Source organism: Humulus lupulus, chromosome 7 (assembly GCF_963169125.1).
Source record: "Humulus lupulus chromosome 7, drHumLupu1.1, whole genome shotgun sequence".
Lineage (NCBI taxonomy): Eukaryota > Viridiplantae > Streptophyta > Magnoliopsida > Rosales > Cannabaceae > Humulus > Humulus lupulus.
This window is the reverse complement of record NC_084799.1, coordinates 53,280,178-53,352,266: the sequence shown is the minus strand read 5'-3', so window position 1 is coordinate 53,352,266 and position 72,089 is coordinate 53,280,178.

Below are 72,089 nucleotides of genomic sequence, written 5' to 3'. Positions count from 1 at the left end.
TTTTATTTCCTTTTGTTCAAACACTTGTAGTTTATTTGTATCTTTTGTAATAGAGTTGTATTTTCTATTACTATCATCTTACATCTCCTTCTCCTTTTATTTGTAATTTTCAGTTATAGAGTTGTAACTCTTTTTAAATCAATCATTATTATTTGTAATATATTGCATGGAGTTGTAATATTATTATCAATTTCCATTGAGGCAATATATATTTTCCTAACATCTGCTACCACGTTGGCCTTCCCTAGGTGATACATGATTTCATAATCATAATCCTTCACCAACTCTAGCCAACACCTCTGTCTCATGTTCAGGTCTTTCTGTATGAAAAAGTACTTCAAGCTCTTGTGGTCAGTGCATATCTCACACGTCTCCCCATAAAGGTAATGCCTCCATACCTTTAATGCAAAGACCACTGCTGCAGACTCTAGATCATGAGGGGGGTATTTTTGTTCATACTCTTTCAACTGACGTGATGCATAGGCAATCACCTTCCCCGTCTGCATAAGAACACAACCCAAACCCTATCTTAAGGCATCACAGTATACCACAAACTTCTTCTGATCTGTCGAAAGACTCAGATCTGGAGCTGTAATCAATCGATGCTTCAATTCCTGGAAGTTTTTCTCACACTTATCTGACCACACAAACTTCTGTTTCAGTTCAATCAATGGAGTAGCAATCCTTGAGAACCCTTCCACAAAACGTCTGTAGTAACCTACCAATCCAAGGAAGCTCCTGATCTTTGAGGCATTCCTTGGCCTTGGCCAATCTCTGACTACCTCAATCTTGGTTGGGTCAACCTTGATCCTATCCCTACTGACGATATGACCAAAGAAAGTCACATGTGGTAGCCATAACTCACACTTCTTGAACTTTGCAAACAGTCTATGTTCCCTCAGCCTCTGTAGAACCAACCTGAGATGCTGCTCATGTTCTGACTCTGACTGGGAATAAACCAAAATACCATCAATGAAGACGATCACAAACCGATCTAGATAATCTTTGAACACTCTGTTCATCAGATCCATAAAAGCAGTTAGGGCATTAGTCAACCCAAAAAACTTGACTATGTACTCACAATTCACATACCTTGTATGAAAGGCAGTCTTTGGTATATCTCCCTCCTTGATCCTCATTTGGTGATAACTAGATCGAATGTCTATCTTTGAGAATACCATCTTACCCTGCAACTGATCAAACATGTCATCTATCCTTGGCAGAGGATACTTGTTCTTAATGGTTAACTTATTTAGTTCTCTGTAGTCAATACACATTATTAGAGAACCATCTTTCTTCTTTACAAACAAGACTGGTGCACCCCATGGTGAGAAACTGGGTCTAATAAAACTCAAGTCTAACAACTCCTATAGTTGTACCTTTAGTTCTTTTAACTCTACTGGGGCCATTCTATATGGCGCCCTAGACACTCGCTCTGTCCCTAGTGCCAGTTCAATAACAAATTATATCTCTCTGTGTGGCAACAACCCTAGTAAATCCTTTGGAATCACATCCAGAAACTCATAGACTAGTCTAGTCTTCTCTGGTCCCACTGGCACGACCTGAGTGGTATCTACCACATTGGCTAAGATTCCTATGCAACCACCTTACAATAGATCTCTAGCCCTCGATACATATATCATTGCTACACGGGGTCCAAGCACAGTGCCAACAAATACAAAAGGATCCTCAACCTCAGGCTCAAAGGTTACAATTTTCCTCCTCCAGCCTATGGTTGCCCCATACTTCACTAACCGGTCCATACCCAAAATTATGTCGAAGTTGGTCATAACCAACTCTATCAAATCAACTGACAACTCTCTGTCCTCCACTATCACTGGCAATGATCTGACCCATCTCCTAGATACTACTAATTCCCAGTGGGCAATAAAGTCCCAAACCCCACAACATAATAATCACATGGTCTACACATTCTATCAATAATTATACTAACAACAAAAGAATGTGTATCACCAGAATTAATCAAAACAGCAAAAGGGGTTCTAGCAATAAGAAGTTGACCTATGACTACTGAAGGACAAGCCTCAGCTTCTGCCTGTGTCAACATGAACAATCGAGCTAGGGTTGAGCTGTCCGCCTTTCTTGGTTCTTCCTTTCTTGCTTTCAGGCAATCTTTCTTTAAGTGTCCCACTATCCCGTATAAAAAGCATACCTTTTCCTGACACTCTCCTATATGGCGCCTCCTACATCTGGCACACTTTGGAAATGTCCTCCAGCCCTCATTGTCGCCCTGACGACCTATCTGAATACTACATGGTATCCTATTAGGGCTTGGAGCTGGAAAGGCATCAATAGTCTTCCTTTTCTGATCACCAGGGCCTCTGCCCCTACCTGAACTCGTAAATGGTGGTCCCGCCCTCCTAGTGTCTCTTCTAGCCGCATTCTCGCGCAAAATTTTGTTCTCTGCGTTCTCAGCTATAACGACTTCTCAACAACCTATGCATAAGTAGTCACTTCTGACACAGCAGTGATACGAATATCCCGAACTATCATAGGCTGTAGCCCCTAGAGATACCTCTCCTTTCTGGTCCTATTAGTGGGAACTACTTCCCCGGAAAACTTTGCCAATCTATCAAACTTCAAGGTATAATTGATCATTGACGTGTTTCCCTGAAGTAACCTACTGAACTCTTTAGCTTTTGTAGCCTTGATGGCATCATTGTAATATTTTTCATTAAACAAAGTTCTAAACTCTTGCCAATCCAGGGCATTAACATTTCTGGTCTAGGATATTACCTCCCACCAAATTCAGGCATCCTCCTGAAACATATATGTGGCACAGGCCACCCTCTCATTACCAACTACCCTCATAAAATCCAAGATAGTGGTAACCATTCTCATCCACTGTTCGGCCTTAGCCGGATCTGCACTACCCTTAAAAATTGGAGGGTGCTATTTCCTGAACCTTTCATAAAGAAGTTCCCATCTGTTCCCAGGCTTTTGCGACTGTTCAATTGTTAGCACCATCACAGGTGGTGCCTCTGGCAAAATGTTCCCTGCCAGAACCTGTTGTTGTGTCAAGAGGCAGATCTCTTCTTCCAGCCTCAATAACCTAGCTTGCAAATCAGCAAGCACTTGCTGCCAGTTCTCAGGAGCTGGCGGAGAGGTCTGACCCTCTCTAACATTCTGGCCCTAATCTTCCTGGCTAGCTGATGATTCAATCTGCCTTGGAAGCATACTTCCATGCTTATACCTTGTTGTAATAATCGATTAAGCCAGTTGGGTAGTAATAATTAAACCTCTTGCCGCCTCACGGTCCAAGACCAAGCATATAACCATTCACATTTAAAATTCATGCTAATAAGCATGTTGATTCATATTCATATCCAAGCATGGTGCTAATAAGCACATCTTGATATGTATAACCAATAGCGATGCTAATAAGAATTTTATTAACATTTATCAGTACTTATAAGTATTTACTAGCATTTATAACCAAATAATAATGTTAATAAACATTTTCTAACATACATGTATCTATGACAGCGCTAATGAGCGTGTCCTGGCCTACATGTCCATATAACAATGCTAGTGAGCATTTCCTTTGCATTCACAAGCAATATCAGTGCTAATAAGCACATCCTTTTTAAATCATGCAGCAGTCAAGGGCCATGCCCTATCAGAATATCTCATGCTACCTAATAAGGCATGCATATAAGACATTTATATCCTATTTAAGCAGTTAAACACATGCCCAACCTATCTTCATGAACCCTTAACCTTGGCATGCTCTGATACCAAGCTGTAACGCCCTAGTTGGCCAAGACTGTTACACTGTGTATTTAAAATAGTGCTAAACTAGCTAAACGATTTATTTGGCCACAAATGTGCAACTAAACATCATTAACGGTCCAGGGTTAAAAATTTTGGTCAAAAGGATGGATATTTCATTAAATGTTAAGTTGTACATTGGGTCCCATAATAAACATTTACAAAGTTGTTTACAGTTCCAAAAAGGGTAATTACAACTCAAAAGTTACAACCCGTCGACCTAAGCGACAAAAATAGGGTTTAGCCCTAGTTCCTCTGAGAAACCTTGGTCGTGGTGGCCAAGTGGCTGCATATGTACACGTTGCCACCAAAGCTCTCCAACTCATGGCTGGTCTAGCTTCCCTTTCCCCTTACCTGCACCACATAGCACTCATGAGCCAAGGCCCAGCAAGAAAACTTAAACATGCTCATAAGCAGTTAATAATATGTTACCAAATCATAATAAGCATATCTAGCAATAATAACCTTACTCATGCATGCATACCATTCATATAAATGACTACAATGTCATATGGGGTTAGATGCCCTAAATAAATGATTAACTGAATCATATCGGGGCCCGTTGCCCAAAATCCATGATTAATGAATCATACTGGGGCCCAACCCTAGGATATGTGACTAATAAGTCACCCTGGGGCCCATTGCCCTATCCTCTGTATAAACAGCCTTGGAGCTGGCCCAGTGTACCTGATGCTTAATTTTCTTCGACTATTTGGGTCGGACAAGCATATGATGCGCTCCTAATTAGGCCTAACCATATTGACTAGCGCTCATCGCTCTATTGCCGCCCTTGACTTATACATCAATGTTTTTCAACCAGCGCTATTGCCGTCCTTGACTCATAAGTCAATGCTTTTCGACCAGAGCTATTGCCGTCCTTGACTCATAAGTCAAGCCTTTTCTCAATCAGATAATGCAGATAGACATATATCATATACCAAATATCTAGATACAGAGTGTAGCGTCCCAAATTTGCTAAAAAGGCTTAGGGCCTTGATTAGCGTGCTGGGAGGGCAATAATTGATTTAATTATGTTAATATGTGAATTAAATATGCATGTGGGCCCGATTTGGTTATTAGGGGCATATCTGTAATTTTAGTCCGTTGAGGGCATAAATGTGATATATGTGTGTATTGTGATTGATACCACGAGGGTGTGGTGATATATTTGTGATGTCCGATCCGAGACAGTCCTAGGGAACATATTAGCTAAATAGTTACAACGGAGTCGAATACGCGACCCGGGAGGAGCCTAGGGTTATTTTGGGAACACAATCGGTGTTTGGGATTCACTGGGTAACATGTAGTGATTTAGTGATGGATTAAGTATGTTGGGAATAAATGAGGATTTATAGGAACACTCGAATATTTTGCGGGATGTGGCAATTGACGGAATTGCCCATGGAGGCATTAGAGGAGGGAGGATAGACTAGGGGCATTTTGGTCATTAGGCAGCTAGGATAAACTTAGGCAGTTGTGTGGCTTTGAGAAAACACTATAATTAAGGAAAAACAAAAGGAAGGAACTCTCAGCACTCTCTCTCTCTTACTCGGCTCTCTCTCCCTCTCTTTTAGAAGCTGATGGAATTTTGAGGATTGGAGAATAAGCAATTGAAGGATTGAAAGCATGTTGTGTGTGGGATTAGCTCCAACAAATTATCAACCCCTCTCACTGTCATCAAAACAAACCCAAACAAATAATAGAATAAATTTAAAAAAATAAAAAGAAGATTGAGGATATCATAGAGGTAATGGATTGCAATTATTATTTCTGTTGAATTCTGCTAGAACTATAGGCTTGTGTGTGAGTGGATTCTAAGTTTGGTTTTGAGTGTTTGGTGAGTATATGGGATTGTTGTGATGCCTAGGCTGTGTGGATGGGAATCTAGGCTCAATTATGGGTTTAAGTGGTGTTTGGGGTGAGAATTATTGATTTAGGCTCAGGGAAAACACTGAGAAATGGTGGGAATTATAGGTTTTGGGGCTCGAGTCGCTGCCCTGTTCATAAGGTGCCGCGTCCCGTTTGAGTATTAAGGCCTGGGGGCCTTGAAAATTTGCCCAGGTGCCACGACACATGGTATAGCGCGTCGCGTCCCATGTCCTTCAGAAGAAAGGGCTTTGCCCTCTAACTTGTAGTGGGTCGCAGCTCAAAATGGGAAAGAAGGGGAAATGTAGGTTTTAAGCTCGGGAACCCAAATTTTAAGGCTCGGGAAGGATTCTACTACCCGGTTTAGTAGAATTCAAGGTGCCAGATGCTAGATTAATATTCCAAAGTTATTATTTGGTTTAGGGCTTGATGGATTGTTACTATGGATGTGCTGTGACTAGGTTTACGTTGAAGTTTGGATTAGGGGACTATGCTCGGGATCGCGGTAATCAATCAGCTCGGGACACATGTAAGAAAACCATTGTACTCGTAGAGCAGGGCATGGCCTTATTGTTTGTGTTTCAGGGCACGACCCTATTGTTTGTGTTTAAAATATGTGTGAATATTATGCTGTATTATGCATGTTTAAGAATGAACGGTGAAGGCCTGGAACAGCACAGGCCGAGAATGGCAAGAAACCGGTTACGGCAAGGGGTCGAGATCGGCGTTGAGCACGCTGAGTGCAGGCCGCTAGGGCGAGATCCTCGAAGGGTGCTGTATCCACCCACTCGGCGAAGACCGCGAACCCAAGGCCTGGTAAAGCACCTGGGTCGACATAGGTCACTATATGTTTAGTTTGTTGAGTGTCTGTGTTATTGTTATTGGATTGGATTATGCTTTGTTTGCATTGGGTTTTCTTGCTGGGCTTTGGCTCACGAGTGCTCTATGGTGTAGGTAAGGGCAAAGGAAAGGTTGAACAACCATGAGTACGGAGAGTGTGGAGTGACGGGTACATGTTCGGCCTACCTGGCTGCCACGGCCAGGGTTATTTTGGGAAAATTATTGTAATGATTTTGTAATGCCCTGGAATACCAAGACCATCACACTGTGTATTTTAAATAGTGCTTAACCGCTAAATGAGTCATTAGGCTATAAACGTGCATCTAAGTGTTATTAATGGCCAGGGTTAAAATTTCGGTAAAAAAGAATGGATATTTGATTAAAAATGTTAAGATGTACATGGGATCCCCTAAAAGTGTTTACAAAGTTGTTTACAATCCAAAATGATCATTACAATTCAAAAGTTACAATTCGCCGTCCTAAGTGGCAAAATAGGGTTAAACCCTAGTTCCTCTGAAACACCTTGGTCGTGGTGGTCAAGCGGCTGCATATGTACATGTTGCCACCTAAGCTCTCCACTCAAGGCTAGGTAAGCTTTTCTTTCCCTTTACCTGCATCACATAGCACCCGTGAGGCAAGGCTCAGCAAGAAAACTTATTACTGCTTGTATACACGTATTAATAAATGATCATCGCTCGCAGCCCTAATCAGATGCTGACTGTTTAGTCATTCTGGGGTCCTGTGCCCTGAATAGATGACTGTTAAGTCATTCTGGGGTCCTGTGCCCTGAATGATAACTATAAAGTCATCCTGGGGTCTTGTGTCCTAACTAGATAACTATTAAGTCATCCTGGGGTCCTGCGCCCTAAATAGATAACTATTAAGTCATCCTGGGGTCCTGTGCCCTAATCCATGTGACCATCAAGTCACCTGGGCCTTTTAGATCTTACTCTGAGTAAATAGCCTTAGACTAGCCAAATGCTTTAGGTTTCTTCGACCATTAGGTCGGAAAAGCGTATGATGCTCTGTTGATTAGATATAATCATATCGACCAGCGCTTGCTGCGCTATTGTCGCTCTTGAATTATAAGTCAATGTCATACAACCAGTGCTCAGTACTATTGCCGTTCCTAACTAATAAGTCAAAGCTTCATGACCAACACCCAACACTATTGTCGTTTCTGACTAATAAGCCAGTCCGTTTCTCAAGTAAACAATGCAACAAAGCATTCATGATGCAACAGATATCCATATATAGAGCACTCAACATGCTTCATCAATAATCATGTATGTCACATAATGGGTGAAGTTTTCTTACCTCAGGCTGGAGCGTAAAATAAGTTAAGAACGACCCTTGAGAATGACCCTGACCTTAGGCCCTCAGCGGTAACCTAAAAATAACCAAATATGAAATCCCATCAATAAAATGAGTAATAAAAGGTTCCCGGACCAAGTCCTAGCCCCCAGGACTTCAAACTCTACCAAACCAGGTAGTAGATTCAATCATAGGCCTTAAGGTTGGAAAACCACCCTTAAAACCAAGTAAAACCAAGCCTGGCAAAAAAGGAACAGTCGGGCCGCAACCTACCCCCTAGGGCCGCGGTGCACCTCCCAAACAAATAGCCCCCTGTTTGGGTGCTAGGGGCGGGCTGCGACTTACCCTTGAGGGTTGTGATGTGCCTAGCAAACAGAGTCTCGTCTTGAGGGCAAAGACTTGACCCTGCGAAAACACAACCAAAAAATCCCAATATCAAAACCAAACCTTAAAACCACCTAACCACCAATCTGGCAATAAAACCCAAGCTTCATAACACTCAAAACACCACCAATAACCCAATTCCATGATCAAACTTCCAAGCTTATAAATAACATTAAAAACAGAGGAAAACTCAAAGTTTAATCTTAGAACCATTACCTTAACTATGAATCAACACTCCTAGCTGCAGCAATTCAATCCTAAACCTCAAGCTTTATAACTCCAAGCTTGAATCCTTAACCTTAGCCTCCAAAAATCACACTGAGAGAGAGAGAGAGAGAGAGAGAGAGAGAGAGAGAGAGAGAGGGAATGGTTGAGAGAGAGAAAGAAAGTACTCTGTTTATTGTTGTTCATTCTACAGCCTTCCCCCTTGATCAAGACTATCCAATTAGCCTAAAATGACTAAAATGCCCCTAGGGCCAATCTAATCCCTCAAAGCCACCCAAGGGAAATTTTGTCATTACCACCTACCCTGTTAATCATAATTAACGTCTCACAATTCTCGTCATTCCCAATATCCTCAAATAATGATCAAATCATTTCCCATTACCCGCTCACAACTGGTAATGTACTAAGCACCAAATTACCCCTAGGTTCACCCCTAGCCCAGTAATTAACTCCGTTAAATCGCTAACTTGCTTCCTAGGATCGTCTCATGCCGAATAACTCAAACATATCCACATAATAATGTGGTATCACCCATATATTACATACACGCACATAAATTTACAAATACGCCCTTAATGGGCCAAAATCTTCTTATAAGAAATGGCCCACATATATGCAAATACAGTCATATAGTAATACAACACACATAATCATGCATATAATCACATAATAATTAATTAAATCAGTTATTGCCCTCCTGGCCTCCTAATCCAGGCACTATGTCATATTAGGGAATTTTGGATGTTACAGAATGCTTTTGTCGCCTAGGTCGACCGTATTTATATTCTAAGTTGTAATACATTTTCTAAACATTATTTTGGGATCCCAACTGTATAACTTTTTGTGATTTCAATGAATGTCCCAAATCTTTATAATTAATGTCGTTAAGAGAGTTTTATTTCAATTTAGTCACACTTTTAACCTAAAAACTCGATTAGCGAGCTAATGACACATTTATAATTCACATAGTAACGACTCTAAGGAAGTAAGGTGTTACAACTTGAATTAAACATGCTTAATCAATAATCATAGGCCTAATCATAATCATGCACATTTGCAACGGTCCAAGCCCTAATCAAGTCTATATTCAACATTCGGGCCAAGCCTTAATCATGTTCATCATGTATTGGGTGCAGTTTTCTTACCTCAGGTCTGAGTGTAAAGTAAATAAGAATGACCCTCGAGCACGATCTTGTTCCCGAGCCCCTAGCGATAAACTAGTCACAACAAAGTATAGAATCCCATCAATAACGAGTAAATAAAGGTTTCTGGACCGAGTCCTAGCCTCCAAGATGTCGAATTCTACTAAACTAGGTAGTAGGATCGATCCCAAGCCCTTAGGTTTGAGTTCCCGCACTCAAAACCTCCCCAACTCCCAAAATCCCTTAAGCGTTGTGACCCCAAGCATTTGAGTCGTGACTCGCTCAAGTCAGAGGCCCAAGGCTCATCCCTTACTGCACCTACGCTGCGATGCACCTTAACCGACCTTGCGGCTCAAATAGCTAAGAGGCACCTGCTTCTCCCTTGTCCAATTTGAGTCGCGACGCTCCAAGAATGGGCCGCGACTAGACATGATACTCTGTTTTTTTTTTTTCTAAATTTTTCTCAAGAGAATTCCCTCCATAAACCTATCCAAACATAGTGCAATCCCAAAAACAAAGTTCCCAGTCAACTCAGCAGCCCAAAACCATCAGAACCCAAGTTACAAACAAATGAAAAACTCATCACCATAAAATTCAATAAAAGCTTAAGAACTCAAAAACTCATAACTTAAAGCTTAGATTACCTCTAATTAAGTTGTTTTCTAGCTAAATCCTTAAGCTATCAAGCTTCTAATCATCCCTAGAATCGTTACGACTCTAACCTCACTTGAATTCGAGCTCTAAAACTCGAGTTTCCTTCGAAAATGAAATGAGCGGTAAAAAGAGAGAACGGGAGAGAGAACAAGAGAGTTTGAACGTGTTTCTATTTATGTCAGGTTACTTAGAGCTCAAGTAACTTTAAGCAAATACCAAGGCTCGGGGTACCCAAAAATGCCCCCGAGGGTAAAATAGTTAAAATCCCCATAATTCTCTCCTGATCTCACTAACTCAAAATATATCTTCAAATATTCATTCCCATTACCCAATATCCTGGTAATGTACTAAATAGCCAAAAATACCCCTTGACTCACCCCGAGTCAAGTATTGGTCCCGTTGTGACTTTCCCGCTAACTTGCTCCCTAGGATCGCCTCGTGCCGAGTAACCCGAATATATCCACATAATAATGTGGTCTCACACATATATCACATATATGCCCATATACCTATAACAGACCAAATTATGAAAATTGCCCTTCTGATAAGAAACGGGCCCACATGCATATTTAATATACCTAAACATGCATATTAAGTCATATTATAATATAACTCACATAATCATACAATGATACACATAAACACATAATTTTCCATAGTTTGCCATCCTGGCCCCCCTAATCAATGCCCTAAGTCAACATTATAGAGTTGTGGAGCCCCTCACTAAGGATCGCGGTGCTCTACAAGTCAGAGTGCCCCCAACCTATTTTCCCTAGGCTTGTGCTGTGGCGCCAAGGAAATTCAGAGAACCACCCTAGCCTTTGAGTTCATGTGGGCCGCGGCGCAACCCCACGAACCCAGATTTTCAAAGCTTTTCTCCGAGACAAATCTCACAGAATTCACACCAACCCACAACCAAACCCATCATTGAGTCTACAAACCTCATTAATACACTTAAGGCAACACAAATACTTCAAAAACTAAACTAAAACTTAACCATAGCTCAAAAATTAAACCTTGAGTTTGGGAAACTCAAGAACACCAAAACCCAATCGGAAATTATAATGAACAGAGAGAATTCTTACCTCGATCTGGTAAACTGCATCCCTATGCTGCCCTTAACTCGATTCCTAGCTCCAACTCCTTCAATTTCCTAACCTTTCACCTCAAAAATCCAAAGAACCCCAAGCAATTCAAGAGAGAAAGAGCGAAACAAGATAGAGAGAGGAGAGCTTAGTGTTTTTTTTATGTTTATTAGTTCTGAAGGCTTCTCCTTAACTTACTAAACTTATACTAAGGCTTGGAAAAGACCAAAACTCCCTTAGCCTAAATCCTTACTCTCTAATGCCCTTAAGGGAAAAATGGTCATTTGACACCACTTTCCCGCTAAATCTCAAATTTCACTTAAGATTCCCAATTAACTCTACTAATCTTCCAAACATAAATATTTCCCTCAGTTATAACTCATACTCTAATATCCTCGGTAATTCGCCAAATTACTTAAAATACCACTAGGCTCACCCCAAGCTGGGTAATAATCTCGATGTGACTTTCTTGCCAAATTGCTCACTAGGATTGTCTCGTGCCATAAATCTCAAATACATCCACATAATAATGTATTCCTACTCACAAACACATATATTTACAGATATACCCTCAACGGGTCAAAATTACGAAAATGCCCATTTTTAACAGGAAGGGGCCTATAAGCACATTTAATACACTTAACCATGCATGAGCGATCGTATCATGATATAACTCATAAAATTCACATATATATTTACAAATAAATAAGACCAACACATAAACATCCAATTATGCCCTCCTAGCACAACAATCGAGGCACAAAGCCTTACATTACACCCAAATTTTGAGAATAGAAGTTTTCATCTCGAAAGTCAGGCTCGTAAGGTGTAAGCTCGAAATATGAAAATTAGTCAGGAGATCAGCATTAATGAGAATCGAGTTTGACAGCCTCGTTCAATATTAAAACGACAACGTTGTAGGTGGTAAGCTCGGACCACATGATCTCGAAGGTTTAAGCCAAGCTTGAAGTTACAGTGACATGGGTTCAACACTTGTTTAATTTTCCTGGTCTGTTTGTATTAGCATAAATCAAAAAGGTATTGAGCCAAAATATTACAAGCTCAGAGGGGACGACCTCGATAAGGATACTTAATAAGACCGAAGGGAAGTCAACTGGCAAGCTCGATATGATTTGCTAATCTCGTAGATATGTAAGTCGAACGTGTGAGATCGATGGCCAAGTCTGGACGCGGTTACTGTTTAAAAATCCCTATATCTAAGGGATTTGTTGTAATCTGTTAATAAATCCTGAATATCATGGGATTTATACGCGTATTATATATTTATATACATTTGATTGTATTTAGTTTTGAGATTTGAATCATAACTCCCCAAAATGTGAGAGGAGATATTCTATAAACCAATCTATAAATATCCAGGAAGGCTGCGAAAGTCCAGGCACCTCCCCGGAGGCCTAGAGGGCGTCCCCGTGGGAGCACGACTGCCAGGAGGGTGAAGCAAGGGCCACAACCTAATCAGCCGAGGCCCCAAAGAAGTACCCGGACTGAGGCCACTGCCAACCCAACTGCAGAATTAGCAACAGGAACGGGTAATAACTGAGCCCCTCCAGTGGATCGGAACCCGAATCCTGAAGCTGCAAGGTACAACCCGAAGCCTGTCCGGGCAAACTCTGGGCCATCAAGGCCCAACAATAGGAGACAGCCGCCGTCGCCCATAAGGCATCCACCGTCACTCATAAGGCACCCCTCACCAGTACAAGAGGTCCCCTAACTTGCACCACAAAGGCCATCTCACAGTGGCAGTCGGGATGGAAAGTGACAGGCCAAACCTGTACGAGGAAATGAAAGGGAGGCTACCCAAGAGCACAGAGCTCCTCAACCTTCGGGAAGCCAAACTTCAAGATCACAATCTGCTGGGTTAGGGAGGCCGACAAGGGACCCACCCCGTAATCATCGAGCATCACAGCCAGAAAGGGCTGCAAGCAGGAGCTTGGACTACACTCAGTCTGTAAGCATTTATAATACTGAGCCTAGACATGCAGGAAATCATAGGAATCATCCTGATTTGCGGGATCACCTGAACCATAACTGGGAACGAGTTGATCCCCTGAACCCTGATCTGCGAGACCATCTAAATGGTCGTAAGCAGTCGGCACACAACCCCATGCAAATACTAGGAGCTGGAATTTTTATTAACTAAAACCAGCCCCATTAAGTCCAGGCTCGACCCCCATTGGATCCGATCTAGGAAAGGATTGATCTGTTTGAAAAAGCATTCAGGCTCTTGCAAGACGAGCGAAGTAAGGATAAGACTGAAGAGTCCGATGAAGAACTCGATCCTTTTGCCCCGCATATTAATAGCACTCCATTTCCCCTAGGATTAAGAATACCTCACGTAGCACCATTCGATGGGAACTCAGACCCGTACAGTCATCTGAGCACTTTTAATACCATCATGCGAGCCAGCAATGTTGGCTACGAGCTGAAATGTATGCTGTTTCCAGCAACTCTTACGGGACCAGCAAAAAACTGGTTTGAAAAGTTTTGGAGACACTCGATCTCGTCTTGGGATCAATTATCAAGAGAATTTAAAAAGCAATTCAAGGCTATGGTTGGCATCAGGCCTGAAGATTCGGCCTTCACCAATGTCAAACAACTGCAAGACGAGTCACTATAGAGTTACCTTACAAGGTTTAACCTAGAAGTGGCCCGAGGCCGAAATGTCGATGATAGTGGCCACCTGATGGCCGTTAGAGCTGGTATTTTACCAGGGATTCCTCTTTGGGAAGATTTACAAAGAAAGCCCATTAGGCCACTAACCGAGTTCAATTGAAGGGCTCAGAGGTTTGTCAATGTAAAGGAGGCGAGATTAGCACTGAACCTAACCTCTCAGCCCATAACTACAACGACAAATGCTAACTCTGCCTCGATCTTAGCGGCCCCATCAACTTCAATACCCTCCGGGGATAACCCTTCTAAAAGGAAGAAGAACGAAGGGAATAACCCTGAGGCTGATGGAGGGAAAAAGAAGAAAGGAGATAAATATTTCTCCGTTCACATAGTATATACTGGGCTCAATGAGACTCGGGAAAAAATATTTTTGACCAATGAAAATCAGGTCCCTTTCAGACGACCTGCCCCCATGCGGAACCACAAGGAGAAAAGGGATTCAAATAAATATTATAGATTCCATAGAGATATCGGACACACAACTGATGAATGTTGACAGCTTAAGGCCGAGATTGAAGGCTTGATCTCGAGAGGATATCTTAGGCAGTATGTTAGAAACAAAAATTCCAACCAAGCCTCAACAAGTCAGAGGGCAGCAGCTGCACAACCTGCCCAGAATAATAAATCCCGAGTTCAAGAGGATGAGCAACCCCCTCTGATTGATGGAGAGGATGTAGTAACCATCTCTGGGGGACCTCATATTGTGGGTTTAAGCTGGAATGCCCAAAAGAGGAATGTAAATAAGCTCAAGACTGGAGACGGTTCTCCATACGAACCCGAGCCACGAGCTCCAAAACAGTAGAGGGTTGAGACTCAGCCCATTACATTTACTGAAGAAGACGCGTCACACGTGCATTTTCCTCACAACGATCTTCTGGTCATTACTCTCCAGCTCGCGAACAAGAGGGTACACCGAGTCCTAATTGATACTGGGAGCTCGGTGAATATCCTTTACAAATCCACTCTAGAAAAGATGGGACTCGCGCTTCGTGATTTAAAAGCATGTACAACAACATTGTACAATTTTTCAGGAGAAAGGATTTCCTATATGGGATCCATTGAACTCCCAATAACTTTGGGAGACTATCTAGTCTCGGTAACCAAGATGATGGAGTTTGTAGTGGTGGACCTCCTGTTGGCCTACAACGTACTGCTCAAGAGACCCACCCTGATTGGGCTGGGGGCAGTGTCATCTGTCAGGCACTTGACCATTAAGTTTCCGACTTCTAGTGGCATCAGGACGTTGAAGGGAGACCAGCTCGCAGGAAGGGAGTGCTACAACATTTCCCTAAGAATAAAAAATCAAACGAGTGCGCAGACACTGGTAGTTGTTTAGGAGACGGATGGGGCCGTCCTTGAGATAGATGAAGAAATCGACCCCAGAATGGAAGAAATGGCCGACCTCGAACCTTTAGAATAGCTCGAGGAAGTAATGCTCGAAGGAATGGATGCCACAAAGATGGTAAAAGTGGGGAAGAAGCTTTCCAAAGAGGCGAAATAACAATTAATTTTCTTCTTAAAAGAAAACCAGGACGTGTTCACATGGTCACACTCGGGCATGGTCGGAATCAGTCCAAATGTCATAAGCCATGCGTTGAACATTGACAAGAGCTTCCCCCCGAAGTAGCCAAAACGAAGGCTCTTGGACGATGACAAAAAGAAAGCCCTCAAAGAAGAGGTCAATAGGTTAAAAGAAAATCAATTTATACGATATGCCTTCTATCCGAATTGGATTTCCAACCCAGTGTTGGTCCCAAAACCCAACGGCAAATGGAAAACCTGCATCGACTACTCAAATCTTAACAAGGCATGTCCAAAAGACTGTCTTCCCTTACCTCGGATAGATCAACTCGTAGATGCCACTGCAGGTCACGGCATCATGCCAGGGACGCTTATTCTGGATATAACCAGATCGCCATGCATGCACCAGATTAGGAACATACGAGCTTCGTAACTGACAAAGGGTTATACTGTTACAATGTCATGCCTTTCAGGCTCAAAAATGTTGGAGCCACGTACTAAAGGCTGGTGAACAGGATGTTTGTCGAGAAAATAGGAAATAATATGGATGTTTATGTTGACTACATGTTGGTCAAGTCTAAACATAACGATAATCATGTGGATGATCTCGCAGAGTGTTTTGCTGTGCTTCGGAAATTCAACATGAAAATTAACCCACAAAAGTGCTCATTTGGAGTGTCTTCAGGAATTTTTTTTGGATTTATAGTAAATGCATGGGGAATAGAGGTGAATCCAGACAAGATTAAGACATTATCGATATGCCCTCACCTAAAAAACATAAGGATGTCCAGAGCCTAACTGGACGAATGGCAGCTTTGAATAGATTTATCTCAAAATCTACAGATCGATGCTTCCCATTCTTTAATCTTTTGATAGGGAGCAAAAAATTCGTGTGGACAATGGAATGCAAGCTCGCGTTTCAGAATCTTAAGAAGCTCCTTGCCGATCCACCAATCTTGTCCAAGCCAATCACAAGAGAGATTTTGTATATATACCTCGCTACAACCGAGCATGCCATTAGTTTAGTACTAGTGTGAGAAGAGAAAAAAGTACAATGACCTGTGTATTATGTCAGAAAAAGATTACTGGGGGCAGAATCGATATATTAATTAATGGAAAAACTGGCTCTGAGCCTGATACATGCATCTCGAAATCTCCGACCTTACTTCCAAGCACACCCTATTCATGTGTTAACTTACCAGCCACTATGACAAGTTTTTTCCAAACCAGAAGCTTCCGAAAGATTGTTAAAGTGCACTGTCAAACTTGGGCAATTCGAGATCACATATCTTCCAAGAACGACCATCAAGGCACAAGCTCTGGCAGATTTCATTGTAGGATGTACTAGGATCTAATGACGAAGTTATAAGCCTAGCCCATGAGCTGTGGAAACTTTATTTCGATAGATCCTCTAATGAAAATGGATCGAGGGCAGGTATCATCTTAATTACCCCGATGGGAAACCGAGTCCACTCAGCGTTAAGGTTCGGCTTCGAAGCATCAAACAATGAGGCTGAATACGAGGCATTGCTAGCAAGACTTCGAGTAGCCAGAGAGCTTAAAGCAAAGGCTATACACTGCTATAGCGATTCACGACTTGTAACACCATGGATAACCAAGGTCGTTACACTTTGTGATTATAAAAGTGCAAAACTTGCTAATCAAGTCATATAGTTGAAAACACAACCCTAAAGTTTTAATAAGTTTAGGGCTAAAATTTTTTGGTCATTAGCAGAAAATTTCTCATTTAAAATAAACGTTTAATACATGAGATCCCAAAATAGGATTTAAATGACAGTTACAAAATTTCAAAGTTTATATACAACCACCAGCCACTCTAATGGAAAAATAGGCACTTTAGGTTCTTCTGTCCCTGAACCATCCCTTGGCCGTGGCGGCCAATCAGCTGACTATGTACATTTTGCCCCAGAGCTCTCCAACTCAGGACTGGTCCACCTTGCCCTTGCCTTTACCTACACCACGTAGCACCCGTGAGCCAAGGCCCAGCAAGAAAACAATAATGCAGAGCATAAACGATAGTCAACAGTTAGATAATTCACAAATAATCAATCAGATACTCAGTAGACCATATGGTTCACATAATCAATGAAATCAATCTACAAACCAATAATCAATCATCCAGGTAATAAACATGCCATAATAATCAGATTAATAACAATAAACATATCACACAATATCCAGGGTCGACGCTCTTAGGCCGCACCCTCTGTTTATTCCACTGACTCCGGCTCGCTTAGCCGAGCTCAGTGATTATATACTTAACCTCAGCTACTAGTGGTCGAGCCGCGTCCTTGTGTGCCAATATTAATTCGGGCACTCTTAGGTCATTTATTTCATGTTCACATGGCATAATACCATCATACAACATTACATACAAGCATAGGGAACTCTTAGTCGCAACATAACCACATAACCAGGTGTAGTTTCTTACCTTTGATTCCGAGCATTTTGGATAATTGAGACAACCCTCGGGCACGATCTCGTCCGAGCCCTAGCATACACCTAGTCACAACCGTAAAATAGAACCCTCATTAACATTCAATTTCGTAACCCAACTTCATAACCAATCCCAAGATCTCGGGAAGCCCAATTCCACCAAACGGGGTGGTGGAATCGACCCCCGAGCCCCCAAGCAAAAACCCTAAAAGAAATCCCAAAAACCAAGTTCTAGAGGCAGGGTAGCACTACAACGCCACAAGAGGGGCGTTACAGCGCTACACTCAGAAACCATAGCCAGAAAGCTCTGCAAATTCAGTCAAAACCTTTTAAACCTTACCTTAATTGGAAGCTAATTCCAGTTGAACTCCTAGCCACTCCAAAGATCATAGTCCCAAGACCTAGTCTAGACTTTCTCTGAGTTCTCAGCTCCAAAATCCACTAGAAAGAGATAGAGAAAGAAGAAATCGTGTGGGAGAGAGAGATGGTGAGTTTGGAGTCTCTGTTTTTCTTTCTTTTTATTTTCCTTCAATTTCTACCACCTTCCCTTACACTCTAAATAGAAACATCAGATGTATCAAGTATATCTTCTAATAATCAAAAGACTCATTTACCCTCTCAATTAAATCCAAGCCTTTTAATCACTCTAAGGGTATTTTGGTCATTTACTCCCAATTCTCGCTAATTCCACGAGTGACCCTAATATATAACACTTAAATCCCGTCATCTAATTAATCACCAATTATTTTCCTCAATGTCTAAAAATCTCCAATATATTCCCCAAATTCCCAAAAATACCCCCAGGCTCCCCCGAGCCGGGTATAAATCCCCACCGTGACTATTTCGTTAAACCGCTCACTAGGATCGCCTCAACCAATATGCTGCAAATACATCCACACAATAATGTGGTCTTAACAATTTATCAAAAATAATCACATTTACATCCTCAACGGGCCAAAATTAAGAATATGCCCTTATAAGCTAAACAGGGCCCACATGATTATCAATACTCATAAACATGCATTTCACATATCCATGTAATCATATAAGCACGCTGGTCACATAATCATGCATTAAATCATTTAAATTACACACATAAACAAATTATGCCCTCCCGGCACACTAATCAAGGCCCTTAAGCCTTATTAATAGATTTTGGGTCGTTACAACTATCCCCTCCTACTGAGAATTTCGTCGTCGAAATTTACTTGAATAACTCGGGATACTGATCCCACATTGCCAACTCAAGCTCCCAGGTCGCCTCCTCGACCCTGCTATTCCTCCATAACACTTTAACCAGAGGAATTGTCTTGTTCCGTAGAACCTTATCCTTCCGATCTAAAATCTGAACCGGTTGCACCTCATAGGAAAAATCTGACTGCAATTCCAAGTCTTCATACTTCAACACATGTGTCGTATTTGAGACATACTTCCAGAGCATAGAAACATGAAATACGTCATGAACTCCCGACAATGATGGTGGCAAGGCTAACCTATAAGCCACCTGCCCGATCCTCTCGAAGATCTCAAAAGGTCCAATAAATCTAGGGCTCAACTTGCCCTTTTTCCCAAACCTCCTCACCCCTCACAGTGGTGAAACTCGTAGAAACACATGGTCCCCAACCTGGAACTCCACGTCCCTACGCTTAAGATTAGCGTAGCTTTTCTGTCTGCTCTGTGAACCAAGCATCCTGGCTCGGATCTTCTCAATAACTTCATTGGTCTTCTAAACCATGTCCGATGCAAAATACTTCTTCTCACCCATCTCATCCCAATGAATGGGCGATCTACATCTCCTCCCATATAACATCTCATACGAAGCCACTCCAATCATTGATTGATAACTGTTGTTTAATGAAAATTCAATCAATGGAAGGTACTTACTCCAAGATCCCTCAAAGTCACCAACACACACCCTAAGCATATCCCCTAATACATGAATCGTCCTCTCAGACTGTCCATCAGTCTGAGGATGAAAGGTCGTGTGGAACTTCAACTGAGTCCCCATAGCCTTCTGCAAACTACCCCAAAACTTTGAGTTAAAGATAGGATCCGAGTCTGACACAATAGACTTAGGAACCCCGTGAAGACATACGATCTCCCTCACACACAACTTTGCGAACTGATCCACCGTATAAGTCGTGTTCAATGGAAGAAAATGAGCTGACTTGGTGTATCTGTCCACTATCACCCACACCAAGTCATGAATCCCCACTATCCTGGGTAAACCTCCCACAAAGTCCATCATAATATCCTCCCATTTCCACTTGGGAATACCCAAAGGCTGAAGCAACCCTGCTGGTTGCTGATGCTCAGCTTTCACCTGTTGACAGGTTAAACATCTCGCCACGTACTCCACTACATCCTTCTTCATCCTGAGCCACCAATACACAATGTCCGTAGATCCTGATACATCTTCGTGGTACCAGGATGAAGTGAGTACGGTGTAGTATGCGATTCATCTAGTATTTCTCATCTGATCCCCACATTAGTCGGAATACAAATTTGACCTTGATACCGTAGCACACCAACCTCAGAAATAGAATAATCCTTAGCTTCTCCTGCTAAGACATTCTCTCTAACCTCCTGTAACTGAGCATCCACCAATTGACCTTCCTTAATCTGCTCTAGTAGGGCCGAATGTAAAGTAATGTTGGCCAATCGGCCCACTACCAACTCTATCCTCGCTCTAGACATCTCATCAACTAAGTCCCTCAAAATCTGAGTGGAACTAAATAACTGACCTAGGCCTCTCCAGCTCAATGCATTTGCCACTACATTGGCTTTCCCTGGGTGGTAAAGAATGTCACAATGCCTCTACCTCATGTTCAGGTCCTTCTGCATGAAGAAGTACTTAAAACTATTATGATCGGTGTATATCTCGCACTTCTCCCCGTACAAATAATGTTGCCACACCTTCAGTGCAAATACCACCACTTCCAATTCCAGATCATGGGTAGGATACCGCTGCTCATACTCCTTCAGCAGTCGTGACACATAAGCTATAACCTTCCCGTTCTACATCAGCACACAACCCGAACCCAACCTTAACGTGTCGCAATAAACCACAAACTTTCCTTCCTCAGAAGGAAGACTCAGCACAGGTGCAGTAATAAGTCGCCGCTTCAACTCTTGAAAACTGTTCTCGCACTTGTTTGACCAGACGAACTTCAAATTCTTCCGTGTCAATTCTGTCATCGGATTAACGTCTGTAAGACCTATCAAAGATGTAGCTCGTGCTCTGTCTCTGAACTGGAGTACACTAGAATATTGTCGATGAAGACAATCACAAACTGATCCAAGAAGTCCTTGTCCATGTTCATTAAGTCCATGAAGGAGCGACCCACACAAGTTAGATCCGCACGAGATTGGACCCACGAGTTACGGAGCCTCTCAAGAAGTGCTACCAGCAAGGCTTCAGCTCTCAAGGCCAAAAGAACCTATGTTTAGTTTGTTCTTCGTTGTTTTAGCTTAAGCAAGTAAGAATCAAAAAGGCTACCTAGGTAACCTCCTAGTTAGATGTAACCCCCTTTTTTATTTACAAAGTCAGTTGTAAACCGCGTGTTATGAATGAAACTGTTTGCAACTTCATGTGTTATTTTTCTTCGCTACGCGGGCATCAGCCAAAGTGTCTGCCGAAATAAATTTCACCAAACACTTGGGGGGCAGGACAGGAGGCAATAACATGCAGCTAGCGAGGGGAACCTAAAAAGGGCCCTCTAACGGAGGATCCTAAAAAGGACCCCTCGCCCTCCTAAAAAGGAGACTCGTAAAAAAGAGGCTCCTAAAAAGGACCCTATAATAGGGGATCTTAAAAAGGGCCCTCAATTAGGAAGAACCTAAAAACGACCCCCTATCAGGAGGATCCTAAAAAGGGCCCTCCATCAGGAGGAAGTGGCCCGTGAAGACAAAGCAAGCAACAAGCAGGAGAATCCAAAGAAGGACCCCTTGCACCAAGATCCTAAAAAGGGCCCTCCATCAGGAGGACCCAAAAGGGACCATGGCCCTAAAAAGGACCCTTTAATGGGAGGTCCTAGAAGGACCCCTTATATCGGGGCCTTAGGCGAAGTCCTTAAATACAGAAAACAGGGAGAGGACCTTGCAAGGCATCCCTTGGGTTTACAAGGATTAGCTACCCTTGTGAACATCAAGGAGGCCAAAAGGTCTTACGAAAGAAAAATATATAGTGACAACACTAATAAGTCTAGAGCGGCCACCAAGCCGTCTAGCCAAAAAGGGTCCTAAAAGAGACCCTTGCAAAAATAGTACTATGCATAATGACGAGAGGGACGCTTATCGCAAAAAATAATAAGCGCGCGCAAGAATATATAAAAGGATAGCTAGGACCCAAGGGGTCAAAATATCCTTATAAGAGTAATCAAGAGGCACCAAAAGAGGTCCCAGTGAACCCTTTCACATGGGCTCCCAAGGATCTCCAGCTTGGTAAATAAAAGAGGGGAACCAACCAAACCCCATCATACAGGCTCAAAAGGGCCTCGAATGCAGTAGAATAAGAAACAAATAGCAACACATGTATATATACATTGAAAAAGAAAGTTTTGAAGACAGTACAAGAGTTACAAAAGAAATCTGGTAGTGATAATGATATTACAGAGTCAAAAAGAAAAAAGAGCGCACACCCATGGTGGGCTAGCTAACAAAAATTATGAAATGACTACTTCTGGGCCTCCTACCATGGGCACTCCACATGGCCGCTCAAGCGACGGCATGCTCACCAAAAGAAGAGAAATCAAAATTAGGATCCTGCCTCCATCCGTTGTAAAGGGCGCGGTCTATGGACCTGTACTCAATGACAGTCTTCTCCTCCTCCAAGGAAGCATTTCTCTCCTGCAAGGGGTCCTGGTAACCTCGACTTCGGCCCTTGCAGTCCGGAGTTTGACCCTGATAGACTCGAATTTGGCCTCTAAATAAGTAACCCTCTCCTACGACATCGTCACGATATCCTTGGTCGCTTGGAGTTCGCTCTTCAGGCTAGCAACTTGGTCCTTCAGCTTCTTGGCCTTGGCAACCGCCTTCAGCTTCCTCCTCGACGAGGTGGCAAGTTCGGCCCGAACCTTCTTTAGCTCAGACTGGATTTTCTCAAGCTCTTTCTCGAGCTCCTGGACTCGGGCTGTAAGGCAGTCCCTCTCAGCAGTAGACGCAGAGAGGTTGCTAGACGAGTCGGGAAACCGTAGAGCCACAGTATAGGCCTGCAAAAATAGACCAAAAGGATGTGTTAGTCTCCAAATAGATACCCCAAGAAATTAGCCCATACTTAAAAAAAAAAAAAAAACTATGGAAAAAGTGAGGTGATAGGGGATTGCACCCCTTACCTCTTGAAGGGAGTATGGGTCTAGATACCACTAGGCTAAGGAAGTAAGGTGGATATATTAAGCCATGCATGAAGGCCTATTTATAAGAACCAAGGTGAATAGTCTACAAGAGCACCTAAAGGTACTCTCCTAGACTGGGGGGGAAGTGTTGAGGCTCAAAATCTCACCAAGGGAAAATATGAGATCAACGCCATGAAGCCCCCATTTACACGACAAAGAAGCCATGGCCTCGCTCGGCCAGTTAGGCACGGACACTATTGGCCTCGCTTGGCCACGCCCGCGCGCACTAAGTGGCCTCGCTCGGCCACGCCCGCGCGCACCTGGCGGCCTCGCTCGGCCACGCCCGCGCGCACCTAGCGGCCTCGCTTCGTCACGCCCGCATGCACCTGGTGGCCTCGCTCGGCCACGCCCGCGCGCACCAGGTGGCCTCGCTCGGCCACGCTCGCTCGCACCTGGCGGCCTCACTCGGCCACGCCCGCGCGCACCAGGTGGTCTCGCTCGGCCACGCTCGCACGCACCTGGCGGCCTTGCTCGGCCACGCCCACGCGCACCTAGCGGCCTCGCTCGGCCACGCCCGCGCACCCCAGATGGCCTCGCTCGGTCACGCCTGCGCGTACCAGGTGGCCTCGCTCGGCCACGCCCACGCGCACCAAGTGGCCTCACCATCTAGGCCTCGTGGTGGCCTCGCCCATGCCCACGGAGTGGCCTCGCCATCTAGGCCCCGTGGTGGCCTCGCCCATGCCCACAGAGTGGCCTCGCCATCTAGGCTCCGTGGTGGCCTCGCCCATGGCCCCGAAGTGGGGGTCACGTCTGCAGCACACTCGACCTCGTGAGCAGCCAAGAGAGCCGCGCCATCAATAAGCCTTCCAAGGGGGCCTCGCGAAGGAATGAGAGCTACATCACCTAGTGGCCACGTGAGTAAAGCCATGCACCAAGGGTCCCATTCCTTACACCTTGAGACCCCTATGCCTAGAGGCTCCAGTACGAGTCGAATGGGACATACTTGTACGACCTAGTACTGAGTACGGAAACCAGTACCAGTGGGACTACTGGGATAAGAGTTATGGCCCGTACATCTATGGCCAAAGGTCAGAGTCGACACCACTATCACCTGCGCCACTATGCCTGCCACCACTCATCAGACATGGGTACAGACAAGTAGAGGAGACATCCTCCTGACACCTTCTCCTGTACTGGATGTATGACCACAACCTCTGAAGCCACTCCCCTGACATAGTACATATATACCACTTGGTCTCCTGGACCACCATGTACCTAAGGCCATTAGAGCCTACTATAAAATGAACTGGAACACCACCTAAAAAGGGGTTGGAAGTTTTACTGTAGCAAAGGCTGGAGAGTTAATGAAAGATTGATTGATTTCTCCATTGTTATTCTGTCACAATTCTTGAGTTATAGCTTTGATTTCTATAGCCTTTTTATTGACGATCCTAACTTGATAATTTCTTCCAACTCAACTTAGTTGACGAGTTCTCACCGTTAACACTTCCAAACATCAAATTAAGTCCCAAATAAACCCAAATACCACCTCCACATGTCCTAGGCACCACAACCCCAAGAACCCTAGTCAATACTCCAATCAATTCCCCACTTTCCAACCCAAAAACTAGCTGGAACTCAACTAAGAAAACAGAGCAAAACCAAGAGTTCTAATGGCTAAAAACTCACCTCAATCTCAACAACACACCCTCTTCAGTGGTGGAGCGTAACCCTAGCTTATCCCATCTTGGTTCCTTGGCTTGATTCCTCAAAAAGGAGCTTGAAAATTTAGAGAGAAATGAGGGAGAAAACCTATAGGAAGAGAAGGGAAAATAGGACTCTGTTTTGATAAACTTCTATAGCCTTAATTGCTTATATCAATCTCTAAGGGTGAAAAGACCTAAATTCCCTTAGGTATAAAATAAAACCTTAACAGCCACCAAGGGCAAAACCGTCCTTTCGCACCTATTTCGTTAATCATAATTAACACCCTCCAATTCCCGCTATTCTCAAACACCACTAAATTATATCCCATTACCCGATAATGCTCTAATCATTAAAATCACCCCGAGACTCACCCCGAGCCTCGAACTTAAACAAGTTATGACCAGACCGAACACTTGCATTTCATGATCGTCTCATGCTGAAAGGCTCGAAGAAATCCACATATAATGTGGTACCATTGATAACTCACCCACATGCACGAAACTACACAATTACGCTCTCAACGGGCCAAATTACAAAAATGCCCTTATAATTAAAATACACCCATATGCATGCATGCAGGCATGCATTCATCATCATATAATAATATAATTCACATAAACATGCATATAACCATTTAATATCATAATAAATCAATTATGGCCCTCCTGGCCTCCTAATCAAGGTCCTAACCCTTATTATGAAATTTGGGGCATTATAACTATCCCCTCCTTACAGAAATTTCTTCCTCGAAATTTATCTATACAACCCGGAATAAAAATTCCGCACAATTGACTCCAATTTCCCAGGTCGTTCTCTTGAGCTCACTATCCCTGCAACATACTTTAACTTAAGGTACACTCTGTTCCTCAGAACCTTATTACTTCTGTTACAATCTGAACTGGCTATTCCTTATCGGAATACTTAACCTTCAGATTTTTTTTTTATGACTCAACTTATGAGTTCCTTTAACCCATGTCCACTGCATGGAAGTACATAACACACTGTATACAACTGACAGTGCCAAAGATAAGGCTGATCCAGAGTTAACCTAACCAGTCCTATTCAGGACTCAACTGCCGAAATAATCTAGGGCTTAGCTTGCCCTTAACTCCTCACCCCTTTCCATGGTAATACTTTAAAGAAGATACATCCTTCTACTTGCAACTCTATGTTCCTGTTTTTCAATTTTGTAAAACTTTTCCATTTATTCTGAGAAGTGAGCATCCAAGCTCTAACCTCCAATAATCTCAATAGCCCCTGAACACGCTCAAGATCTAGATATATATTAACTCATTCATCTTATAAGATGTTCTTCCAATAATAATTGGATAACCCTCTCTGTCTGATTTACCACCAATCTGAGAGTAATAAACTGTACTGAATCCATCTATATACTCATTGCCTTCTTAACCCTTCAAAAACCTGGAAGTCGCACTAGAGTCTTCATCTAATAAGATAGACCTTAAGTTTCATGAAGGCACTCTATTCCTTTCTCACATAGGGATCTGATTACTAATCAACTGTGTTATTTACTCATCCTTACTGGCAAAATAAGCTTACTTAAAACACTGGTCCACGATGACTCAAACCAATTCACACTGACCCACTAACCTGGGCAATCCCATCGCGAAACCCATCGCGATGCTCCCTTATTTCCATTATAAAATACTTAAAGGCTACAATGGCCTTGCTGAATCCTGATACTCTTTCCTGACCCGCTAACAGGCTAAGAACTTTACCACGCATCCATTACATCCCTCTCCATCTCAAGCCATCACTACAAAGCTTTCATATCTTGTTACATTTCCAGGATGCCTGAATGAAGAGAATAGGAGAATAACACAAAATTCATCAAGAATCTCCCAATTAATCCAATAGTCCATCGGATCCCAAATCCGATCTCCATACCTCAATAAATTCATGTCTAACACTGTATAACCCTTAGCTAATCCAGCTAAGACACTCTCCTCAATCTTTTCTATCTGCAGTTAGCTTAATCATCTTTCCTTTTGATCTTCCCTGAGATAATAATCCCATACATAAATTTGGCCACCTGACCCACCAGAAACTCTACCCTAGTTCTGGTCAGATCCTTTAACCAACAAGTTGCATATGCAATCACTTTTCTCTGTTACTGAGATGTCTTAACAACCTCCAAACTAATTCTAATATATAAGAAGACTCAGAATTAATTCCCAAGGCAACTGAAATATCTTACAATCTAAGGAAACTCTTGCCCCTAAAGCGTTCTTTAACCTTGGAAAATCTCCACAGAAAAAATACCACTATATCATCGTCCAAGACGATCACAATTCCCATTCAAATAAACCTTTGAATGCTCTATTAATCTGATTCATAAACACTTAGCATCAAACAGATCCTTAAAACATAACTCAGCACTCCCAGTGCCCTTATCTATTATAACAGCAGACTCCTGCATATCTTTTCCCTAAAATCTAACTGGTACAAACCAGATCCAAGATTCAGCTTAGAGAATACCATATTACTCATCAACAGGGCCTTTTATTCTTACAACTCTATTTGAGCCATTCAAAACAGTGCCCTAAAACCTGAATCCATTCCTGGCACCAATTCATTTACCATTCTATCTCTCCATATAAAGGAGACCCTGACAAAGCCCTTGGAAACCTGTCCAAGGCTCACAGACTAATCCAGCCTGCCCTGACTCCACTGGCACAAACTAAGTGGTATCCACCACACTAGCTAAGAGTTCCATGCATCTCCCTGCCATAGAACTCTAGCTCTCAATACAGATGTCATAAACATATCAAATCCTTACACAGTGCCAGCTGTCACAAGGCTTCCCACTTCTAAGCTCAAGAAATACTATTCCTTCCTTGCTATTTTAAATTACTCCATAATTACTTAACCAATCCATACTCTGGATCAAACCAAAGCCAGTCATAATCAGCTTTATCAAAGTCACTAATGAGTCCTTTCACAATAATTCATCTGGTCTCTTAAATTACCAATACAGTATCACTTTTCCAAGAAGCAAAGAACAACATGGCACTAAAATCAATCATCATAACTCATAACTTAGAACTAGAAAACTGACCTGCCACCCCCGAGGAACTGGTCTTGGTCTCAGACTGCCACGGAATAAACACTCGAGTTAGAATCTAGCATTCTATTCCCTTTTGCTCATGCTCTCTTAGCCTTGAGCAATCCTTCTTTAAATGCCCAACCATGCCGCATGCAAAACATGCCCTCGCTCGCCATTCTCCCAGATGACGCCTCTTGTACCGAGTGCATATTGGACGAGTCTTCCAGCTTTCACTCTTGCTTGCTCTAATAAGTGGAGATACCACTATCCGAGCTCTGTGCTCCCTGGAACTCTTTTTCTCATCTTTTATGCTCTCAACAGCAATAGCCTTCTCTACCACGTGAACAAAGGTAGAGACTTCATGAACTGGGGTAGCTCTAATGCCCTGAGCTATTCTGGGATTCAACCCTTGAATAAACCTTTCCTTCCGATCTATGTTTGTGGCCACCATATCAAAAGAAAACTTGGCCAACCCATCAAATCTGCTAACATACTCGGCTACTATTGCCTTTCCTTGAACGAGATTAAGAAACTCATTCATCTTAGCAGTCTTAGCTGCATCACAATAATACTTCTCATTAAACAGCTGCCTAAATTCTTTCCAGTCCATCACAGTTGTATCTCGTGTTTGGAATACTATTTCCCACCATGTTCGGGCATCATCCCGCAGTACATATGTCGCACAGATCACCCTATCATGACCCACTAGCCCCATACTATCAAGAATGGAACTGATCATGCCCATCCATTGCTCAGCTCTGAATGGATCTAGGCCTCCCTCGAAGACTGGAGGATAATACTCATGGAATCTTCCACAGAGAAATTCCCATCTACTCTCAACCCTAGGCTGAGCCAAAACTGGTGCCACTCCTGGAACAATAAAGAAGAGGTGCTTCCCAACAGATTCTGTTGTTGCTTCAGACACCTAATCTCTTCCTCATGCCTCAACAATCTTAATTGCAAATCTGTGAACATCTGTTGAAAATTCACAGGAGCAGATGAAGAACTAATACCCTGGCTATAACTCCTAGCCTCATTATAACCACCACCAGGCCTCATTATCTGCCTTGGCTATAAACCTGCTGATTGAATCTGCAGTCAATAACTTGACCCATTAATCATGATGAGCATATCAAGAACTTTCCCCATGGGATAAATCTTACCACACCACAATCATTAACCACTCGAAGTGCAACAAACATGCCCATGGCATTTATACATCAATCATAATTCCTGCTCTTCCAACATTCACACCATGCCTCCAACTCCAGCATGCAAATATCACAATTATATAATCATGGACCAGATAATCATATGATCACATCCATATATATATATTCACGGAGCATATAATCATATAGTGAAGAGTTTAGCCTGGCTTTATCAGAATCTCATGCTCCTTAATACAATGTGCAGGTAAAGCATTTACATTCTTTTTAAGCAGTTAAGCACATAACTACATAAATAGTTACCATTCCCTGAGTGAAGCAATCTTCGGTGACGGGTGTACATGCCCGGCTTGTCTTTAGGAACCATAAACCTTGCCTTGCTCTGATACCAAAGTTGTAACGCCCCAAACTCCAGGGACCGTTACGGTGTGCCTTGTAATAGTGCTAAACTCGCTAATCGAGTCGTTTGGCAAAAATCGTGTAACTAAGTATGATTAGCGGTTTAGGGATTAAAAATTTTGGTTAAGATGTAACGTTTCATTAGAACGTTTACTGTATACATTGGGATCCCAAAAATATAATGTTCAGAGTCTACTACAAGAAAATATTTTCAACAGGCCGATCTAGGCGGCAAAACAGTGTTTAACCCTAGTTCCTCTTTCAACCCTCGGCCGTGGCGGTCGAGCAGCCGCATATATACACTTCGTCAGCTAAGCTATCCAACTTAAGGATGGTCCAGCTTTCTTTTGCCTTTACCTGCACCACATAGCACCCGTGAGCCGAAGCCCAGCAAGAAAACATAATATGCTCATGAACAGTAATAACATGTCATCAAATCATAAGGCACACGCCTAGCAGATATAGCCTTAGTCAAGTAGGCAAACAAATCCACGTAATGTTGAGTATAACACACCAACCAATGACCATAATATTCATCCAGGGCTTTTAGCCCAAAATAGAAGAGTGACAGTGGTACCGTCACTAGGGTGGGTTCCGTTCCCAATAGCCATGTGACGATAGGGTCACCGGAGCTTATAGATAAGTGATCCTTTCACAAGCTTAAACAAGATAGGTATTTGGTGAAATAGTCACAAGCATAAACTTGTCGAGTAAATAAGTGATCCTTTCACTAGCTTTGATAAGATAGGTGCATGATGGCTAGTCACCAACATAACCTTCCTCATGACCATAGAGTCATAACCATGGAACTCTATTCCCCTGCCATGCGACAAGCAGTCATCTAGGCCTTAGGCCCTGGCTCTGAGTAACTAGTCCTAGACTAGCCAAGCGCTTATATGTTTCATCGACCTTAGGGTTGGTCCAGCATTAATACCCCATATGAGTCATTCAATGCTGATATCGATTAGATCTAATCTTCATTCGGTCCCGCGTTCAGGACGCTTATGCCGTTTCTGACTCTTAGGTCAGTGTCCCTGACTAGTCAGTGCCATATACAAGTAAGCAATGCCACCAAACATATATCACATATCCAGTATCTGAATACAGGGCATTCAGCATGCTTACTTGACAAATACTAGCACAATTAGGATCATGCATAAACACAGAGGCTCAAGCTCTGAACAATATCATACTCAGTATACAAAGCATGTCCTAATCACATGTTTCTCGTGCATTATATTTAAACATCCAACATACATCAAGAATAACCATGCATGTCACGTATACACAGGGTGCAGTATTCTTACCTCCGGTTCGAGCGAGAATTAGAACAAGAACGAGCCTTGAGAACGATTGATCCTTAATCCTTTAGGGGTCACCTAGTCATAACCAAATACAATCTCCAATTAATGAAAATCAACCAAGATAGGGTCTTGACCTAAACCCCACTCTCGGGACCTCGAAACATGCCCACACGGTGAGTAGATTCGATCTCGGGCCTTAAGGATCGAAACCCCGAGCCAAAAACCCTTAAAAACACTCAAAACAGGGTTCTGAAGAAACAGGGAAGTGCTACAGCGCTGCCCTCCTAGCACCCTAGCGCTCAAGACAGAACCAAACCGCGTTAGCCTCCTCTGCAGGTAGCGTTGTAGCGCCCTATACTGGGCACTGTAGCGCTACCTTCAGCTAGCATCTGCCCAGAAAGTTCTTCCTTCGATTCCACCATTTCTAACCCAAACCAAAAGCTTCCAAACATCAAATTAAGTCCCAAATGAACCCAAATACCACCTCCACATGTCCTAGGCACCACAACCCCAAGAACCCTAGCAAATTCTCCAATCAATTCTCCACTTTCCAACCCAAAAACCAACTGGAACTCAACTAAGAAAACAGAGCAAAACCAAGAGTTCTAATGGCTAAAATCTCATCTCAATCTCAGCAACACACCCTCTTCAATGGTGGAGCATAACCCTAGCTTATCCCAGCTTGGTTCCTTGGCTTGATTCCTCAAAAAGGAGCTTGAAAATTCAGAGAGAAATGAGGGAGAAAACCTATCGGAAGAGAAGGGAAAATAGGACTCTGTTTTGATAAACTTCTACAGCCTTAATTGCTTATATCAATCTCTAAGGGTGAAAAGACCTAAATTCCCTTAGGTATAAAATAAAACCTTAACAGCCACCAAGGGCAAAACCTTCCTTTCACACCTATTTCGTTAATCATAATTAACACCCTCCAATTCCCGCTATTCTCAAACACCACTAAATTATATCCCGTTACTCGGTAATGCTCTAATCATTAAAATCAACCCGAGACTCACCCCGAGCCTCGAACTTAAACCCGTTATGACCAGACTGAACACTTGCATTTCATGTTCGTCTCATGCCGAAAGGCTTGAACAAATCCAAATATAATGTGGTACCATTCATAACTCACCCACATGCACGAAAATACACAATTATTCCCTCAATGGGCCAAATTACCAAAATGCCCTTATAATTAAAATACACCCATATGCATGCATGCATGCATGCATTCATCATCATATAATAATATAATTCACATAAACATGCATATAACCATTTAATATCATAATAAATCAATTATGGCCCTCTTGGACTCCTAATCAAGGTCGTAACCCTTATTAGGAAATTCAGGGCATTACATAATCAATGATTTTAGAATTGCAAACCAATAATCAATCATCCAGGTAATAAACATGCCATAATAATAAAATTAATAACAATAAACATATTGCACAATATCCAGGGTCGACACCCTTAGGCCGCACCCTCTATTTATCCCACTGACTCCGGCTTGCATGGGCAGAGCTTAGTGATTATATACTTAACCCCAGCTACTAGTGGCCGAGCCGCGTCCTTGTGCGCCAATATTAATTCCGGCACTCTTAGGCCGTTTGTTTCATGTTCACATGGCATAATACCATCATACAACATTACATACAAGTATAGGGAACTCTTAGTCCCAACATAACCACATAACTGGGTGCAGCTTCTTACCTCTGATTCCGAGCGCTTTGGATAATTGAGACAGCCCTCGAGCACGATCCCGTCCGAGCCCTAGCGTACACCTAGTTACAACCGTAAAATAGAACCCTCATTAACCTTCAATTTTTTAACCTCTTAGCAAGCCCAATTCCACCAAACTGGGTCGTGGAATCGACCCCCGAGCCCCCAAGCAAAAACCCTAAAACAATTCCTAAAAACCAAGTTTTGGAGGCAGGGTAGCGCTACAGCGCCACAAGACTAGCGCTACAGCGCTACAGTCAGAAAGCCAACCCCCGCAGAAATGAAACATAGTGTTGTAGCGCTCCTATCCTAGCACTACAGCGCTACAACCAGCACATGCAAAGTTTCTGGGTTTTTCCTTCGAATTTTCCAGAGCCAAAACTCCATAAACCCACTCCAAACCTCATCTAAACTCCAAATTGAGCCTACAATCCACTATATCTCATCCAACATAACCTAACAAGATCAAAACTTCACTAAAAACCCCATCAACCACAGGAATCAAAGTTGAGCTTTGAAGCTCAAAAACACCATCTGAAAACCAGAAAACTCAAACAGTTAAGGTCAGAAATGGTTACCTCAAATGGGTGAATCTGACCCTAGGTTGCCCTCAGTGTTCCTCCTAGCTTTGGGTCCTTCCAAATCCCAAGTTTAAGTCTTTAAACCTCCACCCAAAACCAAACTCAGAAACCATACCCAGAAAGCTCAACAAATTCAGTCAAAACCTTTTAAACCTTACCTTAATTGGAAGCTAATTCCAGTTGAACTCCTAGCCACTCTAAAGATCAGAGTCCCAAGACCTAGTGTAGACTTTCTCTGAGTTCTCAGCTCCAAAATCCACAAGAAAGAGATAGAGAAAGAAGAAATCGTGTGGGAGAGAGAGATGGTGAGTTTGGAGTCTCTGTTTTTCTTTCCTTTTCTTTTCCTTCAATTTCTACCACTTTCCCTTATACTCTAAAAAGAAACATCAGATATATCAAGTATATCTCCTAATAAGAAAAAGACTCATTTACCCTCCCAATTAAATCCAAGCCTTTTAATCACTCTAAGGGTATTTTCGTCATTTACTCCCAATTCCCGCTAATTCCTCGAGTGACTCTAATATATACCACTTAAACCCCGTCTTCTAATTAATCACCAATTATTTTCCTCAATGTCTAAAAATCTCCAATATATTCCCCAAATTCCCAAAAATACCCCCAGGCTCCCCCGAGCCAGGTATAAATCCCCACCGTGACTATTTTGCTAAACCGCTCACTAGGATCGCCTCGAACCATATGCTGCAAATACATCCACATAATAATGTGGTCTTAAAAATTTATCACAAATAATCACATTTACGCCCTCAACGAGCCAAAATTAAGAATATGCCCTTATAAGCTAAATAGGGCCCACATGCTTATCAATACTCATAAACATGCATTTCACATATCCATATAATCATATAAGCATGCTTGTCACATAACCATGCATTAAATCATTTAAATCACACACATAAACCAATTATGCCCTCCTGGCACACTAATCAAGGCTCTTAAGCCTTATTAGTAGATTTTTTGTCGTTACACAGCTGGTGGTCAACCAAGTTTTAGGGGAATTTCAGGCTCGTGGCATCAAGACGGCTGCTTATCTAGAAAAGGCAAAAACTGCACTCGAACAGTTTGAATTCTACACTATAGAGCAAGTCCCCCGAGAACAAAATTCAAATGCAGACACATTGGCCAAGATCGCCACAACTAACGAGGCCGATACACTGAATGTGGTCCCAGCGGAGTTTCTTCTGACCCCGAGTATTAACGAGGTTGACGAAGAAGACATATGCATGATTGACTCGCAACCAACCTGAATGACCCCAATAGTAGACTACCTCAAAACTGGAAGTCCCCCAACAAACCAGAACGAGGCTAGAAAGCTAATGTATCAGATCCCAAGATACACTATTATGGAAGGAATGATGTATAGAAGAGGGTACTCTATGCCTTTATTCCGACGTGTCACTCCACTCGAGGAAAAGAAAATTTTGGAAGAAATCTACGAAGGATTTTGTGGAGACCACACTAGGGGGCATAGTATATCCAAAAAGGTGATAAGACAAGGGTATTTCTGGCCCACAGTCAAGGCAGACTCATTCGAATATGTCAAACGATGTGATAAATGTCAACGGTTTGCCTCAGTTCCATGAGCTCCACCTACCGAACTCACCATGATGAGCTCTCCATGGCCATTCGCAGTATGAGGAATTGACCTCATAGTCTCATTGCCAACTGGCAAAGGTGGAGTAAGATACGTTGTGGTCGCGGTCGATTATTTCACGAAATGGACCGAAGCTGAACCCTTAGCCACTATTACCTCGAAAAAAGTCTTAGACTTTGCTGTAAAAATTATTGTCTGCCAATATAGGATGCCTAGAAAGATAGTATCGCACAATGGAACCCAATTCGATAGTGATTTGCTTACCCATTTATGTGAGAAAAATAGGACAATAAAAAGTTTCTCCTCATCGCCCATCCCCGATAAAATGCCCAGGTTGAAGCAGTCAATAAGACCCTAAAGAGTTCCATAAAGGAAAGGTTAGAGGAGGCCAAGGGAAAGTGGCCTAAGGAATTACCTCAAGTTTTGTGGGCATATCGAACCACAGCACAGACTTCAACGGGGCATACTCCTTTCTCCCTAGCTTATGGATGCGAGGCCATGTTGCCTATTGAGGTCAAAATCCCCACAATACGGAGCCATGCATAACATCAGGCCTCGAACCAATCTCAGCTTGAAGAAAGTCTAGACCTCATAGAAGAAAAACGAGATGAAGCCCAATTGAAAAATGCTGCATACCAGCAACGAGCTACTAGATACTTCAATAAGAGGTTCAAGATAGAAAATTTGGATTGGGAGACCTGGTGCTAAGGCGTGTATATTGAGCTACATGAGACCCGTCTGCAGGGGTACTTGGACCTAATTGGGAAGGACTTTACCAGACCGAGTTTATCATTCAACTTGGGGTGTACAAACTGTCGAGGTTTGTATTTTTTGAAAACCCTCGTAATTCAATATCCTATGGTCACACTCATAGGATATTAAGGGGGCATCAGTGGTATACAATCATACCATAAGTTTTTTAAAAAATAACATAGAATAAAAATATAAATATCTGGATCATTAACCTGACATGAAAGTTTAAGTATACACGCGAGCTAAAAATGTCTAGACTTAACCCAACATAAAAGTTTATGTGTATTCGCGAGCTGAAACTGTCTGGACTTAACCCGACATTAAAATTGTGTGTATGGATTAATAACCAAACACGCGAGCTAAAACTGTCTCGGAGCTAACTAGACTATAGAAATTTATAAGTGTATGGATTATAAACCAAACATGAGCTAAATTAGTTTGGAACAAACCAGCTAAAACTAATCGACAGTAAGAAAGTTGGAATGCAAAATAAACCAACTACGAATCAAGTCGAGGTTGGAAAGTTTTGCAAAATTATTTTCGGCCTCACGCCTCCGAGAACTTACTCGAGGATGAGAAAAAGTGACTAGAAAAGCAAGATATAACTAATCTACGAAAATTACATGCCAATGTACTTTCGAGTACATGGTGAAAGTAAGGTTCGACCTTGATAATAATGAGGTCGAACACGGATATATCGAGTAAATTGTGCATGAATGCATTGAAATTCAAGCTTAAATCCAATGGATGTATTTGTGCAAATAAAAAAATATAAATCAAGTCTTTAATATAATATGCTCAAAATATTTCGACCCAGAAATGTAAAGCATATATTAAGACAAAAAGCTTAGAATAAAATCAAATGCATAAAAAACTTTCGAGCCAGAAGACTGTATGCATAAAGATTAAATGTAATATTTAATAAAAATAACTCTAAATCGAGCTATGTATTGTCTTCGCCCCAAGGGCACATATAAAATAAATAAAAAAATTGAGTTATTAAAGGTTTAATGGGACGTAGCCCATGATCTCGTCTTCATGAGGTAGACACTTCCCCACTAGTAGTACCTGGTGCCTCCGCCGTCTTCTCAGCCTCGAGTTGTCCTCCTCTTCCTCAAGACGAGCTTGCCACTTTTCGACGAATCCGGCCTCTAAGTTTTCCAAAAAGCTGGTATCGAGGTCAGGATTATTCACCCAGATCCGATACATCACCATATCTACGGCGTGATCTTTCTTGGTTTTGAACTCCTCAAGAAGGTGGGCCTTCACACCTTCGATTATCTCAAAGGTCGCCTTCTTCTCCTCTTCCAACTTGGCGTTTAGCTCTTGAAGCTCCTTAATCTTGGAATTTTTGGCCTCGACTTCTTTCATGTTTATGGTCATAGTCGACTCGAGGTCAGACACCTTTTGGGCAGTCTCCAGGGAGGCCTCCATCTTCAACTCTAGCTCACATACCCTCAGAATGGCAGCCTCCCCCACCTCCACCTCTAGCCTCGCCACTTTGAGCTCATCCGCGAGCTTCAGTTGGGCATCCTTGGCCTCTTGAGTGTGTGCCCTGCTTGTGGCCACCTCGTTGTTCATTTGGAAGTTGTGTTGAATAAAAAAAGCAAATGCCTGTACAGAAAAATAAACACAGGTTATTTAAGGACATTATTTGTTCGAATAATGCAAAACGAGTTACAACACAAGTAACTTACCGAGGAGAAAAGCTCGCTGCCTTTTCAAAGACAATGTTGGCAACGTGGCAGGAAGTGAGGAACTCCCATTGCGGGGCACCAAGGTTGTTGAGACTTTGGCCCACACGGGACAAGACGTCCGAGCCTAAATTGACTCCGTGTGACCCAGCAGCGTTGTTGACCACGTATTCTGGGACGTGGGTGGAGATCGTCCAGAATCATTCCCATGTGGGAGATCTATTTTGGGAAATAGGATCATGATGGGTGACTCAGGCCGAAGGAAGAGACGGGGGGTTAGGGGACGCCACTGGCTAAACTCTAGTTGTTATCCCGACCTCGGGAACTTTAGCTGTTACCCTGACCTCGGGCATAGCTACGGTGGCCGGGGCCGGGCTTTGAGCGACCGAGGCTGGAGGGACCACCTCAGATGTCTTAGCCACTTTAGAGGGGCGCTGCTCTCTCTAAGAAGCCCTCTGGCGTTTACTTGCCTTGGCCCTGAAGGATGACTAAGCACGTTGTCGAGGTCAGAGTCTATGTCGCCTACAAAAACACACAAGTTACAATTTAGTTATCGAGCTTAAGCCACTAAAAGAAGCAAGATTGAGGTTAAAAGAAACCTAACTAGAACACTCAATCGAGCTTGAGTTTGGCGACCAAGAAATTTTACCTATCTTCTGAGGACGCTGGGGGAGTCCCTTCTCTATACGTAGGAGATTGCCTCGAAAGGTCTCTATATATGTTGGTCCCATATTGGATGGAAACCCCATCCCAGACCTCATTCAAACTATACATAGTTTGATACTGACCTAACCAGCTATCAAACCTAAGCACTCTATGATCTACCCATGACCACACATAAAAATTATCCCTAGGATCCAGGAAGAGGATTAGTTCATCAGGTTTATGCTTAAGTAAAGAATGGGACCACATGGAGGAGCTACGCACTACTTTACCTCCACCACCTGAGCTTGGTGAAGCTTCTTCTTGGGCTTTTTCCCGAGGCAAGCCAGTCGTGTCGGCGAGCTATAGGGGACGGACCCGCGAGCTTGAAGTCCTCCTCCTGGGAAATGGCATGAGGTCCTACCTCAAGTACTTGTTATATGTCGAGTCGTCTATCGATTGGCCTTCCTCCTGGAGGTCACAGGCTCGAAGCTGATCTTCGTGGAGAAGATAAGATAGAGACCGCTGACCATAAGGCATTTGGAATAGGGCTGCCTTATGCTCCACCATCGAGTCAGACGGGGTGGGACAATGGTAATTGGCTATAAAAACAACTACATATCAGTATTCTGAGCTTTATTATTTAGTAAAAAGGAAAAGGGAATAAGTGTGGAGGTACTTACGGATGCGCTGGAAGGAGTAAAATTTGGAGGGAGCGAGGCCATCCATCTAGAAGAATGCGAGCTTAAAGTTTGAAGGATAGCCCGATAAGTAATAAAAGCCATCCCCTCCCCGAGCTTCGAGAATGGTTGCTTTTGAGGCAAAAGAGATATGAAATCTCTTGAGGTGAGGGTCCTTCCCACTTTAGCTCGTGATATAATGACTTGATGATAGAGAGAACCCTGTAGGAATTAGTCTGGAATTGGAAGGGAGTGATTCTAACAAAATCCAGAAAATCCTTGAAGTAGGATTTCAGGGGTAGCAGAGCCCCTGCCCTCATGTGCTCACGACTCCAGGCATCGAGCTTAATTTTACTATTGGGATTGCCATCTCCCAGGGCGAAGCAGCACCGCTCGCTCGGAGTTGCAGGCCGACACATCAGAGTGCTAGAAAGTCTCAGGCCATGATAAGCTAGTAGCTCGGATATCTAGCCTATGGATGTGACTGAGCTCCATTAATGCTCAGCCTCGAAGAAACCATCTTGCAAGGTGGGAATGGAAACACCTTGTGAGGTGGAAGGGCAGTTCGAAGAATCCTCCATCAATGAGAATGAAAGGGCACCAGGCTCGAACGTAATGGTGACTTTGAGTTTAGGATCGAATGGTACAGGTCTGATCTCGGGATCCAGATCTGGGTAAATTGCGACCCGGAGTATTTTCCTCTTTCTCTATTCAACCTTGTCAATCTGGCGTCAAAATTGATCTCAGATGTCCTCTTGTTCGCACCTTTATCGATGCTCGCGTATCAGGCGCTGGTTCTGAGTGAAGGGTGATTCCGGACTTGGAGTAGATGGGGAATAAGGGATAGTGAGCTCCGACCCCCATCGATTCTTAGAGTTCTGTGACATCTAACTAGAAAGAAAAGGGTGAGGGCTCGACATGTTGGAAATCATAGAAAATATAGTTTTGGTGATTCGAGCTCGAATGTCCGAGATCACGAATTTACCTTAATCGAGACTGAGGTCTTGAAAGGGTAAGATGAATTCAAAGTTGAACCCTGACCTATTGTAAAGGTCGGGCTTCGAGCGTGCACCCACAAGAGAGAGCGGGGAAGGGGATATCAGTTTTAAGGATCCCAGATTTTCAGGGATAAAGTTGAAGGTTACCCAAAAAGGTGATATTTTTGGGATTTGTGCAGTTAAGACCCTAAATTAAAACCCCTATTTCTTGGCTTACACGAAACACTATCCTTAATCTGAAAAACCCTAGTTTTGCATTTTTTTGCACTAAATCTGGGTTTGAGAACCGTGGTTTAAAAAAAAAAATTGAATCAAAAGTTAGTGTAACATCAGATAAACTACTTTGCAAAAGCTGAAACTAGTAAACACATTCATATAACAGAAAAGTACGTGAAAACGTATGAAAAAACAAAATACGAGAGTCAAGAACAGAAACTTACACACAGAAGTTTGCAGGAATAGAGAAATCGTCGGCTGGAATGTCGGTAGCAGGAATGACTTCACAGAATCGAATATGTTGGAGTTAGATTGTTTCCGTGGTTTGGAGAACATGCAATGATAATTTCATATAAAGAAATTAGGCTCTGTCTCTCTGGTGTGAGCTTTTTATATGAAGAGTGTAAAAGTAAAATGAGGAAGACGAAGTGGGCATATTTTTAGACCCCAAAGGATGTAAAGGGTCGGACTAATCTGGGTCGTTGGTTTGATTTGGATTCTGATCCAATGCCCGGGGTGTAAATATGGTAAACGGCGGCAAAAAGGAGATACGAAAAGGTGTGGGTAAATGTAAAAGGTACTCAAGTACTCTGATTGCGCAATCCTTAGCTGATGCGTGTCCACACTCGAGTGTGGTAGGTGGCCCAATTTTCGAAAGTAGCAGTTCAAAAGTTTCCTTCTCATAGGATTCGAACTAATACTTTTGAGGGGGAAAAATGTTACACCCAAATTTCGAGAATAGAAGTTTTCATCTCGAAAGTCAGGTTCGTAAGGTGTGAGCTTGAAATATGCAAATTAGTCAGGAGATCAGCATTAAAGAGAATCAAGTTTGACAGTCTCGTTCAATATTAAAATGACGACATCGTAGGTGGTAAGCTCGGAACCACATGATCTAGAAGGTTCGAGCCAAGCTTGAAGTTACAGTGACATGGGTTCAACACTAGTTTAATTTTCCTGGTCTGTTTGTATTAGCATCATTCAAGAAGGTTCGAGCCTGAATATTGCAAGCTCAAAGGGGATGACCTCGATAAGGATACTTAATCAGACTGAAGGGAAGTCGAGCTGACAAGCTCGTGATGATTTACTGATCTCGAAGATGTGTAAGTCGAACATGTGAGATCGATGACCAAGTGTGGACGTGGTTATTGTTTAAAAATCCATATATCTACGGGATTTGTTGTAATATGTTAATAAATCCTGAATATCATGGGATTTATAAGCTTATTATATATTTATATACATTTAATTGTATTTATTTTTGTGATTTGAATCACAACTCTCCAAAATGCGAGGGGAGATATTCTGTAAACCAGTCTATAAATAGATTGGAGAAATTCATTTGTAGACACACTGAAAATTGGCACTGGGAATACTCTATTAAATTACTTCCAAAAAAGCTTTGAGAGGATTCCATAGTTGAATAATATCGACTCATGGACTAGGCAGATTTTAACTACTGTACCACGTAAAAAATCGTGTGTTACCTCTTTATTTATTCTAATTTTTTGTTTAGTGCTCTTTATTTCTAAGTTGACGAAAAACGGCGTCAACACCTTATTAATGAATTTGGGATGTTACAAGAACCCTCCGCCTGCCCCTTCAAATTGGCAGCAAATGTTTACATAAATGCAAGTGAGTCTGTAGATGCAAGAGGAAGAGATCAGGTGGTTGAGACAACAGGTTCTGCGGGGGAACGTTGCCTTGGTTGCTTCGTCGGTAGTGGCATTGGTTGTGGATCAACTTGGGGTTGGGAACAGATGGAAACCACTGGTCAAAAGGTTCTAGAAACACTGCCCTTCAGATTTTGAGGGAGGCCTAGATCCACTCAGAGCTAACCAATGGATGGGCATGATTATCTTTATCCTCGACATTATGAGGATGGTGGGCAATGATAATATGGTTTGTGCCATGTGTATGTTACAGGAAGATGCCTTGACTTGGTGGGAAGTGGTATCCCAGACTCGGAACGTAGTTACAATGGGCTGGGAGGAATTCAGGTAGTTTTTCAATGAGAGGTAGTTCGAGCTGCGAAGATAAGCGAATTTATGAATCTACTTCAAGGCAACATGACAATGACAAAGTATGTCATTAAATTAGATGGGTTGTCCAAGTTTGCTTTTCACTTGGTGTCGACTAAGGTGGCTCGGAATGAGCGATTTATTCGAGGGCTGAGAGGCAGTAGAGAAGGCCCTTACTGTTAAGGGCACAGAGGATGCGCTATGCAGAGTGAATGTTGTAAGACGTGAAGCTCAGAGAATGGTATCTCTGATTACCATATTGCATAGGGGTGGAGGCCCCAGTGATCGGAAAAGAAAGGCTATAGACACATTTAGCACCTCAGACCAGATACAGGATTCCAGGGCACTCAGAGTAGTTGTTAGGGCGGGGGTGAAAACTGGAAGACTTACCCAAAGTGCGCTCGGTGTAGGAGGCGTCACTAGGGAGAATGTCATGATAAAGCATTTATCCTATGCGGCATTGTGGGGCATTTTAAGAAAGAGTGCCCGCAATAGGAAAAGGATGAATCGAGGAAAGACAACAATTCAATTATGGCCTGAGTAGTTGCTTAGACACAGATAGAGGCTGAGGCTAGTCCCTCCATGGTGACATGTCAGATTTCTAGCATTTATTTTGGCACTAGGAATGTGATTGTTTATTTAGTAAGGTAGCCTTCGGAAGGTGGAATTAGATTATTACCGGTAGAGATAAATAGTAGGGAGTAGTCTGTGAATCTAATGGAATAGTAATAAAAGAGTTTGATATGTTACTGGCCATGGATTGGTTGGCCAAATGGGAACGACCATAGACTGTAAGAGGCAGGGTGACTTTTGAGTTTGAAGGAAAAAAATTCATTTGTGTTCAAGGGTGGTGTGAAGGGCCTCGCAATACAATTACTTTTATCATTTTATTGATTTAAATAAACGTACAATTTTATTGTATTTGAATGTTATAATTGTTGTTTTAATTAATTATATAAAAATATCAAGAAATTCCTTATTCATTCATGAGAATGTGATCTTGTATTAGTACGAGAGAATTAAGATCATATATAATGAATAAAATAGTCAGTAACATATTAAAGTAAGGAATCTTTAATGAATGGTTACTAGTGCGGTTTACTAAGTATACGGGACGCAAGTGATCTAGATTCGGATTACTGATGTGGATGGACATCTTATTAAAGGTATTGTATATAATAGAGATTATATATGACATGACCGATGAAAATTAATTATCTTTATAAACTTACCCTTTGACATAAAGATTTAATTCTTATCATAATAGAAGATCATTTATAGATCACTCTAAATCTTGAGTATTCTTGAATTCTTGTTTGTGTTTATAGGATCTTTTGGTTCACTCGTTAAGGTTTATTAGTATAATGAGGCTAATGAATTTGTTTTGGAGATTCAATATCATGAATGGCTGGGAACATGATTTACAATAATGGAATCCATACTTTCCTAACGAATCGAATATTGGTTCCCTTAATGGTTAATTCTGGAACTGAATAGTTATTGAGCTGAAATATATAATTTTATTATAGATTAATTATTTGCTAGTGAATTAATGTACTTAAGGATTAAGAGATAATTAAAAGGGTAAAACAGAGTTCTTGACCAACTCTAATTAACGAACTAATAAATGAAGGACAAAACTACATTTATTGATTATATCAATGGACTACAAGAGGAAACTTTGTAAAAATAATTCTATAAATACTTAGAATGCAATTCCATATTTATAGTGGAATAATCATGGAATTAATAAATAAGATTATTAGAATAAAGAGTTTAATTAATAATCTGGTTCATTGGAGCTTCGTATTATAGGTCTATGGTCCCCAGATCACCTCTATCCTACACTATCAAGGATACGGATGTCAAAAGAAAAATTTGTAGAGAGAGGACTTAATTGCAATGGAATTAATTTTCTAGGGAAAGAAAATAATTATGTGATAGTTATGGGCAATTGATTAATTATGAATGAATGAATTATTTAACTATATAGTTTTTATTTTGAAAAATTATTTGTTAAAATAAATATTAATCATGTTTGGATTAATGTAAAGAGAGATTAATAATTATCTTATTTATAATAAGAAATCTATTTATTTATTTATTTAAAATTGATATTTTAAGATAAAGTTAATTTTGAATTAACTGATATTTCTTTTGGTAAAAATATATTGTCTTAAGTATTAATTAAACAAACAAATGAGAAAATAAGAGAACACCCTAATGTGGCTCACGCCACTTACTATATTGCATAGTGAGTGGCGCCACACAAGGATATTTCTTATCCTTGTGATTTGAATTTTGAATCTCAAATAATTTGTTTATTTAATTATTCTTTTTAAATATGATTTAAATTAAATAATTAAATAGGTTATAACTGATCAATTTTATTTTAAATAAAATAAAGATTAATTAAATTAGTTAATTATCTTTATAAACCTAAAAAGAAGCGATACTTTTCAGTAAGTTGTTTTTTCAGAAGTTTTGACTGTCAGACTTTCTATCAGAAAAGAAAGCGAAAGATTTTTATAAACATGGAAATCTATTCACAACATCTTCTCTCTATCAAATCTCACTAGATCTCATGTGTTGAGTAAATCTAGCGGGTTCTAAATCAACATTTTGAATCCTACGTGCCCACACACGTCCTTGTGTGTTTGGGGATTGCTCTGGAAGATCAAGGTCTGAGCTTTCAGAATAAGGGTAGGAAGATCGTTGAATTATACAAAAAGATTCGTGGAATCTTGATAGACTACAAGGGGTAATCTCTAATCTATTTGTGTTTGATTTAATATATATATATATATGTATGATCCTGGCTGGTATAAATAATTTTTTAAAGAACACATTCCACTGCAAAATCTGATTTTCATATTTAATACCAACATGGGATTCCTAGCTAGTGTGGTGGATACCACAATGGTTGTACCAGTTGCTACTGAACTAACATCAGGGATAGAACCGCTATTTAAGGCATCGTATAGAGTGGCACCAACAGCGTGGAAAGGATTAATGGTTTAGTAGGAAGAGCTACTCGACTTGGGGTTGAATAGATCGAGTTTCTTGCCACGTAGTGCACCAATAGTATTTGTTTAGAAGAAGGACAAGTCATTGAGGATGTATACTGAGTACGGGTGTGCCATCAATGAACATGGGGTCGGCCGTCAAGCGCGTGTAACGCAAGACGTCGGCAAGCATTTGTAACGCAGGCTTGAAAGTGAGCTTATCTTGAGGGTGCGATCCCCACTCGCTCGACAAGGCTGTTTTTCCTGGGCTGTGTAAATGATTCATATGATTGAAATAAATATACTTGTAATTGTGAAATATATTTATGATGTATATGATTGATTGAATGCATTTATCATATGTGAAACAAGTTGTTAGTTCTTATAAATAATTGGATTATTATGCCTTGTGAGGGTTTTCTTGATGGGCCTCGGTTCACGGGTGCTCTATAGCGCATGTAAGGGCAAGCTAAGGGTAATCATCCATGAGTTGAAGAGCTTTGGAGCGGCGCGTACATATTCGTCCAGCTTGGCCATCACGGTCAAGTCATATTTGAGGAACTTAGAACATTGGTTCGATTTGCCTATTAGGTCGGCTATTTTTGTGATGTTCAATGTAACTATCTTTTGTTTACAAAGTTTTGGGATCTTGTGTATATCTTCAAACATTTTAATGAAAATTTAAGTTTATTGACCAAAATTTTCAGTACCTAAACCATCGTTTAATTTTAATTAGACTTTTGAGTCCAAATGACTTGCTTATCGAGTTAAGCATTATTTTAACACACGCTGTAACAATCTTGGATTAGTAAGATGTTACAGTAACTATATAAGAAATTATAATAATATTTATCTTCTATCAAGAATAAACAAGTTTGTTCTCCCATCATAAATGTGTGATTTGAATAATATCATGAATGTTTTATACATTAAATAGTGCAATTTATGATCTAAAATGTTATCATATATATATATATATTTTTAAAAATATCATAAACAATGTTTATGTTTAATTTTTCTTTTAATATATTTATGTCATTCTTTTATATATATATAATATTGTTTATTTATTCAAAATTTATATGAGAATCACAAAACTTAATAAATATATTTACTAATTTTTATAAATGAAACTAAGCAAATGTGCATTGCACATTGCTTGCACCGAGTATATATAAAAAGTGTTTAGATAACAAAAATTCTTGATTTTAACGGTTTCTTTTGTTAACTTTAACAAAATATTCTAAATATTTAATGGAGTATAATTTCAAAATAAATTAAAAATATATAATTTTGTAATTATATTAATATAAATTAAAATGTTATAAAATATCATTATTATAAGTAGATATTTATTAATTATATTAATATAAATTCAAATATTAAAAAATATCATTATTATAATAATATAAAATACATGACTAGATATTTATTAATTATATACATAAATTCAAATGTTATAAATATTATTAATATAATAATATGTGGATGCCAAAATTTTGTACCTTCAAAATACTTGAAAAAAGTAGCACGGACCAAGGTGCCTAACAACCATAAATATCTGTAGTGCCATTAGGACCGCGTCTCTAAAGGTCCTCAAGCAATGACACCCTTAGGGCCTAACATCCTCTAATGAGGTCCGTAAGCCATGGGACCCCTGGGCACGAAACGCCCCCCACGAGGTCCATCGCCTCATGCATCTCCTGTTTTCTCCAGTAGGCTTGCAGGGTCTACGGCCTCATCTTTTGCGGGGTCATCTATGCGAGGCATGTCGCGAGCTCCTCTGAGAACCAATGGTCTTGCATATGCGAGACCTTTCCTTAGATCAAGTGTCTCGCTCCATCAGGACTCCTGAGAACTAAGCATCTCGCGTCTGAGAGACCCATCTGGTGGTCAAGCGTCTCACGCCAACCGGAGCCCCGGGAACCAAGAGTCGCACGACACCATCAAGGTGAGAGACCCTTGCAAGGTCCCCGAGACCTGCCTCTCGTGACAACTCTCATTTCCGCCTTGTGAGACCGTCTCGCACCCCCATGCCTCGCGACATTAAGCGACCCTCGGAGGAACGCGAGGCCATTATGGCATCCGACATTACCTCGTAGATGAGGCCTTGCCTCGTCTCATTAGGCAAGGGCCACCAACGAGGCATGCCCCATTTCCACGCACTAATTATCCAAGGTTCTTCTTAGCAATATAGATGTGAAAAGCTATATTCACACTTGGACATGCCATTCACTTCAACACTTAGAAATATAAAAGAGAACGAAGAACAAGAAACTCATGGGAAAGATATAGAACCACCCCCAAGTACATAGCACGTTGACATGAAGGATATGAACGGATGGGGACGTGTTAGATGTACGACCATTTTGCAAGACTAGCTACAAGTAGTGGGCGTACAAGAGGGTACAAAAGGTGGTAGCATAACCTCCACGCCTCTAACATATATCAGATCTAACCACCACTCTCCCAACAGTACTACCTCTTGCTCCACTACCACCTACAGCCTCAGGGTACCTCTTTGTCCCCTTGGGACCACATGTACCATGGGCCTTTAAAGCCCTTTTATAAATAGCTCCGCACCCCATTTGCAAAGGGGTGGAAAAATCATTGTAACTTTGTACCAAGAGAAATACATGTTATTTTCTCCATTTTCTTCTGCAACTATTTTCTAAGTTCTTGAAGTTTCTCATTTATAAGCTCTATAATTTGATTTTTCCAGCCTAACATCGTTGACGAGTCCTCACCATCAATAGTTTGGCGTTGTCTGTGGGAAGAATAAACATCATTTAGTTCTTCCTCATCTCATTTCATCCAAGTAACATGCCAAGGCGTTCAAAACGCATCAGTGACATAGAGGTCCATCTTTGACTCTGGGCGTCTAGGAGAGACCCCTAGCCACCGAAGAAGGCAGGTACTTCGTGACCACCAGGTCAGGGAGGAGAGAGGGAGACATCCACTTCTGTGGTCACCCTTGCTGAAGACACTCATGTTCCACTAGTGGCCCCTAAGAGGACCACGGAACCACCTCCTACTCAGTCTTCGGTAAGAGCACCAAACCACCTCCACCTAGACCTCTGGCAGTGAACATGAAATCGACTCAACCTAGACCTCCAGTAGCCGCACCTTCCTACCATGGTGACCGCTGGCCATCATCTCATAGGCCCGACAAGGCTGCGCTGGTACCCTCGGTGAGTTCAAGCTCCCGAACACGCTTACAAGAGTAGGAGATGCGTGAGTTGTACATGAAGAATAAACGGTTGGAGAAGACGGTGGCAAACGTGAAAGAAGTTCTTAACTCTCTCCTATAAGGAAAGACAAACATTCATCTCCCACTCACAAAGGGAGGGAACAAAGCAAGAAGGAAACAACCGTCCCCATAGACAATGGACAGACCTGGTTGTCCACAAACAAAACTCCCCTTTCCAGACACTTGGGGCGTGCCGCATATAATCTGGAAGCCGAGAACGATGACTGTGAGCACACACCTCCAATGGAGCTTAATCAGACCTAAGAGAGAAGCTTAGTAAGAGAGCAGATGCAGGAATCATGCCTTTTGTGTTGGTATTAAAAGTGTAAATCAGAGATACGCAGCGGAGAATGGAGTTTGTAAAAAATTATTAATACCAGTCATGATCATACATATATAGATATATTAAATTACATACAAATAGATTAGAGATTACCTCTTGAAGCCTATCAAGTATCCACAAATATTTTTGTATAAATCAACGATCTTCCAATCCAAATTCTGAAAGCTCACACCTTGATCTTCCATACAAATCCTCAAACACAAAGGGATGTGTGTGTGCACGTAGGATTCAAAAGGTTGATTTAGGACTTTCTAGATGTACGCAACACATTAGATCTAGAAAAGTTTGATTGAGAGAAGATGCATTGAATAGTTTTTAAGGTTTAGAAAAACTATCGCTTTCTTTTTCAGAGATAGAGTCTGACAATCTATGAAAACCAAATCCTGAAAAGTATCTCTTCTTTTCAAGTTTATAAAGATAATTAACTAATTTAATTAATCTTTATTTTAATAAAATAAAATTGATCAGCTATAACCTATTTAATTTAAATCATATTTTAAAAAATAAATAAATAAACAAATTAATTGAAATTCAGAATTCAAATCCAGGGTAAGGAAATCCATGTGTGTGGCGCCACACTCATAGTACAGTGAGTGTGTCAACCACACCATTATGGTTATCCCAAATTTTCTCATTTGTTTATTTAATTAATATTTAAGACAATATATTTATCTCAAAATAAATATCAGTTAATTCAAAATTAACTTTATCTTGAAATATCAGTTTTAAATAAATAAATATCTTATTCTAAATAAGATAATTATTAATCTCTCTTTATATTAATCCAAACATGATTAATATGTATTTTAACCTGAAAAACTATATAGTTAAATAAATAATTAATTAATAATTAATCAATTGCTCATAATTATCACATAATTATTTCGTTTCCCTAAAAAATTAATTCATTTGCAATTAAGTCCTTATCTCTACAAATCTTTCTTTTGACATCATTACCCTTGACAGTGTAGGACAGATGTGATATGGGGACCATGGACCTATAATACGAAGCTCCAATAAACCAAATTATTAATTAAACTCTTTAATTTAATAATCTTATTTATTAATTCCATGATTACTCCACTATAAATATGGAATCGCACTCTAAATATTTCTAGAATTAAATTTACAGAGTTTTCTCTTGTAGTCCATTGATATAATCAATGAATGTAGTTATGTCCTCCATTTATTTGTTCGTTAATTTGAGATGGTCAAGATTACCATTTTACCCTTGTAATTACCTCTTGATCCTTAAGTACCATTAATTCACTAGAGAATAATTAATCTATGAGCATATTATAGATTGAGCTCAATAACTATTTAGTTTCAGAATTAATCCTTAAGGGAACCAATTGTCGATCCGTTTGGAAAGTATGGATTCCATTATTGTAAATCATGTTTCCAGCCATTCATGATATTGAATGTCCAAAACAAAAGTCATTAGCCTCAATATACTAAGAAACCTTAACAAGTGAATCAAAATATCCAATAAACATAAACAAGAGTTCATGAATACTTAGGATTTAGACTGATCTACAAATGATCATCTATTATGATAAGAATTAATTCTTTATGTCAAACGATAAGTTTATAAAGATAATTAATTCTCATCGGTCCTGTCATATATATCTCTCTATTATATACAACACATTTACTAAGATGTCTATCCACATTAATAATCTGAATCTAGATCACTCGTATCCCGTATGCTTAGTAAACTGCACTAATAACCATTCATTAAAGATTTTTTACTTTAATATGTTACTGACTATTTTATTCATTATATATGATCATAATTCTCTCGTTCTAATACAATATCATATTCTCATGAATGAATAAGGAATTTTCTTGATATTATTATAAAATTAATTCAAACATTAATTATAACATTCAAATATAATAAAATTATACTTTTATTTAAATCAATAAAATTTCTTTACATGATTTTAGGACATAAATTATAACATTTTGTAGCTCCCCAAAAGGACAAGGGGAAAGAGAAACTTGCCATGCTGACCTTCGGGACTCCTTAGACAAAAGGAAGCGGGAGTTAGATTTGGAGATTAGAACTCTTAGGAGCAAGACATTCACAACCTCAGGAGGAGGAGCGGTGGACGATGATTTTGATTACGAGTCACCTTTCACGCGCGAGATCCAGAATGAGCGACTCCCCAAGAACTGTAAATAACCCAATATGACCCCCTATGAAGGCACTACAGATCGTAAATGTCACCTCGATGCCTTTAAAAACTTAATGAAGCTGACATAGGTAAATAGTAGGGATAGACGCCATTATTTCACTGGCACCTTGAAAGGAGCCGCATACAAGTGGTTCATGAGAATAAGACCCGGAAGCATCAGAGATCATGGCAACGGTTCTCTGATTTGTTCCTCCAGTAGTACCATGCTGTACGTGACTATACGATGCCGAGAACTAGCCTAGCCAACTTGAAGCATGGTGAAAATGAAAGCCTTAAGAGCTACATACACCGTTTCAACATGGAGGTGGCTAAGGTAGGAAGTTTATCCCGAGGCGAACTCAAATGGCCATCTCAGCTAGGGTACGCCTATGGAGCAAGATGTGGGACAATATGTTGAAGAGAAAAATTGTGGATTTCTATGACTCTTATGAAAGAGCCCAGAAATACATATGTGTAGAAGATGGCCATGAGAACTTACATGCTGGAGGAAGCAAACCTTCTTCCAATCCCCACAAAGAAGAGATCACTGTGAAAGAGAAGTCATTGATCAAGTTGAAGATTGGAAGGGGTCTACAAGAAGATTTCAAGGATAAGCTAGTGGAATTCATCAAGGATAACCATTGTCAAAGTGTATCTAAAAGCATGAAAAACAAAGTGCTTGGCGAGATAGATCCCATCAACCACTTGGGAGGTATTATAACCAACCTCACTAGGTGCCTGACCTTGTGCAAAATAGGTGCCTAACCTTAATATGTGCAAGGAATTTATAGGCTCTTAGCCTTGTATAATATAGGTGCCTAGCCTCACGAGCCTTAACAGGCACCTAGCCATGTGCAAAATAGGTGTCTAGCCTCGCGAGCCTCAATAAGCGCCTAGCCATGTGCAAAAAAGTGCCTAGCCTCATGAGATATATATAAAAATACTTATAATATATATATGAGTAGGGGACCTTGTAAGATACCATTTGAATCTATAAGGACTAGCTACTCTTATAGAGGTTAAGAATGTCAAAAGGTCCCTCAAAAGTGACTTCCTCACAAACACACCCACCCTACAAAGGGACCGTGTCATAGAAGACAAAAGGGGAGCCCAAAGAGATCGCTATGTCTAGATTGAAGAGGTCACCTAACCCGGGGAAAAAGAGCCCTAAAGGAGGTCTTTGTAAAAAATTCCCTCGTAATCAATAAAAGGGCCTTGAAAAGAGGCTCTTGCGAGGCTTCAAAAGTGCCATCTCCTTATAAGGGTCCAAACCCAAGGGGGGATCACATCAAGGTCCAAAAAGGTTCCTCATAATAATCATAGGTTGACCAAAGTCACCTAGCCCAAAAAGGGTTTAGAATAAGACACTTGCAAAAAGGGTCTCAAAGAAGATGATTCCAAAAATAGTACTATGCATAATAAAGAGAATGATTTTTCTCGATAAAAAATAAAAGTCAAAAGCGTGCACACGACGAATATGAAAAAAAAAAGGATGGGAGATACCCAAAGGGTTGACACATCCTTAAAATAAACCAACGTGCATACATAAGAGGCGCTCAAACACTCATTTAATGAGCATGAAGCATAGTCATATATAAGAAGGATAAATAGAAGTCAAAAGGCCAATATGTCCTTGCAAAAATAAAAATTTCGCATATGACTGGTGAATAAACTTGCAACAAACAAAAATCCTTACATAAAATGACTTAAAAAGAAAAATACTCATAAACTACACGAAAGTCGCAGCGAATTTCCTCACCCAAGCCTCCCAAAAAAAAGAACTTTGTCTTCCAAGTACCGAGGTTAGAAATAGAACCCCACATCGAAGCCAGGGTGGCATGGATTTTCCCTCTCGTGGTCACTAGGTGGTGATGGAGGTTCAAGAGGGATATTCCGCTCCATGAGGGTTATCTACACCCATAAATCTAGGAGTGTCATTTCAAGACGAACCACATAGACCTCAGGAATGGCAACCATGTCCTCTTCATTGCCTCTCAAGACAGAGTCAAGTTTGCTCTTGACGACCCACACCCTTGCTTAAGGGACCACGCCAGAAGATACACCAGGCAACCCCTCAGAGTCCATAGGAAAAGGTCTCGTGATTGGCAGGAGTTCAAGGACGTGTGTGTATGGAGGTTCGATATTCTACCAGAGTTTTGCCAGCAAGGCCGAGAGACACTAGATTAGTTCGCGAGTTCTTGGACGTGTTCCCTAAGGATTTACCAGGGTTGTCGCCGCACAAGGAGATTCAGTTCGTCATAAAGTTAGCATTGGGGATAAAGCCAGTGTCAAGGGCACCATACAGGATGGCTCCGGCGTAACTGAAAGAATTGAAGATAAAGTTATAGGAGCTTCTTGATTTGGGGTTTATCAGGCCTTGCTACCCACCATGGGGTGCCCCAGTTTTGTTTGTGAAAAAGAAGGACAGGACTCTGAGGATGTGTATAGACTATAAGGAGTTGAACAATTTGACTATCAAGAATAAGTACCCCTTACCAAGGATCGATGACTTGTTTGATCAGCTGCAGGGAAAGACGGTGTTCTCAAAGATTAATCTTCGATCTGGTTATCACTAGCTGAGGATCAAGGACGAGGATATACCAAAGACGACCTTCCGAATGAGGTATGGGCATTATGAGTTTTTGGTCATGGCATTTGGTTTGACCAATGCCCCAATAGAATTCATGGACTTGATGAACAGGGTGTTCAAGGACTTCTTAGATCAGTTTGTGATTGTCTTCATAGATGACATTTTGGTGTACTCCAATTCAGAGGCAGAACAGGAACAACATCTCCGACAGGTCTTGCAGAGATTGAGAGAGCATCGGTTATACGCCAAGTTTTAAAAGTGTGAGTTTTGGCTACCAGAAGTGACATTCATTGGATATATTGCTGGTAAGGATGGGATTAAGGTGGATCCATCTAAGGTGGAGGCAGTGACAGATTGGCCGAGGCCAAGGAACGCCTCAGAGGTTAGGAGCTTCCTCAGGTTAGCAGCTTATTACAGGTGGTTTGTGGATGGATTCTCGAAGATTGCTGCACCGATGACAGAATTGACACGGAAGAATCTGAAGTTCATCTTGTCAGACAAGTGTGAGATTATCTTCCAGGAATTTAAGCGATGGCTTATTACGGCACTTGTGTTGAGTCTTCCTTCGGATGGAGGAAAGTTTGTGGTATATTGTGATGCATCGAGGTTGGGTTTGGGATGCGTGTTGATGCAGAATGAGAATGCTATCGCTTATGCCTCACGACAGCTGAAGGAGTATGAGCAGCGGTACCCTACCCATGATCTAGAATTGGCAGTGGTGGTATTTGCACTGAAAGTGTGGCGACATTATCTGTGTGGAGAGAAGTGCGAGATATACACCGATCATAAGAGTTTGAAGTACTTCTTCACCCAGAAGGATTTGAACATGAGGCAGAGGCGTTGGCCGGAGTTGGTGAAGGATTATGATTGTGATATCCTTTACCACCTTGGAAAAGCCAACGTAATTGTAACGCCCTACTATCCAAGGACCGTTACGGTGTGCATTTAAACAGTGTTATACTCGCTAATCGAGTCATTTGGTCATAATCGTGTAACTAAGTATGATTAACGGTTTAGGGTTAAAATTTTTGGTTCCCATACAACGTTTCACTAAAATGTTTACTGTATACATTGTGATCCCGAAAATATATTTTAAAGGTTAATTACAATAAAATATTTACAACAAGCTGATCTAAGCGGCAAAATAAGGTTTATCCCTAGTTCCTTTTTAAACCCTCGGTCGTGGCGATCGAGCAGCCACATATGTACACATCGTCACCTAAGCTCTCCAACTCAAGGATGGTCCAGCTTTCTTTTTCCTTTACCTGCACCACATAGCACCCGTGAGCCGAGGCTCAGCAAGAAAACTCAATATGCTCATGAACAAGTAAAACATGTCGCTGAATCATAATAGGCATGCCTAGCAGTAATAACCCTATTCATGCATGCAAGCAGGTACAAATAAATGTTTGTGGAGTCCTGCACTCTGAGTAGATGACTAATAAGTCTCTCGCTTTGAGGTAGATGACTAATAAGTCTCTCTGAGGTAGATGACTAATAAGTCTCTCCCTGTGTAGATGACTGACAAGTCTATCTGTGTATAGATGACTGATAAGTCTATCTCTGTGTAGATGACTGATAAGTCCATCTTTTTATAGATGACTGATAAGTCTATCTCCGTATAGATGACTGATAAGTCTATCTCTGTGTAGATGACTGATAAGTTCATCTCTATATAGATGACTGATAAGTCTATCTCTGTGTAGATGACTAATAAGTCTATCTCTGTGTAGATGACTAATAAGTCTTTCTCTGTGTAGATGACTGATAAGTCTATCTCTGTGTAGATGACTAATAAGTCTATCTCTGTGTAGATGACTAATAAGTCTATCTCTGTGTAGATGACTGATAAGTCTATCTCTGAGGTCCCATACCCACCTAGCCATGTGACGTGTAGGTCACCTTAGCCTTTTGGCTCTGGCTCTAATTAACTAGCCTTTAGACTAGGCATTTCATGCTTATGATGATAATGCTTTTGTTGATTAGATCTAATCTTTTCATCTTGCGTTAAACACACTAATACCGTTCTTGACTCATTAGCCAATACCATACGAGTAGTGCTCAGTACTACTGCCAAACTTGACTAATGAGTCACAGCTTCACAATCAATACTAACACCATTTCTGTTCCCTGACTAATAAGTCAGTGCTTCCTCAATGAGGTAATGCAAACAGACATGTATCATATGTCAAACATTCAGATATAAGGAATTTAGCATGCTTAATCAATAATCAAAAGCATAATTATAATCACGCAATTTTCTTACCTTTGGTCCAAGCACATGTTACCAATAAACGAGCCACAAGCACGACCCTATTTCCAAGCCCCTAGCGATAATCTAGTCACAATCATAATATAAAACCTCCTCAAAATGAGTAAATAAATACTTCCAGACCCAACCCAAGTCTTCAGGATGTCGAATCCCACTCAACTGGGTAGTAGGATCGATCCCAGGCCCTTAGAGTTAAGTTCCCACGACTAAAAACCAAATCTTGGAAAAATTTCCCTTAAGCGTCGCAGCCCGAAACCCTTTGTCGCGGCCCGCCTCCAGACAGAAGCTAGCCTCTTCTCTGGCTATGCCAAACGCCGCGGTGCACCTATCTTATGTCGTGGCTCTACCTGCTCAACAGCCAGCCTCCTCCTTCTTCAAGCCTGGGCTGCGACGCCTTAGAACAGGGTCACGGCCCAACCACGAACCAGCCCAAAATCCTGCGTTTTATCCTTTTTAAAACCTTCCAAAAACCTACCCAAACATCTCCAAATCCAAAAATCAAAGTTCCCAAACATCCTAATTATCCAATAGCAGTAAAGCCCAAGCTTCAATTCATTCAAAAACTCATCAAAACACAAAATCCATTTCAAGCTTAAAAACTTAGAACTTAAAACTTGGAGTACCTCTGATTGAGTTGTTTCCCAACTAAATCCTCCGGCTAAAAATCTTCTAATCTTCCCTAGAATTGTTATGCCTCGATCCTTGCTTGAATTTGAGTCCTAAAACTCAAGTTTTCTTCGAAAATGTGATTAGATGTCGAAAATGGAACTTTGAGGGAGAGAGAATGTTCTAAACGTTCTTTTTATTTATTAACAGGTTACTTCAAGCTTAAGTAACTTCAAGCGAATCCTAATGCTCGGGGTCTCGAAAATGCCCCCCGGGGTAAAATAGTCAAAACTCCTAGAATTTCCCTCTGACCTCACTAACTCCCAATTTATCATCAAATATTTATTTCCATTACCCAATATCCCGGTAATGTACTAAATACTCCTTGACTCACTTCGAGCCAAGTATAAACCCCGTTGTGACTTTCCCACTAGCTTGCTGTAGTGTCCCAAATTTGTTAATAAGGCTTAGGGCCTTGATTAGTGTGCCTGGAGGACAATAAGTTAATTATTGTAGTAGTATGTGATTAGAAATGCATGTGTTAGGTGAATTAAATATGCATGTGGGCCCCGTCTGGTTATTAGGGGTATGTTTGCAATTTTAGCCCGTTAAAGGCATAAATGTGATAAATGTGGTAAATGCGATATACTTGTGATATATCTGTGTAGCACGATCCGAGACAGTCCTTGGGAGCTGTCAGCCAGAAAGTCACAACGGGGTCGAAAATCTGACTCGAGACGAGTCGAGGGGTAATTTGGGTATTAGATGTTTTATGGGGTTATCGGGTTATGGAAATAAATATTTGGAGGTATATTTGAGGTTAGAATGTTTATGAGGGAATATTGGGGAAAATTACCATTTTTCCCTCGGGGACATTTTCGGTACTCCGAGCCTTTGAGGTAACCTTAGAGACTAAGTTAAATAAAATAAGCTAAGGATATGTTCAGAGTTTTTAGAGGAACCGACCAAAACTCTTTCTCTTCTCTCTTTCTTGTTTTCTCTCAAACTTGCCAAGGGAATTTTGAGGGGAAAGCTTTGGATTTGAGGCTGCAAATTGGGGAAATCAAATCAAGGAGCAAGGTTAAAGATAGTTGAGAGTCAAATTGTTCTTGAGGTAAGGATCTAAGCTTGAATTCTGTTTAATTTTTCCTCTTTTTGCTGAAGTTTGAGGGGTTAAAGCATAGATAATTGGACTTGAGTTATAGTAGAATTTTTGCTGGTTTCTTTGAGTTTATGTGCTGCCTAAAGTGTATTAGGGTGATTATGGGATTAAATTTTGTTGTTGGGGTGTGTTTAGAATGATTTCAGGGGAGTTAGCTCGAAAAGTATGCATGGGAATTCTGGGTTTCGGGCTCGCGCCGCGGCCTTGTTATTCAGTGACGTGGCCTGCTTGCATTTATAGGTTAGTGGCCTTCGAGGAAATTTCGCAGGCATCACGGCGCAAGGTTTGAGCGCCGCGGCCCTAGGCTGGCAGAGGCGAGGCAAGTTTGCCTATGATTTTGGGCGTGCTGCAGTGCTTAGTGAAGGCTGGGCCATGGCCCAAAAGTGGATTTTTGGAAAAATGAGGGTTTTTAGCTCGGGAACTTGAACGTTAAGGCTCGGGAAGGTTTCTACTACCTAGTTTGGTAGAAACCAAGGTCCCTGAGGTTAGAATTATATCTCAAAGGTATTTAATGGATTAGAATGTGGTGGTTGATTATTATCCATGCGTTGTGACTAGGATTTCTTCAAGGCTCGGGTTAGAGGACTATGCTCGTGATCACGGTGCTTTGGAAGGTCGGGACACAGGTAAGAAAACTGTTGTTCCTGTAGAGATTGTATGCAGGGCAAGGCCCTATATGATTGTGTATGCAGGGCGTAGCCCTTTGATTGAGTTTATTCATGTTTGGTATTTGCTTTATTATGCTATGTATGCATTTATGTGAATGTTCGGCAAGAGCTGGGAACAGCGCAGGCCGAGGTTGGCAAGGCCGGGAACGGCAAGGGGCCGAGAATGGTGATAAGCACGTGGAGTGCAAGGCCGAGTGCGGCAAGGGGCCGGAGCAGCGTTTAGCACGCAGAGTGCGAGTTGCCAGGGCGAGACCCTAAAGGATACCTAGGATATCCTTACGTGTGGACTGCGAACCCAGGGCCTGGTAAAGCGCCTGGGACGGCATGGCCGTATGTGTATAGCCTATTGATGGCCTGTTTATATGCTAAGTGTTTGATATGCATATGTTATCTGCTTGTGAGGTTTTTCTTGCTGGGCTTCGGATCACGTGTGCTCTGTGGTGCAGGTAAGGGCAAGGGGAAAGTCGACCAACCATGAGTACGGAGAGCATGAAGCGGTGCGTACATGTTTGGCCTGTCTGGCTGCCATGACCAGGGGTATTTTGGGAGATGATTGTACTAAACCTAGATTTTATCATTTAGCCGACTTTAGTTATATTTTTGAGTTGTAAATATTTCGAAATAGTATTTTGGGATCCCAAATGTTAAATGCTTTATATTTTTATAATAAATGAAAGTATTTTCAAAATATAAGACTCTGATTATGGTTTAATCACACTTTTGCCTTAAAACCTCGATTAGTGAGTTAATTGCACATTTTAAACTCACTTAGTAATAGCTCTAAGGAAGTAGGGCGTTACAACTTGGTATTAGAGCGAGCCAAGTTTTATGGTTTCTGGAGATTGACTGAACATGTACGCTCGCTGTCAGTGACAAGCTCGACTCAGGGCTGGTTGGTAATGATTGACTAATATGCTTGAATATGTGCTTGAATGCCTTGTTTGACTGCTTATTTTGTATAGAGCATGATTAATGAGTTAACATATGCATGATGCCAGGGCATGGACCATTGTGTGTTATATGCTATCTGTATGTTATGTGGACTGTTGTTTATGGGTAGGCTGACGTGAATTGGGAGGTGGTTTTGGATGTTGTTATCATGCCTGATGAGTGGCGTCGTTGATTGCAAACATACTTGTTGAGATGCCTCGACAATCATCTAGACTCCATGGCAGTAGGGCCGAGGATGACAACCAGGGTCAGGACCCTCCACCTGCCCCCACAGAATTGGCAACAAATGTTTGCCGAAATGGAAGCAAGACTGCAACGAACAGAGGAAGAACTTTGACAGTTGAGGTAGCAGGCCCCTCCACAGATCACTGGGTTGCCAGTTCAGCAGGTTGTGGCGCCAATTCCGGTTCAACCTGTTGTGGAGAACAGGTGGGAACCTTTATATGAGAGGTTCAGGAAACAGAATCCTCCCACCTTTGAGGGTGGTTCAGACCCACTGCGGGCAGAGCAGTGGATGAATATGATTTCCTTAATTCTGAATTTTATAAGGATTGAGGGGAATGAGAGGGTAGCTTATGCTAGCTACATGTTCAGAGAGGATGCCCGCATTTGATGGGATGTAGTGGTTTAGAGAAGGAATGTGGCCATTATGACTTGGGAAGAGTACAGGAACATATTCAACGAGAAATATTATAGTGTTGCTACCCGAGCTTCGAAGGTTGACGAGTTCATCAACCTGACTTAGAATCAGTTGACCGTGACTGAGTATGCTTTGAGATTTGATTGATTGGCGAAATTTGAGGCAGATTTAGTGCCGACTGATGCAGCAAGAAGAGATAGATTTATACAGGGATTGAATGTTATGATTGCCCGTGATGTAAAGATCACCTTGGATCCAGAGACTACTACCTATGCTCAGGTTGTGGATAAGGCCCTTACAACTGAGGGTGCCGAGGACCAGATTTGGAAAGAGAGCACTGTTAGGTGCGATGCCAGGAGGACAATGCCTCCTTTTATTGGGTCTAGTCGGGGGAGTGGCTCCAGTGAGCAGAAGAGGAAGGCCCTAGATTCCATTGTTCCTCCCAGTTCTGATAGGAGGGCGCGGGGTGCATCTAGTGGCCGTCAGGGCGGAAGTGACAACTGGAGGAGTTTTCCAGTGTGTCCACGGTGCAGACGATGACACCAAGGTGAGTGCAGGATTAGGGCCTGCTTTTTTTGTGGGAGTGCCAATCATCTGAGGAAGGACTGCCCCCAAGTCAGGAAAGAGGAGCCGAAGCAGAGCAACAGTCTTGCTCCTGCCAGGGTGTTCACTTTGACTCAGACTGAGGCGGAGGCTAGCCCCTTGGTTGTGACAGGTAGGATTTCTGGTGTTGGTTCTTTTTATATTGCATTGATTTATTCGGGAGCTACTCATTCGTTTATGTCTGCTAGAGTGACATATCAGCTGTGTAGACCTAGTGTTTTGTATGCTAGGGGTTTTCATACTTTGTTGCCAACTGGGGAACTGGCAGTCTCTAGGAGATGGATTAGAGCTTTACCAGTGGAGGTCGATGGTAGGGAGTTATCTATTGATCTGATTGAGCTGGTGATTGATGACTTTGATATGATCCTAGGGATGGATTGGCTATTGAAGTATGGGGCGACGATTGACTGCAAGCGCATGATGGTGACTTTTGAACCAGAAGGGGAGGTACCCTTTGTATTTGTGGGGATATCTAGTGGACCGTGATTTTAGCATTGAGGGCTAGGGACCTGATGTAGGAGGGTTGCATAGGATTCCTAGCGAATGTTGTGGATGCCTCTAGGGTTGTGTCAGTTGGACCGGGTGAAACCAGATTGGTATATGAGTTTCCAGATTTATTTACAACAGATCTACCAGGGTTTCCACCGCAGTGGGAGATTGACTTTATTATAGAGTTGGCGCCAGGGGTGGAGCCGATATCTAGGACACCTTACAGAATGGCTCCGACAGAGTTAAAGGAGTTGGAGATTCAGCTACAGGAGTTATTGGATTTGGGGTTCATCAGACCGAGTTTCTCGCCATGGGGTGCTCTAGTGTTGTTCGTCAAGAAGAAGGATGGATCTCTTAGGATGTGTATTTACTACATGGAGCAGAACAAGTTGACCATGAAGAATAAGTATCCACTGCCTAGGATCGACGATTTATTTGACCAGCTACAGTGAAAGACAATGTTTTCCAAGATTGATCTCCGGTGAGGTTACCACCAGTTAAGGATCAAAGAAGAGGACAAACCAAAGACTGCTTTCCGCACGAGGTATGGACACTATGAATTCCTGGTTATGTCCTTTGGAGTAACCAATGCCCCAACAGCTATTATGTATATGATGAATAGGGTTTTCAAGGACTATCTGGATAAGTTTGTGATTGTGTTCATCGACGACATTTTGGTGTACTCTCAGTCAGAGACAGAGCATGAGCATCATTTGCGATTGGTATTGCAGCGGTTGAGGGAGCATAGGTTATATGCTAAGTTCAGCAAGTGCGAGTTCTGGTTATTGCAAGTTACATTTCTGGGCCATATCATCAGTAAGGAGGGGATTTTGGTTGACCCAAGCAAGATTGAGGCAGTGAGAGACTGGCCCAGACCGAGCAGTGTTCCTGAAGTGAGGAGTTTTTTGGGATTGGCAGGATATTATCGGCGGTTTGTTGAAGGATTCTCCAGGATAGCTACGCCGTTGACAGAATTCACAAAGAAGAAGACAGAGTATGTTTGGACAAACAGATGTGAGAACATTTTCAAAGAGTTGAAGTGACGACTGATCACAGCGCCAGTGTTGAGTTTGCCGACAGATAATGAGAAGTTTTTGGGTTATTATGATGCTTCCAGACAAGGTTTGGGGTGTGTGCTGATGCAAGCTGGTAAGGTGATAGCCTATGCATTGAGACAGTTGAAAGAGTACGAGCAGAGATCTCCCATGCATGAGCTGGAGTTGGCAGCAGTGGTATTCGCACTTAAGATTTGGAGACATTATTTATATGCTGAAAAGTGTGAGATATACACTGACCATAAGAGTTTGAAGTACTTCTTTACTCAGAAGGATCTGAATATGCGCCAGAGGCGGTGGCTAGAGTTGGTTAAGGATTATGATTGTGATATCATATACCAACATGGGAAGGCTAATGTAGTGGATGATGCATTGAGTCAGAAGGGCCCAGGACAATTGTTCAGTTCGAGGCAGATATCCAATAAATTAGCGGAGGAGATGACCAGAGCGGGAATAGAGTTGGTGGTTGGTCGGTTAGCCAACATCACTCTTCAGTCTACACTTCTTGAGAGAATCAAGGAGGCACAGGGGAAGGATTCCCAGTTGAGAGTTCACAGAGAGAACATCTTAGTCGGAGTGGCTAAGGACTTTTCTATCTCGGAGATGGGGTTAGTGAAGTATAAGGGTCGGATATGCGTTCCGATGGATTCTGATATCCGATGGGAGATCTTAGATGAATCGCATACCACTCCCTATTCCTTACATCCGGGTACGACGAAGATGTACACGTCACTGCTATCACTCCCTAACTCATGGCTAGCCAAGCTTTTCCGTACCCTTACCTGCACCACAAAGCACCTGTGAGCCAAAAGACTCAGCAAGAAAACATATTCTACAATTCACGGAGTAATACATCAAATTAAGCAGTAATAACTGAAACTAGCATAAACATTATATAGATCAACAACCATAGAGTTGCACAGGTGCGTGTTGCACTCTCTTTCAATTTTTTTGGAATCCGAGCTAGTCAGGTGCTTGGCGCACACCCAAGGTGGCCCAACCATAGTGGCCTACACTCCATGTAACTCCCTGGGTAGCCAAAACCGTTACACTGTGTATTTACAATGGTGCGAGACTTGCTAATCAAGTCATTTAGTTAAAAACATGTCACCGACATCACCAATGAACTAGGGTTAAAAGGTTTGGGTCATAAAATAAACATTTCATATAAGTAAACATTTTACACAAGGGATCCCAAAAGAAACAGTGTTTGAAAGTCAGTTTACAAAATTTTCAGAGTACAAACAACCACTAGCCACTGTAAGGGCAAAACAAACATTTATGGTCCTCCCGTTCCTGTCTCCTCCTCAACCGTGGCGGCTGAGCAGCTGATCATGTACATTCTGCTCTCAGAGCTCTCCGATTCAGGGATGATCAAGCTTGCCCTTGCCTTTACCTGCACTATGTAGCACCCGTGAGCCAAGGCCCAGCAAGAAAACGTAATGTCATAGTACAAACACTAATAAAAATTTAATAATCCTTAAAGCATGTTCATATACTTAGCATGCATCATTAATCACATAGTCCACAGACATAACCAGAGAATCATCAAACCAACTCTCAACTATTTAGCACGACAAATCCTTCAATAATTAATAACAATCAAATCACATGGTAATCAGGGTCGACACCCTTAGGTTGCACCCTCTGTTTATCCCACTGACTTCAGTCCGCTTAAACCAATCTCAGTGCATAATAAGCTATCCTCAGCTACCAGTGGCTGAGTCGCGCCCTGTGCGCCAATGTAAACTCCGTCACTCTTATGTCGTTTGTTTATTATTTACATGGCATAATACCATCATTTATAAGGCATACAAAACAGGGAACCCTTAGTCCCATTATAAATCCACAACCGGGTGCAGTTTTCTTACCTTGAATTTCCAAATGTATTGGTTACGTGAGATGCGACTTGACACGATCCGCTTCCTGAGCCCCTAGCTTATACCTAGCCATAACTAAGATAAGGGATACCACTAATAATTGTAAAAAGGTTTCCGGTTAAGGTTCTAGCCTCCGAGACATCGAATTCCACCAAACACGGTAGTATAATCGATCCCAAGGCCCTAGGTTATGTTCCTATGCTCAAAAACTCCAAAAGGCCACAAATATCTTCAAGGGCCGCGACTCAATCCCCCTATGCCGTGGCATGGCCCCAACTAGAGGCTCAACCTTCCCCAAAAACTGACACGGGCTGCGACCCTACATGCCCCATGCTACGGCCTGCCCTCCATCTCCAGCACTCATCAGCTTCAGAGGGCTGCGGCACACCAAGAGCTATGTCGCGGCCCGACCCCTTCTAACCCAGAAAAACCACCATTTTTAACTCTCAAACCTTACTCAAAACCTCTCCTAACCATCCCAAGATATACTCCAATTATCACAAACATTCTTGCATGATTTCATAAGCATAGACCAGCAGAAACCTAATCTTAAAACTCATCAAAACACCATTTTAATTTCTGAAACTCACACACTCAAGAACACCAAAACCAGTCATAAAACCCAGAATTCAAACACTATATCATAAATTGGAGCTTACCTTCACTGAAGAATCAATCCTCCAAACACTCACTGAGCTAACTCCCAAGCTTTCTGCCCAAATTCAACCTTTAATGTCAAAGCCCATAAACACTTTAAAACTCAGCCAAAATCACAGAATTTAACCACCATGCATAAAACTTATGGCTTACCCTAACTCTTGATTGAATCCTTAGCTAATCCTTGAGCTAATCTCCCAAATCACAGCTCCAATTCCCTGAATTCCAGCCAAGTTCCCTTAATTTTCTATAGTTTTCATTGAGAGAGAAAGGGAGAGAGAGGGAAGGGTCGGTTTAGCTTTTGTTCTACTATTTTCTAAAGTTTACTTAGTCTATCCTTAACGATTAAGTCAATCCCGAGACTCGGGGTACCGAAAACGTCCCCGAGGGAAAAATGGTAAAATTCCCCAGTATTCCCACCTAAGCTTCTTTACCTCAAATATATCTCCAATTATTTATTTCATTAACCCGATAACCCAAATAACCATCTAATACCCGAACTACCCCTTGACTTTCCACAAATCAAGTATTAGGTCCCGTTGTGACTTTCCCGCTATCTAGCTCCCTAAGATCACCTCAAGTCGCATGCTGCAGATTTACCCACATAATAATGTGGTCCTTACAATTATCACATATAATCATATTTACGCCCTCAACAGGCTAAAATTACCATTACACCCCTTTAAGCTAAACGGGGCCTACATGCATACTAACACTTGTAGACATGCATTTCATATATATTCATATAATCACACAAGCATGATTATCACAAAATCATGCATTAAGCTAATAAATTCACACATAAATCAACTGTGCCCTCCCGGCACACTAATCAAGGCCCTTAAACCTTATTAGTGATTTTGGGTCGTTACACTTCACGTGCGTAATGCCAGTCTCATCTCATAAGTCGAGTTTTACAGGTCCTCGACTTATGAGTCGAGCCTCCCAGATCCCTGACTTGTAAGTCGAAGCTTAAAGACCCTTGAGTTATAAGTCGAGCCTCTCAAATCAGATATGCTCTCAACTAATAAGTCAGTCTTTAACTAGATATAACAACAAATCCCTAGTTTATAAACCGAACCCCCTAGTCACAACAACCAATCACGTAATCTATTTATCATTTATGTATAGATACAATGCATTATAATACATTTAAACATGCATACATAGGCCTAATCATAATCATGTGCATTCACAGACCCAACACCCAAATCAAAATTGTATTCAGCATTTGGGCCGAGCCCCAATCATGTATATCATATTCTGGGTGCAGTTTTCTTACCTTCAGTCCAAGCATAAGCAAATAAACAAGCAAGAACGACTCCCGAGAATGATCCTCTCCCGAGTCCTAGCGGTAACCTAGTCACAACACACAAATAACATTCCCATTATTACTCGATTCCATGATAGAGCCCCGGGACCAATCTCGTGCTCTCAGGACCTCCAATCTCCCCAAATGGGGTAGCTAAAACGTCCCTTCGAGCCCCTGGGCTCATGCCCTAAAAATACAAAATTCAAGGGCCCTGAAATTGGTGTAGCACTACAGCACAGGCACACAGGCGCTGCGGCACACAGGTGCTGCGGAGTACAGCTAGGGCCCCTTGCCCTGGTTCATCCGAGCACGACAGTACGGAAGAACATGGCCGCGACACTCCTTTGCAAACCCAGAAAAACTGGGTTTTTCCACCGTTTTTCCCCGAGCCAAACTTGTCTAAAAGTCCCAAATGAGCTTAAAATCACAAATAACACATAATTGATTGTGCCAACACCTCAAACACCAAGCACAATCTCTAACCCAAATCACATCCCAACCATACCTTACAATTTTGTGGAAACTTAAACCATAGCAGGAATTTACCAAGAAAACATAGTGAACTTCTTACCTCAGTTGTTTAATTCAAGCTTTAAGGTGCTCCTAACCAAATTCCCAGCTTCAAGACTCAAATTTCCAAGCTAACTCCCTTCAAAATTCAAAACTTCACTCAAGGAATGTGAGGGAGAGAGAGAGTAAAGAGAGGGAGCGAGAATGAGGTGCTGAGAGCATTCTAAGCATTCCACTAGCTTCAGAGAGAGTAAAGAGAGGAAGAGAGAATGAGGTGCTGAGAGCGTTCTAAGCATTCCACTTTCTAAGTGGAACCTCTCCTTAGGCTAGAAATGACCAATTTACCCTCATCCCATTACCCATTCTCCAAAGTTCATAAGGGTAAATGAGTCTTTTACCCCCCCCCCCCCCTTTTCCCCGCTAACCATAACAAACACCTTGCAAATTCCCGTGGTCTCTAACTCCCTCAAATGATTACCAAATAATTCCCCATTACCCGATAACCCCCGGTAATATGCTAAATTACTAGAATACATCTAGGTTCACCTCGGGTTGAGTATTTAACCCTGCTGTGAATTTTCGGCTAACTTGCTTACTAGGATCGCCTCGCGTCGAGTAACCCAAATATATCCACATAATAATGTGGTCTCAATCACACGGATGCATAATTACAATTATACCCTCAACATGTCAAATTACTAAAATGCCATTCTTATAAGAACGAGCCCACACGCATATTTAATATTTCTAACATGCCAGCATAGTTATATTATAATATAATTCACATAATGACATGCTCATACTATATTCACACATAATTAAACACAATTATTGCCTCCCGGCCCCCTAATCTAAGTACTAAGCCATATTAGGGAATTTGGGATATTACAACCTCCTTGTCCCCTTGGGACCACATGTACCATGGGCCATTAGATCCCCTCTATAAATAACTCCACACCCCATTTGCAAAGGGATGGAAAATCATTGTAACTTTGTACCAAGAGAAATACATGTTCCTTTCTCCATTTTCTTTTGCAACTATTTTCTAAGTTTCTTGCTAAGTTTTTGAAATTCCTCATTTATAATCTCTATACTTTGATTTTTCTGACCTAACATCGTTAACGAATTCTGACCGTCAACATAAATATAATCCTAATTTTTATAAAATTTTGCTAGAATAAATATTTAGTAATTATATTAATATAAATTAAAATATTATAAAATATCATTACTATAATAATATTTAATACAAAAATAGATATTTAATAATTATGTTAATATAAATTCACATGTTGTAAAATATTATTATAATAATATATAATACATAATAAATACATGCATATAGTATGATTGTGTAAATAAATAAGAAATTAGAATAACATTTATCTTCTATCAAGAATAAACAAGTTTCTACACCAATCATTGAGGTGTGATTTGAATAATATCGTGAATGTTTTGTACCTTAAATATGGTAGTTTGTGTTCTAAAAGATTATCATATTGTTTTTTTAAAAAACAAACCATAAATAATGTTTTTGTTTAATTTTTCTTTTAATATGTTTATGTCATTCTTATATATATATTTAATATTATTTATTTATTTACAATTTATATGACAATCATAAAAACTTAATAAAAATAATTAGTAAATTTTCTAAATAAAACTAAGCAAACGTACATTGTATAGTGCTTGTACCTAATATATATTTATATATATATGTTTATTATAAGGAAGTTATTGACGCCGTTTTTCGTCAACTTAAATCGTAGAGCAATTAACCAACGTGAACTATGAAGCGAATGAGTAAAGAAGAAAAGCAAGAGAGTTTTAACGTGGTTCAGTAGTTAACTCTGCCTAGTCCACGAGTCTATGTTATTAAGACTTAGAGATTTCTAGAAATTCTTCAGAGATGAATTACCCAGAGCTTTCTCTCAGGTCAAAAGAAATCGATCCCTTACAAGTGGTCATTCCTCCTCTATTTATAGGGGAGGTTGCAGAGTTCATTCCCACATATTTCAGGAAGATATTCTATATATCAATTTAAATAATGACATTAAATGTAATATCTCCTATATACATGGAAACTTCCCATAAGAATCGGGAATGGATAACAGACTAAATGATATCTCTTGAATATTGGGATTACACAACAATAAATGTGTTCATATGTAACAGGTTATCCCAGGCGACTCATCGGGTCTTCGAGATCAGCAATTGCCTTGTGTCTGTTAGGACTTATGGTACTACTACGAGCTTGCCAGCCTACTTCAGGACATGCTCGAAGTAGATAGACATTGTCGAAGCTATCACACTCGAGCTTGCATATCCTAAGCTCAGACTATTTAATCTGAAGACAATCGATAACTGATGTATCCTAACATCGTGCTATTTCGAACTTAGAAAGTATCCCGAGGTTACATATCTTCGAGGTCATTGTTTTACTTTAGATATTTTACAGCTAGACCACACAATGTTTTCATACGTTTTGAGCTCACACTTGACGAGCCCAGTCTTCGAGGTCATAACCTCTGGTCTCGAAATCTGGGTGTAACATTTTGCCCCCTCAAAAGTATCAGTTCGAATCCTATGAGAAGGAAACTTTTGAACTACTCCTCTTGGAAACTGTACCATAAAAAACAGTTGAGTGTGGACACGCGTCAACTAGGTATTGATCAATCAAAGTACTTGAGTACCTTGGAAACCTTCCCACGTTCATTCGCCTGCCACTCTTTATGGTACTATCATTTCACAAGTCCCTGACCATCAGATCCGATATGGAATCTGGCAAAAGGCCCAGATTAATTTGGATTTTTACATTCCCATGGGTCTATAAATACTTATTCACTTGTCTTCCCCGTTTAACTTTCATGTTCAAGCTTTCGCAGAGAGAAAAGAAGAAGAAACTAGAAAATTTTCCCCAGTTTTTGCATGTTCTCCAAGCCCAGAAAATAGAGCAACGTTGGCCTCTTCGACTCCGTGAGATCGTTTTTGCAACCGCTTATTCGGTCATCAATCGCCCTATTTTCATCGACTGCATTGTGTAAGTCTCTATCCATAGCTTTGTATGCCCGTATATTTTTCATGCATGTGTTTGTATTGTTGTAATGTTAATCCTTTCACTAGTTTCGCACATTAGAGTGTTTTAGTAAATATTAGTCTTAGGTTCTGATATCATGGGTTCCAAACCCAGATCATGTGTAGATGGCCTAAAAATGGTTCCTTTACTGAATTTTTGAATTTCGGATGACATATCTTGCACACCAAGATATTGGGTAGAGAATTAGGGTTTTATAAATTGCACGTTTCCCAAAAATATCACTTTTTGAGTAACCGCCAACTTTTTTCCCTGAAATATCGGGATCTCCAAAAATAAATCCACCTTCCTTTCTTTTCGTGGAATATACGCTCCGTGACTGGCCTCGTCTTTTGGACCGAGTTTTCCTGTAGCCTCGATTATTCGAGCTTAAATCATTTTGATTTTCATTCTTAACTGCTTGTTCGTCTGGCCCTCATCTTTTTTTCTCTTGCTAGATGTCGCAGAACTCGAAAAAGCAGTAGGGGTCAACGCTCACAATTCCTTATTCGCCGAAGGCTCCGAGCCCGGAATCACCTTTCACCCAGAACCAGTGTCTGATTCAGAAGCACCAACTAAGGCGTGAGCAAGAAGACACTCGAGATCACTTTCGTCGCCAAATCGACGAGGTCGAGGAGGGAAAAAGGAAGAGACTTAGGGTCGTCGTATACCCGGATCCAGACTCTGAGCCCAGGCCAATTCCCATCGATCCCACTCTTAGAGTGACAATCGCCTTCAAGCCGAGGGACCTTCAATTTTCACTAATGGGAGAACCGTCAAACCCCCCTTCTACCTCGCAACCAACCTCCATTCCCACCTCGAAGAGAGAGTTCTTTGAGGCCAAGCACTACTGGAGCTCGATCTCTTCATTAGGGAAGATCTCCGACATCTTGGCCCTTCACAACATTGGATTATCGGGCTTGCTGAGGTGTCGAGCTCCATCATCTCACGAGCAAAGTTGCCGTGCCCCGGGAGATGGGAACCCTGACAAATAGCTGAAGTATGCGGCCTGGAGCTAGGAACATATGAGGGCAGGGGCTTTACTGCCCTTAAAGTCCTTTTTCAAGAACTTCGCGGACTTTGTTGGGCTCGCCCCTTTCTAGCTTAACACCAATTCGTGCAGGGTTTTGTCCGCCGTGAGGTTACTTTACCACGAGCTAAAGTGGGAAGGACCTTCACCAAAGGAGGTCCTGTATCTCTTTTGTTTGAATAGCAATCCCTCCCAAGCTCGAGGAGGGGACAGATTCTACGACCTCGTGAGCTATCCCAAAGAGAAGAAAATCTTTGAAGATCTACCCAACCATTTTCCAAACATCAAGAAGGCTTTCTTTTGGATGGATGGCTTGGCTCCTTCCAGACACTGCTTGTTCAGGCAAATGCATAAGTACTTGACAAATTTCTTCTTTTTGTGCTCGAGTTTTGTTTAAGCTAGCGTTTAGTCATAATATGTTCATTTTTCCAGCCAACTACTGTCGTCCCATTCCCACCAAGGAGATGAAAGAGCACAAAGAGGCTATGCTCCAGCTTCCTTACGGCAGGAGGTCCCTCTCCTATCTCCTCCATGAAGACAAGAACCGAGCCTGCGGCTTCCTAGAGAAGGATCAGTCCACATTTGACTAGTCCAACAAAAAATATACCAAGTGGGAGCTTGTGCCTCTCCCAACTGGCAGCCTTCCCCCGAGGTGAAATGCTAAGCCCCCATCCCCAGCTCGACGTCACAGGAGCCCGCAATTGGGGAACGAGGTCAATGATGAAGCCTCGAGCTTGAGCTCGAGTGACAGAGGTACGATCATCCTTAGCTCGGATTTGTGGTCTCCCTCACTACTTAAGCATAAGCTCAACAGATTAGTGTTGTGTAAGGATGATAGGGACCATTTTTATGTATGGTCTTGGGTAGATGAGAGGGTTCATAGGTTCGATAGTTAGCTCGGGAAGTATGAAACTATGTATAGTCTGAACGAGGTATGGAACGGAATAGTCGTTCAATACGGGACAAATGACTATAGAGACCTTTCGAGGTTGACTTCCACTTATAGGGAAGGTACTCCCCCTGCCTCCTCTGAAGATGGGGGAATTACGTGGTCACCGAGCATGAGCTCGGGGGAGAGTTCCAGTTAAGTTTCTCTCTACTTGTCTTTTTATTCTTTGTCTGTCTGCATCATGCTAACTTTTTTGTTTTGGAATATCTCATAATGTGGTGTAACTGTGCAGGTGATAAGGATTCCAACCTCAACACTGTGCTCGCTAGTGGTGAGGGGACCCAGAGAAATAAGCGCCCGAGGGGCTCGCGGAAGTCTGACCAACCCGCCAAGGTCCTCAGGAGGACTCAGAAGACACCTCCTCCATCAACTCCAGCTGTTACGAGCCCAGCTGTGGATCCGACTCCTCAGGTTGAAGCATCCACTGCGGTCGAGCTCCAACCCCCTCCCATCATGGTTCACTCAACACTTGGCCCACCTCTGAAAAAACCCTTAGCTTCCACAACACGCATGTTGTCGGTTTCTACTCACGTCGATGAGTATGTAATCAACAATGCTGCCGGACCCCATGGGGCTACACTTGGATCAGACATTCTGTCTCGAGTGGGATAGAGCTTTAGTGGCTTTGACACCCCTCATTGGCAGTTTTTCAACAATGCTCGAGACTGCAACACACTTTATGAGAAGAGTATTGAGCTCACTGCTGTGGTAACTCCCCTCGTCTTGTTATTAATTGTACTTGTAATTAGTTCATGTTCTAATTTGATTTCTTTGTGTATCAGACTCTTGCTGTCTCTACTCAACTTAATTATAAGTTGAATAATGAGGTCCATTCGAGCAAGTCTTATGCCCAAGAGGTGAAGGATCTCCAACTCAAGCTTAGTAACGAGCTCAAGGCCACAAAGGCAAAGATGAAGGCTGAAGCTGAACAACTAAAGGCCAAGACAGCCGAGCTTGAGAAGGTGAATTCCCGGCTCGCGGAGCTTGAGAAGATTAAT